Genomic DNA, 72,089 nt, shown 5'->3' with positions numbered 1-72,089 from the left:
ATGGGTGTTGGAACATGGGAAGCCAAACTTTGAGAGTTTGACCTGAATTGGTTCAGTTACATCTTTTGTAACTGGATTCTTTAATTAACCCTGAGGTAATTGGGTTAAATTGATTTCCATATGTTTGCTGTGATCAGAGAGAGGTATATTTGCTTAGTGACCATCTTGCACGTAGCCCTCACAGGAGAATGAGACTGGCAGAGGCACCACATGTGGACATGCCACATTGACTGACAAAACCAGGGAGAAAATGCTTCAACCCAATTCCAAATGATAATGCTCCCATGCTTTGATATTACTGCTCGGGCATTAGCGTGTGTCAAGTCGTGCATCTACTGAATAAAAGATAACCACTGTCAGCAATAAGGGCTATCGCTGAATCATTTTGGAACTAGAGAATAAGGGGTTAAAAGGTTAATTGGTGCAGGGGCATAAACCAGAAAAATATATATTTGATTTGATTTGATTTGGGCAGCATGGTGGCACAATGGTTAACACTGATGCCTCACAGTGCAGGGACCCAGGTTCCATTCCCTGCTTGGGTCACTGTCTGTGTGGAGTTTGCACGTTCTCCCTGTGTCTGCATGAGTTTTCCCTGGGTGCTCCAGTTTCCTCCCACAGTCTGAAAGACGTGCTGGTTAGATGAATTAGCCATGCTAAATTATCCCTCAGTCTACCCAAACAAGTGCCGGAGCGTGGCGATCAGGGGATTTTCACAGTAACTTCATTGCAGCGTTAATGTAAGCTTACTTGTGACATTAATAAATAAGCTTTAAAAATTTAAAAATTCCGATATCCTAAATCTCCCTGGGCACTTCAAGAATTTACTGCAGTTGCCCAATTAAACTCGCATGGAAAGCCAGGGCTGCTCCTCAGTACCTTTCTCATGATGAGATTTATGTTTCTGCAGTGGACATCTTGCGATGTAGTGAGTAACCTCCCTGCCCCTGAGCCAGTGGGTTTGCATCCCATCTCAGGGCTTGATGGCTCAGGAAGTTGTGTTTGTTACATGGCCAACAGTGTGAGTATCAACCTGCAAAATCCTTCCAACAGGCCAATCATTGGTTGTTAAGAGTGGGAGAGACTCCTGGTCATCATGCTTGATGTGCAGCAGCACACCTCAAGTTATAAGCCCCTTGGTGACAGACTAACGACCTGTTCCAGGAATAACTAGTTAGGGAAATGAAAGTGTGCCTTGCGCACCACTAGGTGTGGGAAGAGAAACAACAAAGCAGCAACGTTTCTGCACAACCACTTAATTTCTTTGGCCAGAAAGAGGAACAACTGCAACGTTGGGCAGGATTTTCCATCCCTTCTCACCAGTAGGATTTTCCTTTCCTGTTGAAGATGATTCTCCTGCAGCAAATGCTACGGCCACAGGACGGGCAAGCAATACAAAATGCCCACAGACATGGCGGGACTGGAAGATCCAGCTGACAGAGTCACCTCCAGTGCTGGAAAACATGCCATGGGGACCCAGAAAACCCTGCCCTTTGAGTCTTATTACTGCAGGTAATAAATTGCTGTGAGTTTTTTTATTGTAAGATCTTTTACAAATTCTCACTTTTCCTTTCGTGGTTCCCCAAATGCTGCAAATCAATCGGACTATTCATCTGACACTCAAAACTGAGTGAGCAGAAATTTCCTCCATTTAAGTGTTGGGAAGACAGAAGTCATTGTCTTCAATCTCTGCTGCAAACTCTGTTCCCTAGCAATTGACTCCATCTCTTGCCCTGTTGACAGGCTGAACCAAAGCAAACTAAACCAGAAAGTTCACAATGTAAATGTCATATTATACTCCAAGTTTAACTTTCAATCATATATTTACACACTGCTAAGTCCACCTATATCCAACTTCAAAGCATCACTCAACTTCACATCTACCTCTGCCCGCTGCTGTTTCAGATCTCATTCAGCTTTAGTTACTTCTAGATTTGGATATTCCAATACACGCACAGTAGGCTTCCCACTCTCTTTTAACCTGCGGTCATCCAAACCTCGACTGCCAACATCCTTACTCACATCAAGTCCATCACTCCTGTGTTTGCTGAGCTAAATTTCTCCTGGTCAATCAATGCTTTAATTTTAGAATGTTCAAGTCTGTCTTTAAATCCTTCCATGGCTTCACACTTCCCTGTCTCTAATCTTCTCCAGCCCCACGATGTTCTGTGGTTATCTACCCTCTTGGGCAGCCCCATTTTAGTTGCTCTGCCATTGGTGGCCAGGTCTTCCACTACCCAGGATTTTGGGCTACGTTTTACGAGGAGGTGGACAGCTTGCACCCAGTACCCCTTCCCCCATCAAAAACAAGCCCTCCTGGAAATAAAGGCAATATGGAGCCAGTACTCTCCATGTCAGCCTGCCCTGCTGCCATAACATGCTGTGGGCCAGCTAGGTTTGTGCAGGGTTTGACTTCCGGCCTTCATTGGGAAAGAAGTCACATCCTTGGGAGATATTGGCCGATCAGGTTGGTCAACAATCCCGACAGCACCAAGAACTCATCAATGAGTGTTGCCAGGACTGCCAGCAGGTCGAAGGAAAAGGACCATAGATCCCAGAACAAAGTATATCTGGGGTACTGGGCAGGAAGGGTTTGGGCAATCTAGGGAGGGGTGGCGTGGAGGTCTTTACAGAGCAGCCATGTAAGAAGAAAGATGGATACTATCTTAGACGACTGCTCTCCAATTCACATAGGGCACTCCCGCAGAAAATACTCTCCACATCCTTCTCACCTTTTAAAGATTTTTTTCAAAAACCAGCCTGCCCACTCCTATCCGACTGCCCATGTCAACTGTACTATGGCATGGGCAGCGCATTATCAGGATCAATTGATTTATTAACAATTGAACCTTGATTACCTATTTAAATAGGGTGGTTGGCTGCTGATTTCATGAGCTGGGGACGGGTAGGAAGATGCTAAGGTTGGCACCTGCCCTATTTTACATGTATCTTTCCCCCCATAATAAAGATGCCTCTCCCCCAATAATAAAGAAATCCAGTCCTTAAGCTTTGGAATCCCCTCACTAAACCACTCCATATCATTCTTTCTTCCAATAAGACACTACTTTGAACCTACTTGACCAAACTTTTAGTTATCTAAGCTTATTGCACCATACATGGTCAAGCGCCAAAATGGTTTTTAATGTTTCAGTGAAACATCTGGTGGTATTTTATTACTTATGAGTGTAAGGGTTTTGTTATCCTCTCTTTTCTCTCTGAATTCAATCTTTGTTTTCCCCTCTTTAATTCCTTTCCTTTCCCTGATTTGACTCTAATTTACCCAATTTATTATTCTTGCTCAATTCTTAAATCCCTTTGATTAAGGAGATAGCCTATTGGTCTCTGATATCCCATTGCTCTCACTACATCCTTATAGAATCATATAGTGCAGAAGAGGCCCTTCAGCCCATTGAGTCTGTACCAACATGCGAGAAATATCTGAACTCTCACTGAATCCCATCTACCAGCACTTGACCTTGAATGTTATGATGTGCTAAGTGCTCATCCAGGTACTTTTTAAAGGATGTGAGGCAACCCGCCTCTACCACCCTCCGGGGCAACGCATTCCAGACTGTCACCACCCCTGGGTAAAAAGCTTTTTCCTCACACTCCTAACAACTTGCATTGCAAGCTAAAACGTAAAGGCAAGTGTCTTGGAATCATTTAAGAAGCAAATGGATACAATGAATGCTGAAGAACCAGCGCTCCAAAAACTGGTGATTGCAAATAAACCTGTTGGGCTTTAACCTGGTGTTGTGAGACTTCTAACAATGGATGACGAGTTGGAGATAAATTAGGTAAGGCTGAATAGCTTTCCTTCTCCAAGTATGATCTTGTGAACCTTTAGCATGAACGACAAGAGAAAGAAGAAAACAGCTTCACTTTTTTTTCGATGGATAAGGGACTATTGTTATGAAAAAAGCAAACTTTGCTGTGGAAGGGAGGAAGTGAAAGAAAGCCTGCAAACTCTGGTATAATGTTTTATAAGTAAAATTAATGACTTCCTCTGCATACAGACAGGGTAGCTGGGTGGACAGCTGAGCCGTTCAGTTACAACCACGATGAGCTGTCAAAGCCACTTCTGTCAGTTTATAGTTCCGACACAAAACTGCCAGAAGGCGTGAAAGGAAATCCCCCCCTTCCGGGCTCAAGGACTACAAATCAGAGTAGAGAACGAAAAGAGTAAACAATCAGCACGTTGACGTTTTAAAGGTTTCGGTGCAGATGAAGTTCAAGGAATTTAAAAACAAAGGGCAGAACTGTTGGTGCAGGGCAGACTTGATGTAACTGTTCGCAAAAATGGGAAAGAAGATGATTTATTCAGTAGAAAGGTCCTCATTTTGCTCAGCAAAGGTGAAAACTTGCCCTGCCCTGCCTGCCTGTTCCTGTCATAAATCTACAATGGGTGAAGCCTACAGAGGAAAAAAAACTTTTTGTGGAAACAAGAAACATCTTTGGAAGAACGGAAGTTGCTCTACTGGGAAACGAAGCAAGGTAAGTTTTTACAGTTGAAGCTATTTAAAACAAATTACAGCTTGTGTGACCTGCTGTTTGTACGAAAAATAACACACGGGTTTTTTTTAAAGTTTATGCTCCTATAAATTGTGCTCCCACACAAGTCAAAGGAGAGCTTGAAAAGGTTAACATCAACTTCCCTCTCTGGTGTGCACTTTTCCTGTTATAATCGACTCGGCGTTAAAAGTTGAGCAGATGCTTTGATGTGCACAGAAACGCAATTAGCTTTTTGATTCTCTCTCATAGGAGCCCCACCTTTCTGAGTGACATAATTATGGATCAACGTCAAAACAATGCTGACTGTATGATTTTAAAAAAACGTTAAATTCTCTATCTCAGAATCAGGCACGGCATACACACTGAAAAACCTATAATTGTCACACATACATTGAACTGTTGTGATTCAAGTTTATGATTTTTCAGCCTGTCCCAACATGTGAAATCGAGGTGAAATTGCTTACATTTTCTTGAAACGCATTTTTGCTGTGCTGTTTTCTTCTTGCGTGCTGAACATGCTTTCCCCACTGTCTACTGTCACTCAATTCAACCTCTCTGCAACTCTCAAATCACGATGTGGAGATGCCGGCGTTGGACTGGGGTAAACGTAGTAAGAAGTCTCACAACACCAGGTTAAAGTTCAACAGGTTTATTTGGTAGCAAACGCTACTAGCTTTCAGGGCTCTGCCCCTTTGTCAGGTGAGTGGGGAGTTCTGATCACAAACAGGGCATATAAAGGCACACACTCAGTTTACAGTATACTGATTAGAATGTGAGTCTTCACAGCTAATCAAGTCTTAAAGGTGCAGACAATGTGAGTGGAGATAGCATTAAGCATAGGTTAGAGATGTGTATTGTGTCCAGACAGGACAGTAAGTGAGATGTTGCAAGCCCAGGCGAGTCATGAGGGTCCCAAACAGTAAGAATTGGGTTCATGTCACACTATTTATAATCCCCATGATTTGCCTGGGCTTGCAACATCTCACTTACTGTCCTGTCTGGACACAATACACATCTCTTTAACCAATGCTTAATGCTATTTCCACTCACATTGTCTGCACCTTTAAGACTTGATTAGCTGTAAAGACTCACATTCTAATCAGTATACTGTATACTGAGTGTGTACCTTTATATGCCCTGTTTGTGATCAGAACTCCCCATTCACCTGATGAAGGAGCAGAGCCCCAAAAGCTAGTGGCATTTGCTACCAAATAAACCCGTTGGACTTTAACCTGGTGTTGTGAGACTTTTTACTCTCAAATCACCCAGGTGGCCGTTGGCAATTCCCCTCTGGAACCAGTCAGAGGACCTATGTGAAATAAGCTTAGGTATCATTATCATTATATAGCATTAATCATTATCATTATTATAGCTCTGACAAAGAGTCATCTAGACTTCAAACATTGGCTCTATTCTCTCTCCACAGATGCTGTCAGACCTGCTGAGATTTTCCAGCATTTTTCTGTTTGTGTAAGGAATCATTATCTCTTCAATTTTCCCTTCTTTTGGGGTAGAGGTATCTCGTAACTGCTAAGTGATCTGGACTTAAGTCAAATGTGCAGTGACTCCAAGTGCAACCTTGTACTCATGCTCAACAGCAGGAGCTGACGGTGATTAACATCCCCGTATCCAATTTTTTTCACAATTTAATCTCAACTCTTTGCCTTGCAGTTTTCTCACCCGTTCTCCTGACAGTGCAGTGTCTTCAGATTCCCAGACTTTTGGTGTCTTAGAATAGAATAGAATCCCTACAGTGCAGAAGGAAACCATTCAGCCCATCAAACTGGCACTGATGACAATCCCACCCAGGCCTATCCCCTTAATCCCAAGTAGTTACTCTACAGATCATCATGACACTAAGGGACAATTTAGCACGGCCAATCCACCTAAGCTGCACATTTTAGGACCATGGGACAAAACCAGAGTACCTGGAGGAAACCCACGCAGACATGGGAACAATGTGCAAGCTACACACAAACAGTTACCCAAGGCTGGAATTGAAACTAGGTCCCTGTGGCATTGTGAGACAGCAGTGCTAATTACTTCCATCGCTCTTGCCTCAGTTAAAGGCAAAATATTGTGGATGCTGAAATCTGAAACAAAAACAGAAAATGCTAGAGAAACTCAGCAGGTCTGTCAACATCTGTGGAGAGAGAATAAAGCTAATGTGTTGAGTCTGGATGACCCTTTTCCACAGATGCTGTCAGACCTGCTGGGTTTTTCCAGCATCTTCTGTTTTTGAGACACTTGCCTCAGTGGTCATTCTTCATTGGTAAACTTATGAAGAGGTAATACATGGTGAGTTCAGAACTGTCGCTCTGCCCAATTCTATGTGCGTCCTGTCCGCTGAGATTACATAGAAACTTAGAAGATTGGAGCAGGAGGAGGCCATTATGCCCTTTGAGCCTGCTCCGCCATTCATCACGATCATGGCTGATCGTCCAACTCAATAGCCTAATCCTGCTTTCTCCCCATAATCTTTGATCCCATTCACCCCAAGTTTGGATGAAATTACTCCCTTAATCTCATCTTGGCAAGCATCACGGGTGAGGCAGATCCTAACTTCAACGGATGCCCACTTACCTGCAGTTTCTGACATAATATGCTGGATAAGTCAATCCATGGCACTCTGACCCATCCCTCTCTCCCAGCCCAGAGAACTCTGATCAAGGTCAACTCCTGCCAAACCACTGTCCCTCCCGTGATCAGCTAATTCAGCACAGGTCAGGAACTGAATCTTCAATTTTTAGGTCAACGTAACACTGATCATTACATTTATAACTCCTTAAAAAATACAAATTAATATTTTTTAAAAATCCTGTCCATAAGTTAACCCTTGTAAATCCATAAAAAATGCTGGAAAATCTCAGCAAGTCAGATCTGTGGAGAGAGAATAGAGCCAATGTTTCAAGCCTGGATAACCCTTCGACGGAGGGTCTTCCTGACCAGAAGTGTTGGCTCTATTCTCTCTCTACAGATACTGTCAGACCTACTGAGATTTTCCAACACTTCCTGTTTTTGTTTCGGATTCCAGAATCCACAGAATTTTGCCTCCGCTTTGTACATCCAAGTTATCCTTCAAATCTTCTATGACTTTATTACCCTTTCACCTCTCCTACCTCCATGTCATCCTTCAAGTCTCATGATCAAGTTAACTTTCTGCCCTTATTTGATCTCTGCCTTATGCTGATGGCCTCCTGAGTCATTATGAAAGATGTCACTTGTCCTGTCAAATCCATGCTGGTTTTATGTTATTCTCAGGGCTCCTACATCCATGTTATATTCCTACATTCGGGCTGCTGTTGGCATCATGCAGATCAAAAAGACAGAGTCACTGCTTTCCTTAAATGTCTTTCCGCTGAAAGGGAAACATGGGACTAAGCACAAGTCCTTTTGTTCCATGCCCTGAAAGGGAAAATAACTAGCAGCACGAATTAGCTAGCCCAGGAATAGATGTCTGGTTGTAGATGATAGTAAGTCTTAGCACTGTGGATTCAAACTTATATTTCCCAATCAGATACAACAATCACTTCCATTATATCATTTAAAAATGGAATAGTGTGAGGTAATTGAGGCATTGTGTAACATTAGCATGGAAACACTTAGCATAACTCACAAATAAAAATGAACTCATTTACATTAAACAGGTCAATATCTGCATCAAGATATTGGTTGCACAGAATGTAACATGCTAATAGCACACAGTAAGACAATAGTTGCAATTTGCCGCCTGCTGAAGTCGGAACTTAGGCGATTCAACTGGATTAATGTGCTCCAGCCTGGTTAACACATTTTTGACCCACAACCCTCATGTCGTTACCTATTAAAAATCTGTTGACCTCAATCTTGAAAGTTTTAATCGATCAAAAATCTGCCACCATTTGGGGCCAGTAGCCAAGGGTGGTGGGGAGAGGGGTAAGGGGAGGGAGTGAATTGCATACCTTTACTACTCGTTAACATCCCTTTGTTCTAGATTTCCTCAGTAAGAAGTCTCACAACACCAAGTTAAAGTCCAACAGGTTTACTTGGTAGTAAACCCACAAGATTTCGGAAATGCTGTTCCTTTGTCAGGTGTGTGGAATGTTCAAAACTTTCCACGCACCTGATGAAGGAACAGCATTCTGAAAGCTTGTGAGTTTACTATCAAATAAACCTGCTGGACTTTAACTTGGTGTTGTGAGACTTCTTACTGTGTTTACCCCAGTCCAACGCTGGCATCTCCATATCTAGATTTCCTCACCAAAGGAAATAGTTTCATTTGATCTATGCTGTCCAATCCTCTTAATCAATTCAAATCCTCAATTGAATCATGCCTCACTCTATATACTCAAGGGACTATTAAGCTAAATTTATGTAACCTGTCGTCCTAATTTACTCCTTTGATTTAAAGTGTCATTCTAGTGAATCTACACTACACTGCACCCCTGCAAGGCCAATAGATCCCTCCTGAAGTCTCGCCCACAGAACTGAATCCAGATGGGGTCTGACCAAGGCTCTATCGCAACAACAAGATAAAAAGAAAGCTTTAGGCCAGTGATTCCCAACCGGTGCGCCGTGGCACATTGGTCCGCCATGAAGACCTCCCAAATGTGCCACGAAAAAGGATTCAAAATGATTCAAAATTCGTGTAATTAAATTAAAACTAATCTTTGTCTTTAGCTCTGTGGTTAACATCTTCAAGACCCAACAAATCTTGGGCCTCCTTTGTGCGTGCCGGATGGGAAAGAGCCACACTCGCCCATTTTAGATATTTTATGTTAGTCAGGCCCATGCGTATGACCAATGGGATTTTGGGGATGAAGGCCCCATGAAGTCCCGTGCGCCCACACAAAAAGTGAAAACTCAAAAAGGCCGCAAATACCCTGGGAGAAGCGAGAGAGAGGGAAAGCTTAAACAAAACAGGAGAGTGGACAGGGAGAGGCTAAAAATGAAAATGGGAGGGGTGCCTCAATTTTTTTTTATAGTATAGAGGTTTGCCATGACATATAAAAGGTTGGGGACCATTACTTTAGGCTATTATGAATTCCTTCCCAAGCAGTGTTTCGTATCACATTTGTATGGTGCGTTGTGAGCCAAAAACAAATTAATGTTCTTAATCTACATAATGATGGAATATTCTTACTGTGCTGTGTTATAATGATCAAATGATCTAATACTGACGCAGTGCTGCATTTTAACCAGAAATGTATTACTCAGCATTTTAACAAGATTCTCAGAAATGTGTGTTGTTCCCACCCCCACTATTGTAGTTGAATGTTGATCACTGATGTTTCAGTATAACACACTATGAAGTCCCTAGGACATCACTGAGCTGTATACATCTCCCACAAAAGCATAGGACAATTTTTAATAAAATAATGAGACACTAAACCATCGTGTCTCATGGCACATCATTCCTCACAGTACCAACTTTTGTTTCACTACTTGGCAAGCTAGGGGAAGATGGTGCACAGTAATAATGTCACTAGACTAGTAACCCAGCAGCCAGGCTAATGCCCAAGGGACATGGGTTTAAATCTCGCCACAGCAGCTGGTGAAATTTCAATACCAATTAATAAAATCTGGAATTGAAATCTAGCCTCAGTAATGGTGACCATGAAACTAACGTTGACAATCCTAAACAATGCCCTTGAGGGAAGGAAATCAGCCGTTCTTACCAGGTCCAGGTCCAGCATGTGACTCCAGACCCACAGTACCATGTTTGATCTTAACTGCCCTCTGAAATGACTGAGCAAGCCACTTAATTCAAGGCCAATTAGAAATGGGCAATATTTCTAATTGCCACCAACATCCAAATCCAATGAAAAGATAAAGAAAATAAAAGCTTGAATAATACTTCAAATGACAAGATAAATTTAATTTTTGGGAGGTATACGCGGCTTGCAGGTTTTCAAAGGGAGCTTCATAGAGAGATGGAAATATTTACATTGTCTTTTTTAGGACATTTTATTAGTTCATAGGCATCATATAAATGCAAATTGCTATTGTTATTTGTATAATCCTATGTCTTGTTTAAGCCCCTAAACTTCTAAAAGCCATTCACCCAACAAATTACATTGGAGGTGCAGTGTTTTCTAGTTATGTGTGTTAAGTATAGAATAATATCAAAAATATTTGATTTATTATTGTCACATGTATTAGTATACAATGAGTAGAAAATGGTCACATGCTGTTCCTCTCAACGTAATGTGTCAACATTTAACCTTGAAGCAATACAGAATCATAGAATTCCTTCAGTGCAGAGGGAGGCCATTCAGCCCATCAAGTCTGCACCAACTCCCCAACAGAACACCTTATTCATGTCAATCTACCCACCCTACCCCTGTAGTCCTGTGCATTCACCCCACTAATCCCCCTAACTTGCACCTCTTAACAGGCAATTTAGCATGGCCAATTCACCTAACCTGCACATATTTGAACCATGGGAGTAACAGGAGCACCCGGAGGAAACCCACGCAGACATGGGGAGAACAGGCAAATGCCACAAAGGCAGCTGATAGCAGCAGGGAATAAGCTGTTTTTGGGTCATCTTAAATATATCTTACACAACTACAAGCATCCTCCTTCAGCATGCATGACATTATGTAACTACATAGTTCCATAAGATGCTGTCCTTTATTCATGCAGAGTAGATTAGGCGTCCTTTCCAATAACAGTTTTCGTCTCCAAGTTTCACAGCTATGATTGTCATCAACAAGGCGCACTTTTAGAATCCTCTTTCCCTCAGGTCACGACTGTACTCATGATGTAGTTCTCCAGAATTCCTTTTAAACCAAGCAAATAACACCTAAGTTTATTGTTCGGCCACTTCTGGTAAAACACTCGACTCTCTGAGCTATTCTCACAGTCCTAGGTTTTAGACATTTTTAACCAAGGATGTGCTGGTTAGGTTGATTGGCCATGCTAAGAAATTGCCCTTAGTGTCCAGGGACGCATAGGTTAGAGTGATTAGTGGGTATAATATGTAGGAATATGGGGGTAGGGCCTGGGTGGGATTGTGTTCAGTGCAGACTCGATGGGTCGAAGGGCCTCTTTCTGCACTGTAGGGTTCTATGATTCTAACCCACTTGCATAATCCTCCCAGAACTCCTGCCTCTGTGTGCTGCGAGCCTCCTGTCTCCAGTCCTCTCTTGCGCCTGTCCACATGGCTTCTACATTAAATTCCTGTTGGTGGTATTTCAAGGTTGGAGGTCAGCAAGTCACATGGACCATTATTTCTTTTTGTCCCAGAAAATTACAATGATCCCTTTACAATTGATAAAAGCTCTGAAAAGTACTTTACAAACTTCCTTAAAAGAATTATAGATTCCACATACGAAATTACAAACTTTCCTTATTTGGCTGGTACGGTAGCATAATGGTTAACACTGCTGCCTCACAGCATCAGGGACCTGGGTTCCATTCCAGCTTTGTGTGACTGTTTATGCGGAGTTTGCCCATTGTTCCCAAGTGCGTGGGTTTCCTCCGGGTGCTCTGGTTTCTGCCCACAGTCCAAATATGTGCAGGTTAGCTGAATTGGCCATGCTAAATTGCCCCTTAATGTCCTAAAGAAGTGCAAGTTAGGGGGATTAGCGGGGTGAAAGCATGGGGCTATGGGGATAGGATGGGAGAATGGGCCTGTGTAAGATGCTCTGTTGGAGAGTTGGTGCAGACTTGATGGGACTAATGGCTTTGGTCTGCACTGTAGGAATTCTATAATTCTGTGATTCTGTAATGCTTCAAGTTGTCACAATACTTTGGAAGGAATAGTGCAGTGATTGTGACCATTTTCTACCCGAGAAGTATTTATCATTTGCTTGCATTTTTTGATATTATTCTATACTTAGCACACATAACTAGAATGGCTAGAAATAACTAGAATGGGTGAATGGCTTTTAGAAGCTTAGGGGCTTAAACAAGATATACGTCTATATAAATAACAACAGCAATTTGCATTTATTTGATGCCCATGAACTAATAAAATGTCCTAAAAAAAGACATAATGTAAATATTTCTGTCTTTCTATGAAGCTCCTTTTGAAAACCTGCAAGCCGCGAATATCCCCCATCCACCAATACTAAATAGGGAGATGTGTATGAAGCACCAAACAATGATTCCCACTTTGATTTTTGATTTGATTTATTATTTTAATTTGAAAAGTATTGTTTCTTGCAGCAAAGCATACTATTCATAGAGATGGAAAGAAGAGGGTGCAGAATATAGTGATACAGTCATAATTAGGGTAGAAAAAGATCAACATAGTGCTAAGGGAGGTCCATTCAAAAGTCTGATGGCAGCAGGGAAGAAGCTGTCTTTGAGTCAGCTGGAGCGTGACCTCAGACTTATGCATCTTTTTCCCGATAGAAGAAGGTGCAAGAGCGAATGTCCAGGGTGTGTGGGGTCCTTAATTGTGCTGGCTGCTTTTCCAAGGCAGCAGGAAGTGTAGACAGAGTCAATGGATGGGAGGCTGTTTTGAGTGATGGACTGGGCTACATTCACGACCTTTTGTAGTTTCCTGCTGTCTTGGGCAGAGCAGAACAGTCTTTGACCTTGAAGCAGATGGTGAAACTTCTTCTCTGCCATGTGGAAGAACCTTATTTTCGCTCACTGAGGTACATGTTGACATTACACACTACTGTGAAACATGTGGGCGATAGTGAATGAGAATTCCCTAGTACATCGCTCCTGAATCGTTGGAAATAGAAGCATGAGAGGAATCCTAATTCATGAACATTCGTTTTGCATTATCGCACAATGTCACCATTTACCCTGATAACACTGTCACGTGGCATAACTTTTTCCCAGATGGCCTAATCGTATTATCACAAGACTATTAATCAAAACCTCAATTAATGTTCTGGGAACCTGGGTTCAAATCCCACTACAGGAGATGATGGAATTTGAATTTAATAAAGAATCTGTTATTAAGAATCCACTGATGACCATGAAATCATTGTCGATTGTTGGAAAAACCCATCTGGTTCGCGAATGTCCTCTAGGGAAGGAAGTCTGCCATCCTTACCTGATCTGGCCTACACGTGACCCCAGAGCCACAGTGGCACATTGGTTAGTACTGCTACTTCATAACGCCAGAGACCTGGGTTCCATTCCTGGCTTGGGTCAGTGTCTGGGTGGAGTCTTAACATTCTCCCCGTGTCTGTGAGAGTTTCCTCCTAGTGCACTGGTTTCTTCCCACAGTCAGAAAGACATGCTGTTTAAGTGCATTGGCCTTGCTAAATTCTCCCTCGCTGTACCCAAACAGCAAACGGAGTGTTGCGGCGAGCGGCTTTTCACAGTAACTTCATTGCAGTGTTAATGTAAACCTACTTGTGACATTAATAAATAAAATAAACTTCTCTTAAACCCTGCTAGTGGACTGGTTCTTCTGAGTTTTGATGTCCAGGATAATTCCGCTCAACAGGAGTGAGATGTTTTCAAAGGCCAACAGTGTAACAAATAAAAAACAGAAAATGCTGGAAAAGACTGGTTCTGGCTGCATCTGGGAAGAGAGGAAAACAGAGTTAAGATTTCAAATCTGTATGGTTTTTCTTCAGAGCCTTCAAACAAAGTGAGTTAATTCACTATCAATCCGACCACACATTGATTTATTTTACCATAGTGTTAGAGCCATCAGCAACATCATAATACAAAACTTTGTCCACAACTGTGGGATGTATTGCACCCTTCTGCTTTCAGTTTTTAAAACTCTGTTTATTTTGATATATCCCATCAAAGGAAATTTTATAAAACATTCTATGTGGATAGATTGGTAGACTGGATTGGGGGGGGTGCGGTGGGATGCGACACGATAGCACAGTGGTTAGCACTGCTGCTTCACAGGCCAGGGACCCGGGTTTGTTTCCCGGCTTGGGTCACTGTCTGTGTGGAGTCTGCACGTTTGCCCCGTGTCTGCGTGGGTTTCCTCCCACATTCTGAAAGATGTGCTGGTTGGGTGCATTGACCCGAACAGGCGCCAGGCTGTGGCGACGAGGGGAATTTCACAGTAACTTCATTGCAGTGTTAATGTAACTTGTGACTAATAATAATAATAAAGAAAGAAAAATAAATAATAAATAATTTCCTTGGAACAGAGGGTAAGGTGGGGGATTTATGCTGGAATTCTCTTACCTCATTCTCTGTTACCAATGTCACAGAGTCATAAAGGTTAACAGCATGGAAACAGGGCGTTCTGCCCACTTTTTTTTAACCACTAAGCTAGTTCCAATTGCCTGCATTTGGTCCACATCCCTCTATACCCATCTTACCCATGTAACTGTCCAAATGCTTTTTAAAAGACAAAATTGTACCCACCTCTGCTACTGCCTCTGGCAGCTTGTTCCAGGCACTCAGCACTTTCTGTGTGAAAAAATTGCCCCTCTGGACCCTTTTTGTATCTCTCCCCTCTCACCTTAAACCTATGCTCTCTGGTTTTAGACTTCCCTACCTTTGGGAAGAGATAAAATATTGATCTATGCCCCCCATTAGTTTATAGACTTCTATAAGATCACGCCAAATTCTCCGTTCTCCCTGGCAGCAGTGATGGGGCGAACAAAATCAGAGAATCCTGCCAGACTCTTAACAAGGCTGCACCGTTGTGATACTACACGGGGGTAGCCTTAATGAGGTTTTTTTAATTCATTCATGGGGCATGGGTGCCACTGGCTGGTCAGCATTTATTGCCTATCCCTACTTGCTGAGGGGCAGCTGGGAGTCAACCACTTTACTGTGGCTCTGGAGTCACATGTAGGCCAGACCAGGTAAGGACAGCAGATTTCCTTCCCTAAAGGACGTTAATGACCATTGTTCTTTATCCTGACAATTGACAACGCTTTCATGGTCATCAGTAGATACTCAATCCCAAATATTTTATTGAGTTGAATTCAAATTCCACCATCTACCGTGGTGGGTTTCGAACGCGGATCACCAGAACATTAGCTGAGTTTCCTGGATTAATAGCTTAGCAATAACACCATCGCCTACGCTCTAACAGTGGGACTTCTACCCTTCAGGCAGGGGAAGTCACACCTCCCAGCAACGCCAGAACTCAGTTGTGGACATTGCTGGGATTATACACAGTCTCAAGAGGGAAAACGTGGTGATCAATCTCAAAGATAAGGCCCAGGAACTTTGGTGGGGGGGTTGGGATTTGGGTTTTGGAGGTTGAGGAGGGGCACAATGGGGGCTCCACCTTTGGAGTAATGGCCCCAATGTACACAGGATACCTACCTTCCAAAGGAGGCACTCCCCCGCCCCTTCCTATATTTCCACCTCAGATGGAAAAATGGAGGCTGCAACCACTTTCCTTTCACCTTCTACTGCCACCATTAATTGGCCAGTTAAGGGCCTCAACAGGCCTAAGGGCAGGCTAGCTGATGCCTTACCCACTCACTCTATTATGGGGGCTAGTTCAGGGATGAGAGGGTGGTAGTTGGCTAGGCATCCTATTTCATATGCCCCATAGTCAAATATGCCTAACAGAGAGCTGTAAAATCCTCCCTGATGGACTGAATGGCCTCCTTCTGTGCCTTAAAGTTTCTATATTTCTCTGACACCGGACAGTTTTAGAAGTGGTTTATTAACCACCGTGCAGTATATCAAAGGGTTAAGTCTTTAATGCTCGGCTATGTGCTCCATGCATTTAACTATAAAAATAATGTGGAGATCCAAATGTTTATACAGGTGGGATTATTTAACAGCTTAGCCAGGGATAACCATTGAGGCAAATAACATAAGTAGGTTCTGGTGGAGCAGATATATATCTGGTGGAAAAAGGAATCAAGAGAGGTGGTCAGAAAGGAGACAAGTTAGAATTAAGAATGCAAGAAATAGAACCTGCTCTGCCAAAAGAAGCAATTATGGCTTATCTTCTACCAACTTCATCTTTCCACACAATCCTAACATTCTTTAACTCATTGTCTATCCAAAAACCTATCAAACTTAAGGGACGGATTCACTTGCCTAAACAGCGTTGCCTGGTTCACAACAATCTTTCTGCAGGCTATAATGGAACATCAGAGAATTTTCTTTCCATTTTTACCTGGAGTATGGGTGTCGCTGGTTAGGCCAACATATTCCCCCATCCCTAATTGCCCTTGAGAATTGCCCTTGGTGACCTGCCTTCTTGAACCACTGGAGTCCATGCGGTGTAAGTACATCCAGGGTGCTGTAAGGGAGGGAGTTCCAGGATTTTGAACTAGCAACCTTGAAGGAACGACGATATATTTCCAAGTCAGGACGGTGAGTGGCTTGGAGGGGATCTTGCAGGTGGTGGTGTTGCCACGCATCTGCTGCCTTTGTCCTTTTAAGTGGTAGAGGTCGTGGGTTTGGAAGGTACTGTGGAAGAAGTCTTGATGAGTTGCTGCAATTCATCATGGTAATGAACAGAGTTGTCTGTGTCAGGGCTGCACAGTGCTGAAACAGGTGTCAGGAGCCCTATTTGCATGTGTTAAGAGAAAAACACTTGTTTCAGACATGGGCCCTGAATGCCTTTAATTAAACTTTTAACAATATTGCAAGCAGCGGGGAATGTGTTTATCGCTCACTGGACACTTACAGGCATAAAAGAAGCACGCTCCTAATAAATTCTAAGCCTCGCCATTTTTAAAATAGTGATTACAAGAGTGGTGCAGAGTGCTCAGCTGTCAGCCACAGTGCGATGTTCAACCTGGCAGCACAGTGGCACAGTGGTTAGCACTGCTGCCTCACAGCACCAGGGACCTGGTTGGTGCAGACTTGATGGGCCGAATGGCCTCATTCTGCACTGTGGGGTTTCTATGAATTCAACATAGCCTGACAATGTAACATAAGTCTCGCTGGCTGCAATTTCCATTCTGCATTTACTTGACCCTCCTCAGCTTTGCTCTTGTACTGGTAATACTACACTATATGCAGGATATGACGAAGTTGTTACACTTCTATTTTTGTGCAGAACAGTGCCTACCAAATTAAAGCAATTCTTAGTTCATCGCTTTGTGCAGTGTTACAATGACGTAGAATGAGATCTATCACATTTGGCTGAATTTTTCTGGTCTATTGGCAGTGGACTGGGAGACAGGAGGGCTGCCAAAATGGCAAGTTGTTGGGGTGTACAGGGGATGGGGGGAAGGGGGATGGTCAGTGAAGCCTGACATCTTACCACGGCCAGCCACAGGAAATTTGATCATTTTATTGCCCTCTGGACGACCAGTTGAACCACTAAAGTGGCTAATTAAGGGCTGCCTCCCACCTCCTTGGGCTTTTTACAGTGAGAGGACCCACTTCGGGGTTAGGGCTCCTCAGTCAATGCGCTGTTACCCACAGAAGAGTGAGTGGCAATGCCCACCCTTACTAGCACAGCTGGTAGTCCACAACCCCTCTCTGCCCCCTCCACCTCCCACCCGCTAATCGTCACACCGTGACTGCCAACCTTACTCCAACCTTGCTTGCCTCTCTTCAAGGGCACCTTGCCAATGAGACTCCTGTCTCTCGGGCTGCAATCTCAGCACTGGCCACTGCTACTTGTGGCACTGTTGAGGCTTACTGCGCTGCCGCAGCAGTTCTTGGGAGTGGACTGCTGTCCTTAATTGGACAAAGTCCCCAGTGGTGGCCTTTTCATTAGTTGCAGTCAACAAAATGCTGCCCTTTGTTCTGCTGTGTGATGAAGCCGGGTCACTCCTACTTTTTGAAGTGGCAAAATTCAACCTAATGTTTTACCTATCCTGATGCTTTAGTCTCTAAATCGCAATATAGGTCTCTTCATAGAGTTACATTGGACTACGTAGAATATATAACACAGGAAGAGGCCATTCAACCCATACTTCTTATGCTCCATTCCTGTCTTTCCTTCCATAACTTTACCACCATAACTCCCTTCTATGTTTGTAGAATCATTGAATCCCTACAGTGCAGAAGGAGTCCATTGGCCCATCAAGCCTATACAATAATCCCACTCAGGCCCTATCCCCGTAAGCCCATGTATTTACCCTGCCAATTCCCCTGATATTAAGGGACAACTTAGCATGGCCAATCAACCTAACCCACACATCTTTGGGATGTGAGAGGAAGATAGTAAGAAGTCTCACAACACCAGGTTAAAGTCCAACAGGTTTATTTAGTAGTAAACACCACTAGCTACCAAATAAACCTGTTGGACTTTAACCTGGTGTTGTGAGACTTCTTACTGTGTTTATCCCAGTCCAATGCCGGCGTCTCCATATCATGTGAGAGGAAACCAGAGCAGCCGGAGGAAATGCACGGGGAAAACATGCAAACTCCACGCAGATGGTTTCCAAGGTTGGAATTAAACCAGGGTCCCTGGTACTGTGAGGCAACAGTGCTAACCACTGTGCCACCGTGTTGCCCTCTCGTTTATCTAGCCTCCCTTTTAGAAGTATTTGCACCGTTCACCTCAGCCACTCCCTTTGGTAGCACAATTCGCATTCTCACCACTCCCTCGGTACCGATGTTTAATCTGAATTCCCAATTTGACACCTTGCATCAGGTAGGGAATCCGGGTAGGTTTTAACTTGCACCGGTGAAGATTGAAATGCAATTTTTTTTAAAGGCGTGTTTTTATAAAGAGCTAACTCCAAGAATTAGAAACACACCAAGTCTGCTTTATCTGATCATCAAATTGCATCTTCCTTGTAAAATATCATTTGCAGATTTGAGTCATTTATTGCAACCAAAAAAAAACCACACGTTGTCAGATGTTTGTTGTAAAGTGTGTCGCACTGTACCTGTGAAAACAGGATGCATGTGTCAGGCTGGCATTTCAGCTGTACACAAGAAGGTATTTAAATCACGTAGGCGGGTGTAAAACAAATATGCTGAACAGCACAAACGCTGTCGATATTTCAAAATGGTTTTCTAAAGCAGCAAGGCTGAGAACGCCAATCACAGCTGGCTCCGTGTGGTATCAAGTTGAGCCGGTCACTGCGTTCGCTGGCTCTGCGTATGTTCCTTCACACTATACGACAACATCTTGCACTTTTATTCTAAAGGAACAAAGTAAAGTTCATTTTAAAATTCACTGACGGGATGTGAGTGTTGCTGGCTGGCCCAGCATCTATCACGACCTCCCCCCGACCTCCCCCCACCTGTGTGCTCACAAGAGCATCGTTGCACAAAGTATGCCACCAAGCCACACAAGGAGAAATTGCAGTATTCCAGTCTCTGGGCAGCATGGTGACACAGTGGTTAGCACTGCTGCCTCACAGTGCCAGGGACCTGGGTTCAATTCCCAGCTTGGGTCACTGTCTGTGTAGAGTTTGCACATTCTCCCCGTGTCTGCGTGTGCGTTTCATAAGAACATAAGAAATAGGAGCAGGAGTAGGCCATCTAGCCCTTCGAGCCTGCCCCGCCATTCAATAAGATCATGGCTGATCTGTTGTGGCTCAGTTCCACTTTCCCGCCCTCTCCCCATAACCCTTAATCCCCTCTCTTATCAAGAACCCATCAACCCGCTTCTTAAAAATATTTAGCGAGGCAGCCTCCACCACTTCAACGGGCAGAGAATTCCAGAGATTCACCACCCTTTGAGTGAAGAAGTTCCTCCTCAACTCCGTTCTAAACCGCCTCCCCTTTATCTTGAGGCTGTGCCCCCTAGTCCTACTGTCTTTTTTGAGCGGGAAGAGTCTCTCCACCTCTATCCTATCCATCCCATTCATCATCTTATACGTCTCAATGAGATCTCCCCTCATTCTTCTAAACTCTAACGAGTACAAGCCTAGTTTATTCAGCCTCTCCTCATAGCTCAATCCCCTCAACTCCGGTATCAGCCTAGTAAACCTCCTCTGCACTCCCTCCAGGGCCAAAATATCCTCCGGGTGCTCCAGTTTCCTCCCACACTCCAAAGATGTGTGGGTTATGTGGATTGGCCATGTTAAATTGACCTTTCGTGTCGGGGAACTAACTAGGGTAAATGCATGGGTGGGATTGTGGTTGGTGCAGACTCGATGGACCAACTTCTGCAAGGATTCTATGATTATAAAAGTAAAGATTTAGGACAGGTGAGCAAAAACTTGGTCAAGGCGACAGGAATTACATAGGATCTACAAGGATGAAAGATAGAGAGGCGGAGCAGCTTAGGAAGGGGATTCGGCAGCTTATGAAGTTAGATCACAGATCATAGAATCCTACAGTGCAGAAGAAAGCCATTCGTCCCATTGAGTCTGCACCAACTACAATCCCACCCAGGCCCGATTCCTATAACCCCATACATTTACTTTAGTTGGTCCCCTGACACTAAGGGGCAATTTAGCATGGCCAATCCACCTAACCCACACATTTTTGGACTGTGGAGGAAACCACAGCACCCGGAGAAAACACACACAGACACAGGGAGAATGTGCAAACTCCACAGTGACCCAAGCTGGGAATCGAACCCGGATTCCTGACGCTGTGAGGCAGCAGTGCTAACCACTGTGCCACCATGCCACCCCAATTGAAGGCGTTTTTTGATTTGATTGGATTTCTTTTTGTTACATGTATTAGGATATGGTGAAAAGTATTGTTTCCTCTGCGTTGTACAGACAAAGCAAAGTACAGTATATAAGTTGCAGTTTTCCAGTATCTGGGCAGGATGGTGGCACAGTGGTTAGCACTGCTGCCTCACAATGCCTGGGACCTGGGATCGATTCCCAGCTTGGGTCACTGTCTGTGTGAAGTTTGCACGTTCTCCCCGTGTCTGCGTGTGTGTTTCCTCCAAGTGCTCCAGTTTCCTCCCACACTCCAAAGATGTATGTTAAAGGAACATCTGTGATTATGGGTGAATTTAATCTTCATATAGATTGGGAGAGTCAAATTAGTCACAGTATAATAGAGGAGGAATTTCTGGAATGCATATGGGATGGTTTTCTGGAGCAATACGTTGAGAACCAACAAGGGAACAGGCCATCTTGGACTGGGTGTTATGCAATGAAGAAGGATTTGTTGGCAATCTAATTGTGAGAGAATCCTTGAGAACGAGTGACTATAATATGGTAGAATTCTTTGTCAAGGTGGATAATGATGTAGTTGATTCTGAGACCAGGGTCCTGAATCTTAATGAAGGTAGCTATGATGGTATGAGGCACAAATTGGTCATGATGGACTGGAAAAAGTTACTGAAAGACCATGGACAGGCAATGGCAGGCACTTAAAAAATGAATAGGTGAACTCCAGAAGTTGTTTATTCTTATTTGGCGCATGAGTAGTAAGGGAGTTGTGCTCAAACCATGGCTTACAAGAGAAATTAGAGATAGTATCAGATTCAAAGAAGAAGCATACAAATTGACAAGAAAAAGCAATAGGCCCGAGGATTGGGAGCAGTTTAAATTCAGCAAAGGGATTGATTAAGAAGAGAAAATACATTACTAAAGGAAGCTAATGGGGAACATAAAATTTGACTGTAAAAGATTCGATAAATATGTAAAGATACAAAAAATGACAAAAATAAATGTAGGCCTCTGACAATCAGAAACAGGAGAATTTACAACGGGGAATAAAGAAATAGCCGAGGGATTAAATTTGTACTTTGCTTCAGTCTTCATAAGGAAGACATGAATGTGCCAGAAGTTTTGAGAGGAACAAGTTTTAGTGAGGAGCTGAAGGAAATCAGCATAAGTAGAGAAATGATTTTGGGGAAATTGATAAGATTGAAGGTGAGTCAATCTCCAGATCCTGATAATCTTCATCCCAGAGTACTTAAGGAAGCAGCCCTGGAAAATAATAGATCCATTGATGGTTATTCTCCAAAATTCTTTGAACTCTGTATGGGTTCCTACAGATTGGAGGGTAGCTTATGTAAACCTGCTATTGAAAAACAGAGGTAGAGAGAAACCGGGGAACTATGGACCAGGGAGCCTAATGTCAGTGCTGGAGAAATTGCTAGAGTCCATTATCAAGGATTTCATAACTCAGTATTTGGAAGGCAGTAGTATAATCAGACAAAGTCAGCGTGTATTTACAAAAGAGAAATCATACTTGACAAATCTATTGGAATACTTTGAGGATGTAGTTAATAGAGTTGACCAAGGAGAACCAGTAGATGCGGTTTATTTAGACTTTCAGAAGGCTTTCGATGGTAACACACTGCCTGGGTTGAAGTGGGCCACTTTATAGAAAAAGGAGGCAAGCGTATCTCAGGGTCAAATAGAATGTCAACAGCTTTTTTCAGACAGATTCTGAATCTCTTGCTTTTTACATCTGAGGTTTAATATTTGGAGTGATCAAAATGAACTGGCTCCAGCTTGAATGGTGATTGGCTTTTGAGATTATTGTGAAATTGACCCAGATTTCAGTTTGAATTTGTGCTTCTGGGGTAACTGAATTTTTGTGAAAAACCTCACGAAATATTGGTAACTATAGCTTTTGGAGGACTGGCTGGTAAATAATTTATGTTGTAAAAACACTGATTGAGACCTTTTTGCCTTTGCCCATCCCATTTTGCCGCATTTGATCCACTTGTTTTGTCTTACTGTTTCGAAAGGGAGAGAGTCTACATGGATAAGTGGAAAAGATAGTGTAAATGGATGAGATAATCAGATACGTGGGTAGGCTGGCGACTGGGTTAGGAGACAGGGTGCCTACTGGGTATTGTGTAGGTGGTTAGGTCAGCAAATGGGTAGGGTGGCATTTGGGTAAGGTTCTGGGGGTAGAGTGGCAGCTGGGTAGTGTGGTAAGTGAGTAGGGTAGCAACTGGGGAGGGTGATAGAGGGATAAGGTGGCAGCTGGGTAAAATGACAGCTGGGTCGTGTGTTCAGTGAGTAGGGTGGGTAGGGGCAGCAGCTGAGTGTCGAGTGAGGTGGGTAGGGTGGGTGAGTGGGTCAGGAAGTCATAGCATTGGATCAGGAGAGGTTGTCAGGTCAGACTCAGTCAGATCGGGTCAGGGGGAAGTTGGGGGAGGGAAATTAGATTGTAGGGGCTAGTCAAGCCAGGACCAGGGGGAGTTGGTCAAAGGGGAGAGATGAGTGGTGGTGGCTAAACAGGTCAGGTTGGGGAGGAATGCGGGGGGTAGGGGTGGGTCAGATGGGGTAGACGGGGGAATCAAATGGGGAGTTGGGGGCATCAGCTGTATAGCTATCCAAGAGTTAGACTACAATTTTTCTGTCTAACAGTTCCTGGGTAACTATCCAGATATATAAATCAAAATTCATACTCTAACTCAAAAGTCAGACATCTTTTCAAAGGGGCCAGGAAAAAGCAGTCCATCGGAAATTCAAACGTTCTGGACAATACCCCTAGAGTTTCTTGGGTCAATACATCCTCATTGTCCCAAAGTGTATCTTGTGAGGTAGACCCAGTCTCTAATGATCCAGAGACCAAAAGATCTGGACCATTGACAGTGCTTGATTTGCCCTGCTCAGACTCTTCAATTTCAATTTGCCCTACTTTCTTTCAGAGCCAAGTCCAGCAGTTGCTGCTACTCTCCCCTTCCGACTCAAAATGTCTCAAATTCTACCTCAACAAGATCATTCAGATTCTGATTTTCTCAGGTATAGCTAAAACTGAGAAAATTGCTACCACAGAGTAGGAAGGTTCATCAGCATTGCAGGAATGGACCTAAAAGAGTCTGTAACTGAAAACATAAGAAACAAGGGCTAGATAAGAACATAAGAACATAAGAACATAAGAAATAGGAGCAGGAGTAGGCCATCTGGCCCTTCGAGCCTGCCCCGCCATTCAATAAGATCATGGCTGATCTGTCGTGGCTCAGTTCCACTTTCCCGCCCTCTCCCCATAACCCTTAATCCCTTCTCTTATCAAAAACCCATCAACCCGCTTCTTAAAAATATTTAGCAAGGCAGCCTCCACCACTTCAACGGGCAGAGAATTCCAGAGATTCACCACCCTTTGAGTGAAGAAGTTCCTCCTCAACTCCGTTCTGAACCGCCTCCCCTTTATCTTGAGGCTGTGCCCCCTAGTCCTACTGTCTTTTTTGAGCGGGAAGAGTCTTTCCACCTCTATCCTATCCATCCCATTCATCATCTTATACGTCTCAATGAGATCTCCCCTCATTCTTCTAAACTCTAACGAGTACAAGCCTAGTTTATTCAGCCTCTCCTCATAGCTCAACCCCCTCAACTCCGGTATCAGCCTAGTAAACCTCCTCTGCACTCCCTCCAAGGCCAAAATATCCTTGCGCAGGTGCGGCGCCCAAAACTGCACACAGTACTCCAGCTGCGGCCTCACCAATGCCCTATACAGCTGCAGCAAGACCTCCCTACTTTTATATTCAATCCCCCTCGCTATGAAGGCCAGCATCCCATTCGCCTTCCTGACCACCTGCTGCACCTGCAGGCTGGGTTTTTGCGACTCATGCACAAGGACCCCGAGGTCCCTCTGCACCGTCGCCTGCTGCAGTTCCTGCTCCTATTTCTTATGTTCTTATAAGAACTAGGAGCAGGAGTAGGACATTTGACCCCTCGAGCCCACTCCACCATTCAATAAGATTATGGTTGATCTTTCCGTGGATTCAGCTCCACTTATCTTCCCACTCACCATCACCCTTAATTCCTTTACTGTTCAAAAATTTATCTATCCTTGCCTTAAAAGCATGCAATGAGAGAGCCTTAACTGCTTCACTGGGCATGGAATTCCACAGATTCACAACCCTTTGGGTGAAGAAGTTCCTTCTGAACTCAGCCCTAAATCTGCTCCCCCATGCTCCCTAGTTCTAGTTTCACCAACCTACCTGCTTCTATCTTATCTATTCCCTTCATAATCTTATATGTTTCTATAAGATCTCCCCTCATTCTTCTGAATTCCAGTGAGTATAGTCCCAGTCTACTCAATTTCTCTTCATAAGCCTACTATCTTAACTCCGGAGTCAACCTAGGGAATCTCCTCTGCACCTCCTCCAGTGCTTAGGCTCTGAAATATGCTGCAGTTTCAAACAAGTCCCCTTGCCTTTTAATTAACCCAACCTTAAATACAGAACAGTGTCTGGGAAACTGAAACTGAATGCTTACTGCCATATGGCAGCACTGACTTATCACTTAACACTCTTTGAAGACATACAAGAACAGAAAGACAATAGGCAATATTGTTTGTCATTAGATCAACAGCTATTCACAAGTGATCCAGTGCTTTGGATGTATGTCCACCCTTTACAACTGCCACTTCCAATAAAGTTTGTTGCTATCTCAGTGCCTGACAATAACCAAAGTGGCACAATGAGCAAAGTGAATAGAAACCCACACAAGATTCAAAGTGTCATTGTGTGCTTCCTAGGAATGAGCATCTAAAGTGATGCTTTTTACATGCTAGATTGTGATGTAAATTGCCAAAGTGGCTAGCCATGACTGATCTCAACCTGTGTGTGACCTGTATTAACCCTCATATATTACAAGCATCAGCCCAGGTTTTATTGCAAGGGGTTAGGGCTGTAAAATGCAGGAAATCTTGCTGTAATTATAGGGTGAGATCAAATGTGCCGATTTGGTCTCCTTACTGAAGGAAAGGTTTTAAATGGTGCAACATTGAGTTTAGAAGAATGAGAGATACACTGAAAGACATAACGGTATTGGCGGCAGTTCAGCAAAGTTTCATAGGTCGATCCCGGGTATGGGGAAATTTTCTTCAGAGGACTAGCAGCATAAAACCCTGTGGTTACAGGATCTGGTTTTAGTCCAACCTATTTATTTGATAATATACTCGCAAGCTTTCGGGTTAGCCCCTTCGTCAGGTGAATGGAGAGTTCTGGCCTCAGACAGAGCATATAAAGCACAGACAGTTTAGAGATTACTGATTAGAATGCGAATCCTTACACCTAACCTGCTGTTCAAGACCTGAAGTGGCTGATAATGTGAGTGGAAGGAGCACTGATCACAGTTTAAAGAGATGTGTATTGTCTCCAGACAGTACAGTAAGTGAGGTTTTGCAAACCCAGGCAAGTCACGGGGGTTACAGATAGTGCGACATGAACCCAAGATCCCTGTTGAGACCGTCCTCATGTGTGCGGAACTTGGCTATCAGTCTCTGTTCAGCGACTCTGCGCTGTCGTGTGTCGTGAAGGCCGCTGAACAGAGACTGATAGCCAAGTTCCGCACACATGAGGACGGTCTCAACAGGGATCTTGGGTTCATGTCGCACTATCTGTAACCCCCGTGACTTGCCTGGGTTTGCAAAACCTCACTTACTGTACTGTCTGGAGACAATACACATCTCTTTAAACTGTGATCAGTGCTCCTTCCACTCACATTATCAGCCACTTCAGGTCTTGAACAGCAGGTTAGGTGTAAGGATTCGCATTCTAATCAGTAATCTCTAAACTGTCTGTGCTTTATATGCTCTGTCTGAGGCCAGAACTCTCCATTCACCTGACGAAGGGGCTAACCCGAAAGCTTGCGAGTATATTATCAAATAAATAGGTTGGACTAAAACCTGGTGTTGTCAGACTTTTTACTGTGTTTACACCAGTCCAATGCCGGCATACCCACATCATGGTTACAGGATCTGATCAGGTACTGGGTGTTCTGTTGTGAGTGACTCACATCCTGTCTCCCCAGAATGTTTGTATCATCTGCAACGCACAAGTCAGGAGTAAGATTGAATACTTGCATTTGCCAGGATGAGTGTGGGTCCAAGAACAGCCAAGAAGCTTGACACCACCCAAGACATAGCAGCCCTTAAACATTCATGCCCTCCATCATTGATGTATAGTGGCAACAGCGTGTACAATCCAGAAGACGGACTGCAGCAACTCCCCAAGGCTGTTACGGCAGTTCCACTAATAGAATCATAGGATCCTTACAGTGCAGAAGAAGGCCATTCGGCCCATTGAGTCTGCACCGACCAGGATTCTACCCAGGCCCTATCCCCATAACCCCACATATTTACCCTGCTAATCCCCCTGACACTAAGGGACAATTTAGCATGGCCAACTAACCTAACATGCACATCTTTGGATTGTGAGAGGAAACCAGAGCACCCAGAGGAAACTCATGCAGACCCAGGGAGAACATGCAAACTGCACACAGACAGTGACCCGAGGTTGGAGTTGAACCCGGGTCCCTGGTGCTGTGAGGCAGCAGTGCTAACCATTTTGCCACCATTGCTCAAACCCATACCATTTGCTGCCTAGAAGGACAAGGACAGCAAGCTCAAAAGTACACCCACCTATTCCAAGTTCCCCTTCAAGTTGCACACCTTTGAATGCCTTCTCCAACAACACTGTGGGTATACTTACACCACAAAGATTACAGTGGTTCAAGAAGATAATTCCTTATCACCTTTCTTCAGGTGGCACGATGGCACAGTGATTAGCACTGCTGCCTCACAGCGCCAGGGATCCGGGTTCGATTCCCGGCTTAGGTCACTGTCTGCGCGGAGTCTGCACATTCTCCCCATGGGTCTCTCTGCAAGAGTTTCCTCCGGGGTGTTCAGATTTCCTCCCACGCTCCAAAAATGTGCAGGTTAGGTGGATTGGCCATGCTAAATTGTCCCTTAGTGTCAAGGGGATTAGCTAGGGTAAATACATGGGATTGAGCCTGGGTAAGACTCAATGGACCAAATGGTGTCCTTCTGCATTGTTGGATTCTATGATTCTATGTTAATTACATTTAGGCAACAATGCTTTGCCAGCACTGGCTACTTATTTATTTATACATAAGAACATAAGAATAAAAGAAATAGGAGCAGGAGTAGGCCATCTAGCCCTTCGAGCCTGCCCCGCCATTCAATAAGATCATGGCTGATCTGTTGTGGCTCAGTTCCACTTTCCCGCCCTCTCCCCATAACCCTTAATCCCCTCTCTTATCAAGAACCCATCAACCCACTTCTTAAAAATATTTAGCGAGGCAGCCTCCACCACCTCAACGGGCAGAGAATTCCAGAGATTCACCACCCTTTGAGTGAAGAAGTTCCTCCTCAACTCCGTTCTAAACCGCCTCCCCTTTATCTTGAGGCTGTGCCCCCTAGTCCTACTGTCTTTTTTGAGCGGGAAGAGGCTCTCCACCTCTATCCTATCCATCCCATTCATCATCTTATACGTCTCAATGAGATCTCCCCTCATTCTTCTAAACTCTAACGAGTACAAGCCTAGTTTATTCAGCCTCTCCTCATAGCTCAATCCCCTCAACTCCAGTATCAGCCTAGTAAACCTCCTCTGCACTCCCTCCAGGGCCAAAATATCCTTGCGCAGGTGCGGCGCCCAAAACTGCACACAGTACTCCAGCTGCGGCCTCACCAATGCCCTATACAGCTGCAGCAAGACCTCCCTACTTTTATATTCAATCCCCCTCGCTATGAAGGCCAGCATCCCATTTGCCTTCCTGACCACGTGCTGCACCTGCAAGCTGGGTTTTTGCGACTCATGCACAAGGACCCCGAGGTCCCTCTGCACCGTCGCCTGCTGCAGTTTTTCGCCACGTAAGTAATAGTCCTTCCTACCATTCTTCCTACCAAAGTGGACCACCTCACACTTGCCAACATTAAATTCCATTTGCCATTTCCTGGCCCATTCGCCCAGCCTATCTAGATCCTTCTGCAGACTCTCCACACCCTCCGCACAATTTGCCTTTCCCCCAATCTTGGTGTCATCAGCAAATTTCGACACCCTGCACTCGGTTCCCTCCTCCAGATCATCTATATAAATGGTAAATAGCTGAGGCCCCAGCACCGACCCCTGGGGCACCCCACTAGTCACCAACCGCCAATCCGAATAGCACCCATTGACCCCCACTCTCTGCCTCCTATTTTATCCTTGCCTTAAAAACATTAAATGAGATAACCTCAACTGCTTCACTGGGCAGGGAATTCCACAGATTCACAACCCTTTCTGTGAAGGAGTTCCTCCTGAACTCAGTCCTAAATCTATTACTTGCGTGGCGAAAAACTGCAGCAGGCGACGGTGCAGAGGGACCTCGGGGTCCTTGTGCATGAGTCGCAAAAACCCAGCTTGCAGGTGCAGCAGGTGGTCAGGAAGGCAAATGGGATGCTGGCCTTCATAGCGAGGGGGATTGAATATAAAAGTAGGGAGGTCTTGCTGCAGCTGTATAGGGCATTGGTGAGGCCGCAGCTGGAGTACTGTGTGCAGTTTTGGGCGCCGCACCTGCGCAAGGATATTTTGGCCCTGGAGGGAGTGCAGAGGAGGTTTACTAGGCTGATACCGGAGTTGAGGGGATTGAGCTATGAGGAGAGGCTGAATAAACTAGGCTTGTACTCGTTAGAGTTTAGAAGAATGAGGGGAGATCTCATTGAGACGTATAAGATGATGAATGGGATGGATAGGATAGAGGTGGAGAGCCTCTTCCCGCTCAAAAAAGACAGTAGGACTAGGGGGCACAGCCTCAAGATAAAGGGGAGGCGGTTTAGAACGGAGTTGAAGAGGAACTTCTTCACTCAAAGGGTGGTGAATCTCTGGAATTCTCTGCCCGTTGAAGTGGTGGAGGCTGCCTCGCTAAATATTTTTAAGAAGTGGGTTGATGGGTTCTTGATAAGAGAGGGGATTAAGGGTTATGGGGAGAGGGCGGGAAAGTGGAACTGAGCCACAACAGATCAGCCATGATCTTATTGAATGGCGGGGCAGGCTCGAAGGGCTAGATGGCCTACTCCTGCTCCTATTTCTTATGTTCTTATGTTCTTAAATCTGCTTCCCCTTATTTTGAGGCTATGCCCCCTGTTTCTAATTTCACCTGCCAGTGGAAACAACTTCTCTGCTTTATCTTATCTATTTCCTTCATAATCTTATATGTTTCTACAAGATCTCCTCTTATTCTTCTGAATTCCAATGAGTATAGCCCCAGTCTAGCCAGTCTTTCCTCATAAACCAACCCTCTCAACTCCAGAATCAACCTAGTGAATTTCTTCTGCACCCCCTCCAGTGTCAGTGTATCTTTTCTCAAGTAAGGAGACCAAAACTGTACACAGTACTCCAGGTGTGGCCTCACCAGTACCTTATACAGCTGCAACATAATCTCGCTGCTTTTAAACTCCATCCCTCTAGCAATGAAGGACAAAATTCCATTTGCCCTCTTAGTTACCTGCTGCACCTGCAAACCAACTCCTTGAGGTTCCTGCACGAGGAACCCAGGTCCTTCTGCACAGCAGCATGCTGCAATTTTTTACCATTTAAATAATAGCCCATTTTGCTGTTATTCCTGCCAACATGGATGACCTCACATTTACCACCATTGTACTCTATCTGCCAGACCCTCACCCACTCACTTAGCTTAGCTATATCCCTTTGCAGACTTTCAGCATCCTCTTCACACTCTGCTCTTCCACCCATCTTAGTGTTACCTTCAAATTTTTACACACTATACTTGGTCCCCAGCTCCAAATCATCTATGTAAATTGTAAACAATTGCGATCCCTGAGGCACACCACTAGTCACTGATTGCCGATCAGAAAAACATCCATTTACCCCCCACTCTTTGCTTTCTGTTAGTTAATTAATCCTCTATCCATGCTAATACATTATCCATAACACTGTGCACCTTTATCTTATGTATCAGTCTTTGGTGCGGCATTTTGTCCCTGAAGTGGGATGGGTTAGTGTAAAATCGCATGGATGGGATTTGCATCCCATCCATCCTGACCCAGATGCCATTTCATAGTGGGCGGGCAGGGCCTTGGACAGAAAGCCCACCCACACCCCTATTAAGACTCTTAAGTAGCCATTTAATGGCCTCTAAAGGCCACTCACAGCTCCTTCAGATTTGGGGCACCTTTCCCTGTGGGACCTGGGAACTCCAGCCACACCCTCTGACATTGAGATTGCACCCCCCCCCCCCCCCCCCCCCCCCACACCCACCATCCCATCCTGGGCATCTCCTACCTTCCTGTCCCCAGAACCCCCAGTGCTTACCTTAAGTGAAGTCCTGGGACTCTCCTGATCCTTGCAACCCTGTGCCTGGAGGGGCTGGACAGCTCTGCCAGTCTGATTGGTTAGCAAGTTGTCAGGGCAGGATTTCCACCCAGTGGTGGACTGAAGTCATGCCTGCTGCCAATCAATGCTTAACTGAGTTTAAAATGGCAATGGACCTATTGGGCTCAGCTGGGATGGGTTCCCCACTGACTCTTCCAAATGCTTGCCATCCTGAAAATTCAGGCCATAGTGTCTATGCTTGTGTGTGTTTCTATTGATGATGCTAAGTCTAGAGATAAAAGTTAAAGTTTATTTATTAGTCACAAGTAGGCTTACGTTCACACTGCAATGAAGTTATTGTGAAAATCCCCTCGTCGCCACACTCCAGCACCCGTTTGGGAATTTAACATGGCCAATGCACCTAACCAGCACATCTTTGGACTGTGGGAGGAATGATGTGGAGATGCCAGCATTGGACTGGGATAAACACAGTAAGAGGTTTCACAACACCAGATTAAAGTCCAACAGGTTTATTTGGTAGCAAACACCACTAACTTTCAGGAGCCCTGAAAGTTAGTGGCGCTCGCTACCAAATAAATCTGTTGGACTTTAACCTGGTGTTGTGAGACTTCTTACTCGGTGGGAGGAAGCCAGAGCACTAGGAGGAAACCCACGCAGACACAGGGAGAATGTGCAAACTCCACACAGCTAGTGATCCAAGCCGAGAATTTAACCTGGATCCCTGGCACTATGAGGCAGCAGTGTTGACCACTGTGCTACCGTGCTGCCAGTCCTTAATGATCGAGTGATTAATGGTGAAGTTACATCCATCTCTTCACCTTTAGATTTGGGAAGGAAGATAGCCTTCAGGTTTTGAGCATCTGCCTGTACCTATGTTACTTATTCATTGAGTAGTTACCTCTGGGCTAAGCAATATGGGTACTGAAAGAAGCCATTATAGTTTGTACACTGTATCCTTAAAGCTCTGATCTCAGCTTCACCTGTCAGACTCTCTCCAAGTGGCTCCAACAACAGTCAAGAAGCCCGACACCACTTAAGCTAAATAAAAAGCTTAAATGGCAAACTAACCCTGTATATTCACCCCAAATCTTTACCAATTCTGAACAATCAGGGTCAGAATTCTCCAATGTTGTACCACTCAACCAAATCTCCATTCACAGCAGCAGGACTGGAAAATCCTCGGTAGCTGATGAGGTAAGAGGATAATAGCCCATATTATGCATTTCACAAATGATTCTTGAAATCAAAAGGTTTGTTTACTTACATTAAAATATTAACCTTCCTATGAAAAAGGAAATTCCCAGAAGTGAAACGTTACACGTGGAATTTTCCCAAAAGGTTTCCAAGTGTCATAACAGCGTAAAAACAGGGGTCCTCCGCACTGGTCTTTTAGGTGAGGCAGCATTGCACTGTCAATTTCTTATACAGCTGGGAGGTTTGTGCCAGTCTGGAGGCGGGGGTGTGGGGAGTGGGGAGGGGAACAGAGTCTAAGTACACCAGTGAAGTCTGCTGCAGAGCACTAAGGCAGAGTATGCCCCAATCTGACAGCGAACCGAAAGACCTCCTTCCACACCGCAACCCCTCCCAAGAACATCAGAGCCTCCCACCCCCGCACCCTTCGTCAGTGGTATTGCTACCCACCCCTCCCATACTAATGCGGGTCGCTGACATCAGCGCAGAGCACTAACATACCACCCCATCAGGACCCCCTCCGTGACCCATCCCTGCACAGGCCCCCCTCCCTTTTAACGTCTGCCTTAGCTTGTACGACCATTACCCCTCCTTACAGAGCACCCTCTCTTGTATGACCACCCCTCCTTTGCAAAACTCCCCCCCTTTGCACAGGTCCCCCCTTGCACAGCTCCCCTTTCATTACCAGCCCTTACATAGGCCCCCATAGGCTGCGTATCTCCCTATTGTTGCGCCTAGCCCCCCACATCATGATCCCACCCCCACTTAGGCCCCAACGCTTGACACTGCCCCGGCACACTTAAGGTGCCAGGTGGGCACTGCCAGGCTGGCACTGTCTAATGGGCACTGCCCAGCCATGCCCCTCAACCACCCAAGGGCTGCAATGGCCTCCAATCCTCCCAGCGTGGCCATGGCACCTGGTCTCTGCCGTTACTGCAGAGCAGCAGTGATTCTTGCCGGTGTGATGTCATACCAGTGAGAGAAGAAGCATCCATAACAGTGGAAGCATCCGTGCCAAATTGGGTAAGTGCTTGATAAGGTTCACATTTGTATTTTAATAGGCATCATGTCCTGTATTGGCATGAAGCCGTTCTCAAAGATAAAAAGGTGCCAGGAAGATGATAGCAATCTGATTCAGGTCTGGTGCAAACTGGATTTTTGACTACTTACGCCACCTTCCCAGTTCACCCCACTCATTGTGCTCAACTTTTCCACTGGATCTAACTTGGAGTAGTGTTACTGTCACAACATAACAATCTTCCACTTGGATGCCTTGGCCAGCAGGAACTAACCGGGTTTCTGATGTTTTGTGAACTGGCTGTAGAGTTACAATTGGAAATAAGATAGTGTGAAGAAATAAAGGTGTTTTAGTAGATAGACCGGCTTGGCTATAACATTGCTCTATTTAATTTCTGATGCCACATTCATAATTTGCAACGCACAAGTGACAGGCGATGATTATCTCAACAAGAGAGAACCTAACCATCTCTCTGAATTCCCCATCATCAACATTCTGCAAGTCACCATTGACCAGAAACTTAACTAGACTAGCAGCATAAAACCCTGTGGTTACAGGATCTGGTCAGGTACTGGGTGTTCTGTTGTGAGTGACTCACATCCTGTCTCCCCAGAATGTTTGTATCATCTGCAACGCACAAGTCAGGAGAAAGACTGAATACTTTGCATTTGCCAGGATGAGTGTGGGTCCAAGAACAGCCAAGAAGCTTGACACCACCCAAGACATGGCAGCCCTTAAACATTCATGCCCTCCATCATTGGTGTATAGTGGCAACAGCGTGTACAATCCAGAAGACGGACTGCAGCAACTCCCCAAGGCTGTTACGGCAGTTCCACTAATAGAATCATAGGATCCTTACAGTGCAGAAGAAGGCCATTCGGCCCATTGAGTCTGCACCGACCAGGATTCTACCCAGGCCCTATCCCCATAACCCCACATATTTACCCTGCTAATCCTCCTGACACTAAGGGACAATTTAGCATGGCCAACCAACCTAACATGCACATCTTTGGATTGTGAGAGGAAACCAGAGCACCCAGAGGAAACTCATGCAGACCCAGGGAGAACATGCAAACTGCACACAGACAGTGACCCAAGGTTGGAGTTGAACCCGGGTCCCTGGTGCTGTGAGGCAGCAGTGCTAACCATTTTGCCACCATTGCTCAAACCCATACCATTTGCTGCCTAGAAGGACAAGGACAGCAAGCTCAAAAGTACACCCACCTATTCCAAGTTCCCCTTCAAGTTGCACACCTTTGAATGCCTTCTCCAACAACACTGTGGGTATACTTACACCACAAAGATTACAGTGGTTCAAGAAGATAATTCCTTATCACCTTTCTTCAGGTGACACGGTGGCACAGTGGTCCTAGCACTGACTCCTAGGGAACACTAATGTCTATCTTCTTTCAGTCCAAAACATAACTGCCTGCCATGACTCACTGATTTCTGTTCTGAAGCCAATGTTAAGTTTATTTATTAATGTCACATTAACGCTGCAATGAATTTACTGTGAAAATCCCTTCGTCGCTGCACTCCGGCACCTGTACGGGTACATTGATGCATGGCCAATGCATCTAACCAGCATGCCTTTTGGACTGTGGGAGGAAACTGGAGCACCTGGATGAAACCCACGTAGACTTGGGGAGAACGTGCAGACTCCGCACAGACAGTGACTCAAGGGGGAATGGAACCCAGATTCCTGGTGTTGTGAGGCAGCAGTGCAAACCACTGTGCCATTGTTGGGAGCTGGAGGGGGGGGGTGGTGTGGAGCCCAGGATGGGATCATGCTGGCTAATGGGTGAGCAGGGGATGAAATTTGGTGAGTTGTGGGTGGGGAAGGAAGTAACGTAGATATTGCACTGTAACACCAGAGATGGAATTTAAGTTAAACTTCTCACACCTCAGAGCTCCCCAGTGGTTAGCACTTGTGACTAATAAATAAACTTTAGGTCGTGTGGGAGGAACATGTATTTACAGCATCAAAGGGAAGAAACATCAACCTATCTCAGAGATACCCATTCTCAGGTAACCCTCAGCAAATCATTTGCAATGCTTTACAGATGGAGGAGGTGCATGCCTTTGAAAGGCAGTGAGAAAAAAGATCTTACATTTAATAGAAATAATAAACATGCTTTATTCAGCCAGACATTGACCCTCCTATCACTTGAGCTTCAGTTTTGTTAACCAAGCTTCTATGTGGTAACTTGTCAACCATTTTCTTAAAATACATCGAATTTCTCTGTAACTTCATCAAACCAATTCAGTTAGATTGGTAAAGCTTGATCTGCTTTTGACAAATCCATGCTTGCTGTCCTTGATTACCACAACCCTTCGCAAGTGTTTGTTGGTTTCCACACCAACATCCCCCCCTCCCCCCCCACCCCCACCCCCCCCAACCCCGGTTAATATTTCTAAAATCTTATCCATTGTGGATGTTAAACTAATTGGCTTATGGTTGTTAAGGCTGTCGGTACACTCTTTCTTCAATACACGTGTCAGATTCACCAACCCTCAAGTCCTCTGGCACTTGCCCCCACATAGAACCATAGGAAAGTTACAGCACCAAAGGAAGCTAGTTAGCCCATCTTATCCACGTCAACCCAAGGACGCCCAGGTGCTCTTTCTAATCCCAGCTTCCTGCACCTCTGGCCTGTAGCTTACAGCACTGAAGGCGCAGATCCAGGTACATTTTAAAAGAATTTAAGTCTGTCTCCACCACCAATTTGGGCATTGAGTTCTGGACACCCTCCACCCTCTGTGTAAAAAGATTCTTCTTCATGTCCCCACTACACCTACTGACAGTTATCTTAAATCTATGTGCCCTGGTTTTAGAATTCTCCAACAAGGGAAACATTTTTATCCTGTCCACTCTATCTCTCCCCCTCATAATTTTGCACACTCCTCAGTCTCCTTTGTTCCAAGGAAAATCATCCCAATGTATCCAATCTTTCCTCACAGTGACACTTTTCTAGCCCTGGCAACATTCTTGTAAAGCTTCTCTACATTCTCTCCAGAACAAATATATCCTTCCTGTAATATGATGACCAGAGCTGCACACAATACTCCAGTTGTGGCCTCACCAGCGTTTTATACATTTCCAGTGTTATATCCTTACTTTTATATTCCATACTTCTGCCTATGAAGGAGAGCATTCCATAGGGTACATGTTCATAGCCCCTTGAAAGTGAAGTCACAGGTGGACAGAATAGTGAAGAAGGCATTTGGCATGCTTGGTTTCATTGGTCAGAACATTGGATACAGGAGTTGGGACATCTTGTTGAAGTTTTACACAGAGGGTAGTGAGCGTCTGGAACAAGCTGCCAGAGTAGTAGTAGAGATGAGTACAGTTTTGTCTTTTAAAAAGTATTTACATGGGTAAGATGGGTGTATGGACCAAATGCAGGCAATTGGGATTAGTTTAGGGGTTTAAAGAAAAGGACGGCATGGACAAGTTGGGCAAAAGTGCCTGTTTCCACGCTGTAAACTTCTATAACTTCTTTACAAATATAAAAGCAAATTACTGTGGATGCTGGAGTTTGAAACCAAAAGAGAAATGCTGGAAAATCTCAGTAGGTCTGGGATCTCAAAGGTCATCTGGACTCAAAATGTGTTCTTTTCACTCTTTACAGATGCTGCCAGACCTGCTGAGATTTTCCAGCATTTTCTCTTTTGCCTTCTTTACAACTTTGTCTACTGGACCTGCTGCCTTTCGGGACCTGTGCACTTGTACATCAAGATCTCTCACTTTATCTATCCTTTTTAGTACATTCCCATTTTCCCATATCTAAGGGGGATCTAGGTTGGCACAGTGGTTAGCACTATGGCCTCACTGCACCAGGCACCCGGGTTCGATTCCTGGCTTGGGTCACTGTCTATGCAGAATCTGCATGTTCTCCCCATATCTGCATGGGTTTCCTCAGGTGCTACAGTTTCCTCCCAAAGTCTGAAAGATGTGCTGGTTAAATGCAGTGGCCATGCTAAATTCTCCCACAGGTGCTGGGGTGTGGCGACTAGGGGATTTTCACAGTAGTTTCATTGCAGTGTTAATGTGAGCCTACTTGTGACACTAATAAATAAACTAAAAAGGTTTTCCAATATTTCCATCCCCCACCACTTCCATTCGCAATCTGGGATGCAAACCATCCAAACGGAATGACTTGTATCTACTTGAAGCAGACCTGACTTTTCCAGTATCCCCTCCCTCTTAATTTTCACCCTATTCATTGCCTCTAACTGCTTCCACTTGTACGGATACTTTGTTAGATTCCTTTGCCTTAGCAAACACAAACTTTCCTCTGCCATCTGTCCCCACAAATCTGTTGATCTGCTTTGGAAGGGAGTGCAGGTTTCCACTAGGAGAAGGTTTACAGCAGATTGAGTGAAAATAGAGTCGATTTAATAACCCACATATACATTTTCTCCATGATTCATCTGTGCGCAAACAACAGCTAAAATCCCAGAGGCCAGGATTTTCTGGTGCCACCAAAGCCAATGGCTATTTGGGTTGCTCACCAACTGCACTGCCAAGGAACCTGCCAAGGGGCATTGTCTTCAGCAGGCCCAGAAGATTCTGCCAGCAAGAATGGCTGGAAAATACCAGCCAGAGTAAGATTCTCCCACTCCCTTTGTAAATATATATTAGGAGGATTTGCACAATAAACATAATATCCCATGTCTTAGAACAAAATAATTCCAGACATTTCCTTTAAGACTTTCCAGTAAACAAATGTTGATTGACAAAAGTCCTTTGATGTAGGTACATTTTGTATGTTGGGATGTGATATACGTATACAATGTATGTTGGAGTTTTGGGGTGCATACTGCCCCTTCAAGAGTGTGGGTTAGGTGACCTCTGGTGGATTAGCTCCTCCTATAGTAGGACCTGGTTGTGCAGTCTGAGATCTGACTGAGAAATGGTGCACACCCATAATAAAGAACTCCCATTGTTCAACTTACCAAGCCTTGCTCCTCATTCTTTAGGCACCGTAAGTTGATAGGTGCACATATAATGGTTGGAATTTTAGAGTCGTAGAGGTTTACAGCATGGAAACAGGCCCTTCAGCCCAACTTGTCCATGCTGTCTTGCTGTCCTGCCTGCCACGGGAACTGGAGCGGATGATGGAAAGGTCCATAGACCTCGGGTGGGATTTGACGGTATCTGGATAAGTGAGGGCGTAAATTCCCACCCAATAATTCCCAATGATGATAATGATATTTTACGTGGTTTCTTTCAAGTTTTTTTGGATTTAAGATGCTCCTTAAAACCTTCTTCTTTGATCCATCCTAATATTTCCTCATGCAATTCAATGTTAAATTTTGTGTGTTAAAACTCCTATGAAGTACCTTTATTTCTTAAGCAGTGGCACTGGCTTTGAGACACATATATTCTGTGAGACGTCCAAGACTTAAAACACTGAACCCCATGGCATTCCACTGCAAAGTCAGAGATTCGATTAGTTTGATATCATTGAATATCATCGAATCCATACAGTGCAGAAGCAGCCTATTTAGCCCATCATCTACATCAACAGTCCGACAGAGCACCTTACCCTATACCCTTAACCCCATACATTTATCCTGCTAATCCTCCTGACCCACACATTTTTGGACACTAAGGGGCAATTTAGCATGGCCAATCCACCTAACCCACACGTCTTCGGACTGTGAGAAGAAACCGGAGCACCTGGAGTAGGCGACAGAGGAAGACAGCTGCACAATGTAGCAGAGTTTACCAGCACCTTGGGAAAAGGTGGAAGTAGAAATGACAGGTCACTTTGTAAAGGAAGGGATGGGGACAGAAAATATCCAAAATTTATTTTGACTACAGGTCACATCGCAGGCCTGGAACTCCATGTATGCTTATAGGGTGGCACGGTGGTACAATAGTTAGCACTGCTGCCTCACAGCGCCAGGAACCCGGGTTTGATTCCAGCCTTGCCTGACTGTGCGGAGTTTGCACATTCTCCCCGTGTCTGCGGGGGCTTCCTCTGGGTGCTCCGGTTACCTCTCACAGTGCTGGTTAGGTGTATTGGCAGGCTAGATTCTCCCTCAGTGTACCCAAAGAAGCGCTAGAATGTGGCAATAGAGGGATTTTCACAGTAACTTCATTGCAGTGTTAATGTAAACTACTCGTGACACCAATAAATAAACTTCTACCAGATGCCAGGCAAGATACCCGCTCTGAGTCAATGATCCTAATACAACAGGCCAGTGGAGAGTAAAGTTTTGGTCAGGGGGTCCCTTCCCTGGTCATTTGCAATATGGCACTGTGGAAATTGGTGGGGTGACTGAAAGCCCTGGGATATCCATGATCCAATCTAATTTCCAGACTTTCTGCAAGAGCACACTGAAAGAGCAACTGATGTTATTTCTTCCCCCTATCCGCCCACTCAGGTTTACAGGGCAGTATTAGAGAGAAGAGCAAGAGAGTCAACTCCATTGTACGTGGCCATCAGTGCTTGTGGAACCTGACTCCGTGCAAATTGCTACTACATTTCCTTCAACAGCAATTATATTGTAAAAATACTTAATTGGCTGCAGAGAGCTTTGGGACATACTGCAGTCATGAAAAGTGTTGTGTAAATATAAGGCATTCTTTAGAAAGTCAAGCCACTCACACAAGTCATAGATTTAGAATCATAGAATCATAGAATCCTTGCAGTGCAAAAAAGGCCATTCGGCCCATTGGGTCTGCACTGATTCTCTGACGGAGTATCTTACCCAGACTCTCTCTCCCACCCTATCCCTGTAACCCCACACATTTACCCCACTAATCCTCTCAACCCACACATCTTGGGACACTAAGGAGCAATTTATCATGGCCAACCCACCTGACCCGCACATCTTTGGAATGTGGGAGGAAATCGGAACACCTGGATGAAACCCACGCTGACATGGGGAGAACGTGTAAACTTCACACACACAAGGCTGGAATCAAACCCAGGTCCCGGGTGCTGTGAGGCAGCAGGGCTAACCAGTGTGCCACCATGCCACCCAAATGAATGAAAAATGAATGCATAAAATCCACCTTGCATAAAATTGTTTAGAATAATATAGCCGATAAGATTTTTGAGTGGAACAAGAGTTGAAAATGCAGCTAGATGTTTTGTCTGAGTCAGCAACAAGCTTTTCTTAGACTTTTCTACATTCTTATGTTTTGTTGTGTTTCCTTTTCGATTGCTGTGATCCAACAGTTAGTTAATTGCAAGTAAAACATCTCTACGGCTCCAAGGGAAACCAATACAGCTCACTCCAATGTGTGTGTGTAGAAATTCTAATAATGGTGACCCAGCTTGGAGTGCACTAGGTTGGCCAGCAGATGGAACCTATGTTCCATAAGGTCTTTGCTATCCCTGACAAAGCTGTTATGGAAATTAAACAAGTTTTATCCATTTTCAATTTGTAGGCATGTTAGCAGTGATTCTGCTATATGTGTGTCGCTAAAAGTAGTATGCTGAACTCTGACTGGGAGCAGTCATGTTCAGAATGTAATACTGACCAATATTTAAATTGTTTTCCTTGCTGACTCATAGCACCAGGGACCGGGTTCGATTTCAGCCTTGGATCACTTGTCTGTGTGGAGTTTGCACATTCCCACCTTGTCTGCGTGGGTTTCCTCTGGGGGCTCTGGTTTCCTCCCACAAGAGGTGCAGGGTAGGTGGATTGGCCATGTTAAGTTGCCTCTTAGCATCCCAAGATGTGTAGCCATGATGTGGAGATGCTGGCATTGGACTGGGGTGGGCACAGTAAGAAGTCTCACAACACCAGGTTAAATTCCAACAGGAGTTTATTTGGAATCACAAGCTTTCGGAGCGCTGGCCCACTCACCTGATGAAGGAGCAGTGCTCCAAAAGCTCGTGACTGCAAATAAATCTGTTGGACTTTAGAATCATAAAATCCTACAGAGCAGACCTGATATGTGAGAATTCTTAAGATGTGTAGGTTGGGGGGATTAGTGGGGTAAACATGTGGGATTACGGGAATAAGGCCTGCGTTAGATGCAGTTTCAGAGAGTCAGTGCAGAATCGATGGGCCAAGTGGCCTTCTTCTTCACTGCAGAGATCCCACGATTCTGTGATTATAACGTGAGCATCTTGTTGTAGTCGTGTTGTAGAGGATATTGTTTTGGTGCCAAGATGAAAGATGGAAGCAATTTTTTTACGGGCGCTAAACCTGAATTTCAGTGTTGGCCCAGTCAGTCCAAATGACCTTTCCTCAGTCCTGTGACGTACACTCTCAAGTAAACATAATAATATAGAGCACAGCAAATCCAGGCTACTTATCATTGAGAGTCACTCACCAATTTAACACAGTACGTTTCTCCTGTTCTCAATCCACTCAACCAGCTGCCCACAAGCGGGGAATTGATGCAGTCGGCTCAAGATGCGAAGCACCCTCTGGCTGGGTAATCCCAATACAATCTGCCACTCAGTGTTGGGAGGAGTCTTGGGGCCCAGGCGGATCAAACAGGACGTCATACGGACCCAATGTGGGAGGCACAGGAGGGAAGGATAGAAATAGGAAAAATATCAGCTCAGAAGCTTTGCTGGTATCCCCGTGAGGTTAGACATGAAGTAACCGATCTCCACAAAGATCAGAAAGGTCATAGGTTCAACCCCTGGCCTACATGGATTTAACTGAACTTTAACCTAGGCATTCCATCATGATTAGAGAGGGGGAGAAATGGTCAAAATTTTTAACCCTAAACACTTATTCAGTGAATTCTATTGCAAGTTCTGATAGTATTCTCCATGAGTAAATAACAATATTCATTATCATATTGTGTGAATTATTGGAGGGATCAACTCCACCATATCCTCCTTCAAGATACTCCGACTTCTTTGAACAACCTGTCAGCCATTTGTCTATTATCTCCGAATTTGGCTTGGGGTCTTTGGCATAGAATCCCGACAGGAGGCCATTTGGCCCATCAAGTCTGCTCCGACTTTTCAAAAGAGCATTTTATCCAGTTCCATCCCACTTGGTCAATCATTATTAGGCCCACCTAACCTGCACACTTTTGGACACTAAGGGGAAACTTAGCACAGCTAATCCACGTAACCTGTGCATCTTTGGACACTAAGAGGCAATTTAGCATGGCTAATCCACCTAACCTGCGTATCTTTGGACACTAAGAGGCAATTTAGCATGGCTAATCCACCTAACCTGCGTATCTTTGGACACTAAGATGAAACTTAGCATGGATAATCCACCCAACCTGTGCATCTTTGGACACTAAGAGGCAATTTAGCATGGTTAATCCACCTAATCTCACATCTTTGGACACCAATATGAAATTTAGCATGGCTAATCCACCTAACCTGCACATCTTTGGGCACTAAGAGGCAATTTAGCATGGCTAATCCACCTAACCTGTGCATCTTTGGACACTAAGAGAAACTTAGCATGGCTAATCCATGTAACCTGAGCATCTTTGGGCACTAAGAGGCAATTTAACATGGCTAATTCACCTAACCTGTGCACCTTTGGACACTAAGGCAAACTTTAGCATGGCTAATCCACTCAACCTGCATATCTTTGGACACTAAGGGGAAACTTAGCATGGCTAATCCACCTAACCTGCACATCTTTGGATTGTGGGATGAAAACAGAACTCCCGGAGGAAATCCACAAACACACGAGGAGAATGTGTGAACTCCTCACAAACAGTGACCCAACGTTGGACTTGAACCCAGATCCCTGATGCTGTGAGGCAGCAGTGCTAACCATTAAGTGCCAGTTGATAACATTCCTGTGAACCACTTTGGGACATTTTACCACATTAAAGGCTCAGTATCGATTCAAGTTATTGTTACTGCTGTCCACTGGCATCTCTTGAAGCAAATTCCAACAAGCTTTTAAGAAGGAGCAAGAGGCAAGAAGGGAAAAATATTGGACCAAAAAGTTTGGGATTGTTAAATGGAAGCTGGAGTTGGTTGATTATTGAACTTGCTTTTATTACAGAGAGAGGATCCCCAATACTCTGTAATATTGGCAAGGTATTAATTGTCTGCTAAAGGAGGGTTCTGAGCAACTTGTTTGTTGACGGCCTTGCTCAAGCAAGACTGGAAAATCCCGTCTGAGGACAATGGACATTTCCCATTGTCCACCCCTTACCTGCTTCGATTCCGTGGCGGGTGGTGGTGGGGAGGGGTGGTTGGGTGGTAGAATTCCAGCGATGTTGTTCATGTGCATTGTTGAGTCTTACTCAAATTGATTATGGAGCCATCCGGTACATTTCACACAGTGACAGAGTTTGACGGTATGGGCTGGATTTCCATCCTCGAGGCATTGGGCAAATTTCCAGCTCAGTCTAAACAGTTCAGGAGGAAGTGCCGGAAGGAGGGGATTTTTAATGAGAGGCGGGAGGGGGTGGGGAGGGAGGGTGGGGCCATTTGGCTTGGGAAAACGTTACCAGGAGATACACTATTGAAAAGACCAGCCTCGGTGCTCCGACACATCATCCCAGTTAAAATAGAAGCAAACGACCCTCCAGCCATCATCCCTCACAGCCCTCCTCTTCATGCTCCATCCATGCCTCTTCATGCCCTCCACGCACCCCAATGGCCCAATGTGCTGCCTATGCTTAGCTATGGTACTTCCAAGTCCATTCTGTGGTCTCTCCACACTGACATCATAGTTAAAAAAGTCCACTAACACCTCTCAAGAGGCTAAGGAAATTCGGCATGTCCACAATGACTCTCACCAATTTTTACAGATGCACCATAGAAAGCATCCTTTCTGGTTATAGAAAAACATTTTCTTTTCAAAAAGTCATCCATTGATAACTTTCCACTTTCTTAAAAAAACACCTTCGGTGGCATGGTAGCACAGTGGTTAGCACTGCTGCTTCACAGCTCCAGGGACCTGGGTTCGATTCCCGGCTTGGGTCACGGTCTGTGTGGAGTTTGCACATTCTCCTCGTGTCTGCGTGGGTTTTCTCCAGGTGCTCTGGTTTCCTCCCACAGTCCAAACATGTGCGGGTTAGGTTGATTGGCCATGCTAAATTGTCTCTTAGTGTACTAGGATGCTTAGCTTAGAGGGATTAGTGGGGAATTATGTAGGTATGTGGGGGGTAGGGTGTGATTGTGGTCAGTGCAGACTCGATGGGCCGAAGGGCCTCTTTCTGCACTGTAGGGTTCTATGGATCTATGGTTCTTATTACAAACCGATAAAAATGCCCACCATCCAGGTAATTTATAGTATCAATAGTTGAAAGAGCAACACTTCTCACCTTGTTATCCTGTGTAAGTAAATATTTAAAATTGACAGCACAGACCAGAAAGCCAGAGCTATGTATCTAGTAATGTTTTCCCTGGGGCTTTGACGTTTTAGCATTGCAATGGATTCCTGGGCTTTTAGCCAAGAGTATATAATGAGGTTTGGCTGACAGCCCAGATATCCATTAGCCTGCTGAAACACCTGAACCCCAGGGGAAACATTGCTTGATTGATAAGCCCTGGCTCTCTGGTCCGTGCTGTCAATTTCCTAATGTCTATTTTCATAAGACAAAACGGTTTCAAGTGCTTACTGTTTCAGCTATTGATATTTTAAATGTTCTAGATTATTGACACCCTTATTGGGCTGTTTTGTGAAGATTTTTTTAAAAGGAAGTGGATGATTATCAATAAATGATTTCTGTTTTTAAAAGATTTTCTTCACACATATATAGGCTTCATATACACTGTAAGCTGGGTGAATGGGCAGGGAAGTGCTATAGCTTGATGTGTGGGAATGGGGTGCTGTTGATGCTTTTTTGGGGGAATCAATCAAATTTGACCTACTATATACTGTATAGAAACAGTAAGGAGGGACAATAGCGGGTGGATATACCTCAACATGTGGGCATGAGGGGGCATAAGGGAAGGTGGGGTGGGATCCTATGACCAGAGGGGGTGCATGAAAAGGCTCTTGAAGAGCTTACCTTTCAAAGGGTTCCATCATGTTAACTATGATTCACAACACCTCTGGGGTGCTGTGAACCACAACTCTTTGAAAGCCTGACCTGGCTCCATGAAAATAGTGGAAGCTATCCCCACAATAGAGCCAACTAGATTGGGAGTGCAGGGGGCTGGTTTGTAACCCAAACCAGATCATGCCATTAAAAGGCATGCCCAAAACGCTCGGAATGGAGTTAGGAATCTTGGAATTGAAATCTACCTGGCATTTCTAAAGGGTTCCTGGGTCCTCCTGACTCAGCAAAAATCCACCTTAACGTCTTGATGCTTTGTTTAAATCTTCTGACTTATGGAAACAAAAGCATGTGTCGGCGAAATGTAATAAGCTTCCTGTGTATCCTATTACCGCCCCACCTCCAGATCATTATTCGGGGGCCTATAGACGACACCCACCAGCGTCTTCCTCCCTTTGCTGTTCCTAATCTCCACCCACAACTAACGCGCAAATAAGTGCGGCGTGCAGGAATGGGACGGCAGTAGTTATGGGGGATTTCAATCTGCATATTGATTGGTCGACCCATGTTGGACGAGGTGGGCTCGAGGAGGAGTTCTTGGAATGCTGCCGGGATAGTTTCCTGGAACAGTGTGTGTTGGAGCCGACGAGGGAGCGAGCTATCTTGGATCTGGTGCTATGTAATGAGGCGGGTAGAATTAGGGACCTTGAGGTGAAGGATCCTCTTGGAGAGAGTGATCATTGTATGGTGGAGTTTCTGGTGCAGATGGAGGAGGAGAAAGTGGGTTCCCGGACACGTGTCCTTTGTTTGAATAGAGGGGAGTATGGTAGGATGAGAGAAGAATTGGCGAATGTGGACTGGGGGAGCGCGTTGGAAGGTAGGTCTGCTGAGGAGCAGTGGAGGATCTTTAAGGAGATCTTTCTTGGTGCTCAGCGGAAATTTATTCCGATGGTTAAAAAGGACAGTAGGAAGAGAGGTAATAAGCCGTGGATAACGAAGGAGGTGAAGGAAAGTGTTAAATTAAAAGCGGAGGAATTTAGAGTAGCTAAGAGTAGTGGGCAAGAAGAGGATTGGGAGAGGTTTAAATGTCAACAAAGATTGACAAAAAAGTTGATAAAGGAGGGTAGAAGAAGCTATGAAGCTGGGCTAGCGCTTAATATAAAAAAGGATAGCAAGAGTTTTTATAAATATATAAAAAGGAAGAGGCTGGCTAGGGTGAACGTTGGTCCCTTAGAGGATGAGAAAGGGGACCTAGTGGTAGGGGATGGGGATATGGCTAAGGTCTTGAATAACTTTTTTGTTTCTGTCTTCACGGAGGAGGACGTGAATAATTTGCCGGGTGTTAGCGATGGAAAGGTGGTAGGACTGGAGGGTCTTAATGACATTACTGTTACTAGAGAGGTGGTGCGCAACAGACTGGAGGGGCTGATTGTGGACAAGTCCCCAGGACCGGATGGAATGCATCCGAGGGTTCTGAAAGAAATGGCGGAGGTGATAGTGGATGCCTTGGTGGTTATTTTCCAGACGTCGCTGGATTCCGGGGAAGTGCCGGAGGATTGGAAAACGGCTAATGTTACGCCGTTGTTTAAGAAGGGTGCCAGGCAAAAGGCGGGGAATTACAGGCCGGTTAGTTTAACGTCTGTGGTAGGTAAAATGTTAGAATCCGTCATTAAGGAGGAAATTGCGAGGCATCTTGAAGGGAATTGCTTGATAGGGCAGACGCAACACGGTTTCATTAAAGGGAAGTCGTGTCTGACAAATTTACTGGAGTTCTATGAGGATGTGTCTAGGGCGGTGGATAGAGGAGAGCCGGTGGATGTGGTCTTTCTGGATTTTCAGAAGGCGTTTGATAAGGTACCTCACAAGAGGTTACTGCAGAAGGTCAGAGGACATGGAGTTGGGGGTAGGGTGTTAGCGTGGATAGAGGATTGGTTGTCAAATAGGAGGCAGAGAGTGGGGGTCAATGGGTGCTATTCAGATTGGCGGTTGGTGACTAGTGGGGTGCCCCAGGGGTCGGTGCTGGGGCCTCAGCTATTTACCATTTATATAGATGATCTGGAGGAGGGAACCGAGTGTAGGGTGTCGAAATTTGCTGATGACACCAAGATTGGGGGAAAGGCAAATTGTGCGGAGGGTGTGGAGAGTCTGCAGAAGGATCTAGATAGGCTGGGCGAATGGGCCAGGAAATGGCAAATGGAATTTAATGTTGGCAAGTGTGAGGTGGTCCACTTTGGTAGGAAGAATGGTGGGAAGGACTATTACTTACGTGGCGAAAAACTGCAGCAGGCGACGGTGCAGAGGGACCTCGGGGTCCTTGTGCATGAGTCGCAAAAACCCAGCCTGCAGGTGCAGCAGGTGGTCAGGAAGGCGAATGGGATGCTGGCCTTCATAGCGAGGGGGATTGAATATAAAAGTAGGGAGGTCTTGCTGCAGCTGTATAGGGCACTGGTGAGGCCGCAGCTGGAGTACTGTGTGCAGTTTTGGGCGCCGCACCTGCGCAAGGATATTTTGGCCTTGGAGGGAGTGCAGAGGAGGTTTACTAGGCTGATACCGGAGTTGAGGGGGTTGAGCTATGAGGAGAGGCTGAATAAACTAGGCTTGTACTCGTTAGAGTTTAGAAGAATGAGGGGAGATCTCATTGAGACGTATAAGATGATGAATGGGATGGATAGGATAGAGGTGGAAAGACTCTTCCCGCTCAAAAAAGACAGTAGGACTAGGGGGCACAGCCTCAAGATAAAGGGGGGGCGGTTCAGAACGGAGTTGAGGAGGAACTTCTTCACTCAAAGGGTGGTGAATCTCTGGAATTCTCTGCCCGTTGAAGTGGTGGAGGCTGCCTCGCTAAATATTTTTAAGAAGCGGGTTGATGGGTTTTTGATAAGAGAGGGGATTAAGGGTTATGGGGAGAGGGCGGGAAAGTGGAACTGAGCCACGACAGATCAGCCATGATCTTATTGAATGGCGGGGCAGGCTCGAAGGGCCAGATGGCCTACTCCTGCTCCTATTTCTTATGTTCTTATGTTCTTATTACTCTGCGGCACTATGTGTTACTGTTTCAATGCACCATACCACTGAGTAATGCTGCGTGCTAAAGATAAGTTGCCTGTTAAATCACCTTGCCTTGGTGAGTAACTGTTCCTTTTGCGACCCAAAGATTGTGAGTTTGAGTTTCACTCTAGGACTGAAACACAAAACTAAGCTGATGCTTCAGCACAGTAAGAACATAGCATCGGCCATCTTGTCCAACACTCACTGACATCATGGCTATCTCTGGGCCATTATTGTTCTAACTCATTGCTCTGCTTTCCTTGGTATCCTGACCACTGTTTATCCCTCAGCTGATGTCGCTAAAAGAGATTTTCAGGTAGTGATTGCACTGTTATTGATGAAAGTTGTTGTCCTTCGTGTTTTCCTAAGCCATGATGTGGAGATGCTGGCGTTGGACTGGGGTAAGCACAGTAAGAAGTCTCGCAACATCAGGTTAAAGTCCAACAAGCTCCTAAACTACAACAATGCCTATATATCAAAAAGTAGGCTATTGGCTGCAAAGCACTTTGGGACATTCTGAGGTTGTGAAAGGGGCTATATAAATGCAAGGCTTTCTTACTCAAAAAGGTAATATGGGGCAGATTAGGTGGATTGGCCATGCTATATTGCCCCTTAGTGTCTCAAGATCTATAGTTTAGTGGGATTATTGGAGAGGGGATGGCCTCATGATATTATCGCTAGATGAATAATCCAGAAATTTAGCCAATGTTCTGGGGACCCAGGTTCGAATCCTGTCACAGCAGATGGTGAAATTTGAATTAATTAAAAAACATGATGGCCAAATCCCATGAATGAATAAAAAACTTGATCTGACGACAATGGGGGAAAGACATTCACAAAGCAAAACCCCAACAATCAAAATTATTATTGGTAATGACACTCAGGAAGAACTGCTGCTGCTCTTCAAAAAAGTGCCATTCGAGAGGGCAGATGGCACTTTAATATCTCAACGGAAAGGTATTAAATAGGCCCTGGTATAAAACCCACCAATACAACAAATCCATTCAACATCATAATTGCTTTAAAGACACAATAGGTGGGAAAACCCATCTAGGCAGGCAACATCTGTCAAAAGCCAAGTTTTGAAGTCTCTTAATAAAAGCAAATTACTGCCGATGCTGGAATCTGAAACCAAAAGAGAAAATGCTGGAAAATTACTTGCTTGAGAAAGGATATAGTGGCACTGGAGGGCACACAGAGGAGATTCACTAGGTTGATTCCGGAGTTGAGAGGATTGGCTTATGAGGAGAGACTGAGTAGACTGGGGCTATACTCATTGGAATTCAGAAGAATGAGGGGAGATCTTATAGAAACATGTAAGATTATGAGGGGAATAGATAAGATAGAAGCAGGGAAGTTGTTTCCACTGGTGGATGAAACTAGAACTAGGGGGCATAGCCTCAAAGTAAGGGGAAGCAGATTTAGGACTGAGTAGAGGAGGAATTTCTTCACACAAAGGGTTGTGAATCTGTGGAATTCCCTGCCCAGTGAAGCAGTTGAGGCTACCTCATTGAATGTTTTTAAGGCAAGGATAGAAACATTTTTGAACAGTAAAGGAATTAAGGGTTATGGTGAGCTGGCGGGTAAGTGGAGCTGAGTCCACGAAAAGATCAGCCATGATCTTATTGAATGGCAAAGCAGGCTCGAAGGACCAGATGGCCTACTCCTGCTCCTAGTTCTTCTGTTCTTAAAATCTCAACAGGTCTGACAGCATCTGAAGAAGGAAAAGAGCTGATGTTTTGAGTCCAGATGACCCTTTGTCACAGCTTTGACAAAGGGTCATGTGGACTTGATACATAGCCCTTTTCTCTCCTTACAGATGCTGCCAGACCTGTTGAGATTTTCCAGCATTTTCTCTTTTGGTTTTGAAATCTCTTATTGTTTGTGGGAACTGAGAATCATAGAATCCCTACAGTGTAGAAGAAGGACATTCGGCCCATTAAGCGTGCACCAACAACAATCCCACCCAGCCACTATCCCCGAACCGCCACGTATTTATCATTATTAGTCCCCCTCACATTAAGGGCCAATCAACCTAATCCTCACATCTTTGAAGTGTGGGAGGAAACTGGAGCACTGGGAGGAAACCCATGCAGATACAGGGAGAATGTGCAAACTCCACACAGACTGTGACCCGAGGCCATGCTGCAAAACGTATTTCAGATGTACGGTTTATGAGGAGGATCAACAACAGCAACAACTCGCATCGACATAACACTTTGAATGTAATAAAACATCCCAAGCCATTTCATAGGTGCAAACCTTGGCACCAAGTCACGCAAGGGGATACTGTGGCACGTGACCAAAAGCTTGGTCAAAGTTTAAGACTTAAAGAAGAAATGAGAGATAGAGAGGAAAGGTTTTTTCGGGGGGAATTCCAGTGCTTAGCACCCAGGCAGCTGAAGGCATGGCCACCAGTGATAGAAATCATCGAATTATAGATTCATAGAATCCCTACAATGCAGAAGAAGCCACTCAGCTGATCAAGTTTGCACCAACTCTCTGACAGAGTAACTTACCCGTGCCCTCTCCCCTACCCTATCCCCACACATTTACCATGGCTAATCCATCTAACCTACACATCTTGGGACACTAAGGGGCAACTTAAAATGGCCAATCCACCTAACCTGCATACCTTTCAGCTGTGGCAGGAAACCAGAGTACTCGGAGGAAACCCATGCAGGCACGGAGACAATGTGCAAACTCCACATTGACAGTCACCCAAAACCCAAAACCTGGAGCTGTGAGGCGGCAGTGCTAACCACTGTGCCACCATCCCACCCAAACCGTGAAAAGATCAAGGGACCAGAATTAGAGGAACGCAGTTAACTCAGAAGTGTGTGGGGCTGGGGGAGATTACAGAGATAGGAAGGGGTTGGGGAGGGGGGAGGGGGCAAGGCTGTAGAAGGATCTGAAAAGAAGGCTGAGAATTTTAAAATCAAGGTGTTGCTTAACCGAGAACCAGCGTCTACAAAAGGTTGTGAACATAACCCAATTCATCATGCAAACCAGCCCCCCATTCATTGACTTTATCTACACTTCCCACTGCCTCAGCAAAGTAACCAGCATAATTAAGGACCTCACGCACCCCAGACATTCTCTCTTCCACCTTCTTCCGTTGGGAAAAAGATACATAAGTCTGAGGTCACATACCAACCGATTCAAGAACAGCTTCTTCCCCGCTGCCATCAGACTTTTGAATGGACCTACCTCGTATTAAGTTGATCTTTCTCTACACCCTAGCTATGACTGTCACACTACATTCTGCACTCTCTCGTTTCCTTCTCTATGAATGGTATGCTTTGCCTGTATAGTGCACAAGAACCAATGCTTCTCACTACATGTGACAATAATCAAATCAAAGTCTGTCAGCCAAAGCAAGAGGGGGGTGGTGGGTGATTGGGACTGGGTGTGAGTAAGGATACAGGTTAGCAGAGACTCAAGATTCCTGAACAGAGCAAGGGAAAGGATGAGAGAAAATAAATCAGCATATGCGCAAAGAAAGAGAAAAAGGGCGACCTGTAAAAAGAACAGCAGATGATCAAATGGCAAAAGTGATTGTAAAGGTGACACAATGAGAGTTATACAGCAGGACGGCTCCATCTAGTGGAAAGCTGTGACCTACACCACGGGAAAATGTTTTGAAAGTTGCCTCTCAATTAATTTTTGACTCTGTGATAACTACATTTAAACTTTAACTCGAGGCAAGTCATCCTAAAAAAAGAAGTAATAAAATGTACGTCCGGTGCATAGCAGGGGTTAGTCAACTGGACATGATAAACCCTGTAAACAGATCAGAAAGAATGAAATTAAGTTCGAGAGGATAGAGAGAAAGAACAAGGGATTGGAGGTAAAGGAAATAGATCATTGGGGCTACTCCGAAAGCGTTGCTTTTCCTTCTCCAAATGAGGCGGGTTGGAAATTAACTGCTGTGTGCGAGTGGAATTTTTCTGGCCTAATCGCAGTTCTATTTATTGTTAAATTTAAATGAAGATTAGCATTCAAGGGGGTGGCGACCTTTGCCCTCCAGAGATGAGTGAGAAGATCAAGCGTCACAAATAGTTTGCTGCGATTGAAGAGTTTCTCTCATTGCCTCGGTTGGTCAAGAAACGTAAAGAACATCAAACAAATTAAAAAGTAACTAGGAGTTATGATCCAAAGGAGAGTGTTTGATGTTGCTGTTTGCCGGGCTGTTCCATGGGCATGACACATGACGATCGTTCTTCCAGCCACATAAACTGTTGGCTCAATTGCTTTGCTGCCCTTTATGCCACATGACCTGAAGACAATGCAAGCCTATTGTGGCCTCTGCTAGTAGTTGTTGAAAACAAAAGCATTGTTTAAAAGAAAACCTCTCTCCCCACTTCTATCAGAGTCCCTGGTCATTAAGTCACAGCACACACGGAGGCTATTCGGCCCATTGCGGCTCTGACGGCTCTTGAGAGAGCTTTCCAACTTCTTTCCATTCATCCATGGGGTCGCTGGCTGGGCCAGCATTTATTGCCTGTCCCTAATTGCCCATGAACTGAGCGTCTCGCTCGGCCATTTCAGAGGTCAGTTAAGAGTCAACCACATCACTGTGGGGCTGGAGTCACATGTAGGCCAGACCAGGTAAGGACGGCAGAGTTCATTCCCTAAAGGACATTAACTTGCATTAAGTTGATCTTTTTGTAGCCTAGCTATGACTGTAATATTACATTCTGCACTCTCTTGTTTCCTTCTCTATGAATGGTATACTTTGCCTGTATAGCATGCAAGGAACAATACTTTTCATTATATGTTAATACATGTGACAATAATAAATCAAATCAAATTACTGAACCAGATGGGGTTTTCCAACAATTGTTCTATGGTCATCAGTAGATTCTTAATCCCAGATATTTTCTATTGATTTCAAATTCCACCATCTGGCATGGCAGGATTTGAACCCAGGCCCCCAAAGCATTACCCTGGGGCTCTGGATTACTAGTCTAGTGACAAAACCACTATGCTATTGCTTCCCGACAGTAAGTCCTATTCTGCTACTCTTTCTCCATAGCCCTCTAAGTGTGACTGTTTCAAGTACTTATCCAACTCTCAGTTGGAAGTTATTATTGAATCTGCTTCCAGGATCTGTTCAGACAGATCATTACAACTCACTTTAGAGTCACAGGGTGGGGATTTTATGGCCTCGCTCGTCCCAAAACCATAAAATCCCCACCTGTGATCAACGGACATTCCTGTGGAGTGCCCGTCACCCGCTCCGATTCCCGTGGCTAGAATTCCAGTCGCAGAGTTTGACAGCACAGAAAGAGGCCCCTCGGTCCATCGTGTGTGCATCAAACACATATCTATTCTAAAACCATTTTTCAGCACTTGGACCATACCTGTCTACACTATGGCATTCCAAGTGCTCATCTCAGTGCTTTTTAAATGTTGTGAGGATTCCCACCTCCACCACCCTTTCAGGCAGCGAGTTCCAGATTCCCACCAACCCTCTGGGTGGAAAGGTTTCTCCTCAAATCTCTTCTAAATCTCCTGTGTCTTATCTTAAACCTGTGCCCTCTGGTGATTGACCCCTCGCTTGGTAAATATTATTTAATTCCCGCTCTTTTTTAGTTCTTCTGCCAACGAATTCCTTGGCAGGGAGGATTCTTCCTGATCAGGACAGTGGGTCAGGATTATGCCTCAAAATTACGCTGCACACTGATAAGATAAAGTGCTTGAACACCATGAGGGTGATTCCACACAGCAGCACAACAGATTTCAGCAACCAAATAGGGATTGTTGAGTTTCTCTCCATCTGCTTATTGAGCGTATAAGCATCACCACAACAAGTGGGCCACTAAGTCTGAATCACATGATCCATTGCATCATAGGAACATAAGAAATAGGAGCAGGAGGAGGCCATCTAGCCCTTCGAGCCTGCCCCGCCATTCAATAAGATCATGGCTGATCTGAAGTGGATCAGTTCCACTTACCCGCCTGCTCCCCATAACCTGTAATTCCCTTATCTATCAGAAATCTATCTACCCATGACTTAAACATATCCAACGAGGTAGCCTCCACCACTCCAACGAGCAGAGAATTCCAGAGGTTCATCACCCTCTGAGAGAAGAAGTTCCTCCTCAACTCTGTTCTAAACTGCCCACCCCCTTATTTTGAGGCTGTGCCCTCTAGTTCTGCTTTCATTATCCCTCGACCCTCGACATTTCCACATGACTTGTCTTCGCAGAATATTACGCATCAGACGGCAAAGCAAAGTACCAGACGCTGAAGTTCTCTCTAGAACAAGTCTACACACTGCTGATGAGAGCACAGACCCGGTGGGGAGGTCATGGCATCCGTATGTCAGATGAGCGCATACACAAGCAGCTCCTTTTGCGGGAACTCTCTGCTGGAAGACGCTTGCACAGAGGGCAGAAGAAACATTACAAAGACACATTCAAGGCCTCCCTGAAGTCACTTGACATAGATACGACCGCCTGGGAAACGCTGGCACAAAACCGCCCTACCTGGCGCTGCCTCATCCACAAGGGCTGTCAAGCTGACGAAGCAAGGTGTATCGCTGAAGCACAACTTAAGCGCGAGCTGCACAAGTCCAGAGCCACCAGCGCAACAACTACAGTGCCGACACAAGTCTGTCCAATATGTGCCAGGACATTCCATGCCCGAATTGGCCTGATCAGTCATCTTTGGACACACCGCATCCAGCCTCAAAATGACTAATGGTGTCGAGGTCCTCATCAACAACAATGGACGAATAACAACCCCTTTACCCACTTTAAGATGTACCACCGAAGTGGAGTCAGGTTAAGTCACATTGGTGGAAATTCATAGAATCATAATGTAACAAGTCCTCAGGGGTAGAAGACTCTTCACCAAAATCACTTTATTTACAAGTCTGACAACTGCAGAGTGCTTTCAGTTAGCAGTCTATACTCGGAGTCCTAGAGGAACTGACACTCCTGGTTAAATACAAAAAAGAAAGAGGCTCTCTGATTGACCCATCAATTTGGCCTTTAATCAGGGAACTCTTATTGTGTTTAACCAAATAAACAAACTCACTTTAATTTCAGGACAACTCAAAAAGGGCAGCTCACTAAAAGGAGGGGAACCGCCTGAAATAAAAGACAAAGCAGAAAGGAGACTTAAAACATCGAATTAAAAGGTGATTAAAGGGATCAATAATACACCCCTGTCCCTGCGGTGCCCAGCGGGTATGGAAGGCATCATCTGAGCCCCCGGACCCTTAATCAGTTCATATGCCAACAGACCACCCTCAATTGCCTAAAGTCATTACACATAGAATCCGTACAGGGCAAAGAGGCCTTTTGGCCCATTGAGCCTGCATCGACAACAATCCCATCCAGGCCCTATTCTTGTAACCCCACATATTTTATCCTGTGAATCTCCCTGACACTAAGGAGCAATTGAGCATGGTCAATCAATCTAACTCACACATCTCTGGAGTTTGGGAGGAAACCCATGCAGATATGGGGAGAACGTGCGAGCTCCACACTGCCACCCAAGGCCGGAATTGAACCCAGGTCCCTGGCACTATAAGGCAGCAGTGCTAACCACTATGCCACCATGCCAACCATGGCTGTCTCAGTGAGGGCACAGGTATATCAGGGTCCAATAGGACACCGCGATTGTGAACAATCTTGCCTCAGCCTCAGACTAAGGCAGGTTGCTGTTGTTGTATTCAGAATGGAGCCAGAGTTTGAGAGGACGATGAAATCAATGGCAGACCCTCCAGTGAGGGTTGTTAACATAAGTCGTGTGGAGGAAATGAAGTTTGTTGAAAGCAAATAGTTAATGATGGTCAGTGAGCAATTTCAATCCACAGCTTAAAACAACACTACATTTGCCATAAAATGGCTATATTGAAAAAAGGTGGGTTACCCATTAAAAAAATACTTTCCTAATGCTCTTTATTTCCTGAATTAAGAGAGAGACAGCTAGTTTGTTACCAGGCCTCTGCCAATTCCACCAGCAGACACTTCAGGGGACATCCATTTGGAGCCTTGCTTGCTTATTTCCCATTCTTCTAACATGTAGCCATTCCCTATTCACTCCCATTTCCCAATGTGGTGCGAGTGTCGGGTGGTGGGGGGAGAGAGGCAGGGATAATCCTACGTTTAACCTCTCAGTGACCCCTCACCTCCCCACTCCGTAGGATGAGCATGCCCGGCAACCCCCCAGGAGGTTCATTTGATCCAGTCAACAGCAACTGAAAAAGGCAGGAAATGCCATTCGCAAAATTGTGCAAACAGCCCCACGGCTGTTCCCAAAAGAGTCAACCGAGGCAGGCAAAGTGTTAAAACATCACTGGCTTTCCTCGTGCAATCTGCTATCTCTTGGCACTTAAATGGTTCCCAGGACTAAATCTGAGAAGGTATGCAACGGTAATAAATCACAGCGCACAAAGGAATGTAATACGTTTGATCTGCAAATCCTGCCTCTTGAATACCACGACTATTACTGGATGGCTTCAGCTTGCTATTGTTTGCAAAAGTGTGCTGAGAAGATTTTTCCATGCAGTCATTTACATACAGGTGCTAAAGAGGCCTGTGCTGTTGTGCTGACTGTGGCTCAGGTACTCTGCTTTATGCAGTGCCTGAATAGAGCACCTCAGATTGGATTGCTCCTTCAGATTAACTTTACAATTTCTTTCTCTGTGAGAGAGCTCAGCCCATGTAAATAAGCATTGTCCCCTCGAGATCTTGCAAATGCCACCATTCCTATGTGGTTCACCTGGCCAGAGGCAGCTGAAGGGATCGGATGCTATTCATTGTTGCAAGTCAGTGCCATCTACATACTCTTAACCCTTTGAAGAGTCAATCTTTCTTCATTCATTTTGATGTTTCGATGCTTTTGTTTGCTAAATGAGGCAGATTACAGAGGGTAACCTTACCAAGTCAGTTGTCCTTAAGTGCCTAATTGATGCCATTTAAGGACTGCTTCCCACCTCCGCAACCACTCTCCACCCCCAGCCCCCCTCCTCCCCCAACTCCACAGATCCATTCACCCCTGAGGCCTTCCCTCCAGTCTCCATAATGAGACCCCTCCCCACCCAGCTCCCTTCATCCCTGAGGCCTTCCCTCTAGTCCACATGATGAGACCCCCCTCCCCCCCTTCCCCATTACTTGGTCCCAGGGCTCCCAGTACTTAAGGCAGGATTTTCCAGCCCTTCTTGCCAGTGGTGTCTTCCAATCCCGTTGAAGGCACAGGCCTCTTTAGCACCTGCGGTGGGTTTTCCAGTGGCAGGACAGGTGGACCATGGACATCAGCTGGACTGGAAGATCCTGCTGCCAGCTACCTCCACCAACAGGAAACGTACTGCTGTGGTGGGGAAGGGGGGAAATCCCATACCTTAACTGGTGGGATTTGGTGCAGTCCCAGTATGATGATGATGATTCCAATCAAACTGGACATCAGCTCTACGAGGCGGCACACGGGAGGGCTGGAAGTCCCATCCCCAGACAACTAAAGCTGAGAGTTAAATTGTTGCGGGGCTGCCTCCATCTTCAGGAGTGCATTTCTTGTCGACCTTTATGGTGATGTCCGAAATAGCCTAACCCAGACATCTGGGTTAGTATTAGACTCAGCAAATGCTCTTGAGTGAACTAAAGTGTGGACGGTGAAGGGTTCATTTTCTATGCTTCCTGGGACTTGGTTACGTGATACAGGGTGAATTCTAAAAAGGGTATTTGTAGCTGACTGTGACTATTAAGTGGCGTATCAAATGTATTCCTGTAATATTGTTTTCTCAGCTGATCTGTGTTTGACTTTATGATAAACTTCAAAGTTTATTTACTTAAATTCATTTATTAGCATCACAAAGTAGCCTTATATTAACAGTGCAATGAAATCACTGTGAAAATCCCCTAGTCGCCACTCTCTGGCACCTGTTCGGAGGGAAAATTGAGCACGGCCAATGCACCTAACCAACACGTCTTTCAGATTGCGGGAGAAAACTGGGGCACCTGGAGGAAACCCACACAGACACGGGGAGAACGTGTAGACAGTGATCCAAGCCTGGAGTCAAACCTAGATCCCTGGCACTGTGAGGCAGCAGTGCTAACCACTGTGCCACCTTGCAAAGTGCCTCTTTATCAACTGCATCTGAGCCACTAGAAAGAGGGGATGATTTTTCAGTTCAGCACCCAGATCAAGCCCACACAGACAGGGGGAGAAAGTAGAAACTCCACACAGACAGTGACCCAAGCCGAGAATCGAATCTGGGTCTCTGGCGCTGTGAGGCAGCAGTGCTAACCATCGTGCCACCATGCACCTGTTTATTTTACTGGATATGGTTGTTAGGCTATCTATTATTTTGCTCTCCGGTTCTCTCAGTTTTCAAGGACTCTATATCCTCAATGGAATGGCCATCCCACTCCCAGGCATCTGCTAATTGTCACCAACTGCAAACAGGGTTACAGATAGTTCTCAACTATAATTTGACATATTGCTAAATTGTACATTAAAATGGCGCTAACTAAGTCAAGGCACATTGAGTTGCAAGAGTCAATCCAACATCCTATTCCTGGAGCCCTCCAAACATTCTCTTTGGATAATTATCCACTTCTCTTTTGCAAGCCATGATCTACTTCCAACATAGCCTCAGGCAGGGCATTCTAGACCCTAAACACTTGCTGTGTGAAAAGATTTTTCTCTCATGTCACCTTTGGTTCTTTTGCAATCACCTTGGATTGGTTCCTCGGGTTCTTGAGGCTTCCATCAATGGGAATGGTTTTTTCCTATCTACTCTGTCAGGACCCCTCATGATTTTGAACACCTCCATCAAATCTCCTCTCAGCCTTCTCTTCTCCAAGGAGAACAGTCCCAACTTTGCCAATCAATCAGTGTCTCCAGACTATGATGATGTCAAAGCGGTAACATAAGTAGGCTACTGATCCAGAGGCCCAAGCTAAAGGTTTAAGGACACAGGATCAAATCTGACCATGGCAGCTGGTGTAATGCTAATTCAATAAACAAAAATATGCAGTATGATACTAATGGTAACAATGTCAACTTTCAAGGATTGTTGTAAAAACGCATTTTGTTCACTACTGTCCTTTAGGGAAGGGAAATGTGCTGATCCGTATATGACTCCAGACCCACAGTGAAGTGGTTGACTCTTAACTGCCCTCTGAAATGGTATAGCAAACTGCTGAGTTCAAGGGCAATTAGGGACGGACAACAAATGTTGGTCTTTCCAATGATGCCCACATCCCATGAAAGAATAAAATCTCTCATTGACAGAATCATTCTGCTAACCTTCTTTGCACCCTCCATAATTGCTTCATATTCTTCTCAAATATGCCAAGAATTGTATGTAATACTTCAGTTGAGGCTATACCAGCGGGTTACTAAGGTTCATATATTTATAAAACCCACAATTCTAACACAGAAAGAAAGAATGAATTACAGAAAGAGAGTGAAACAAAGAAAGAATTATAGGAAGAAAGGAAGAAGTACAGAAAGAAAGAGAAAGAAAGAACTACCCAAAGAAAAAGAGTGAATGAAACAAAGAAAGAATTACAAAAAGAAAAAAGAAAGACAAAGAGTTTCAGAAAGAAAGGGAGAAAGAAATACAGAATGAAAGAAAAAAATACAAAAAGAAAGAGAAAGAAACAAAGAAAGACTTACAGAAAGAAAGAATTGCAGAAAGAAAGAAAGGATTAAAGAAAGAATTAACGAAAGAATGAAAGAATTAAAGAAAGAAAAAAATTATAGAAAGAAAAAAGAATTAAAGAAAGAACGAATTACAGAAAGAAAGAATTAAAGAAAGAAATAATTAAAGAATTAATGAAAGAATGAAAGAATTAAAGGAGGGAAGGAAGAATTATAGAATGAAAGAATTAAAGAAAGAAATAATTACAGAAAGAAAGAATTAAAGAATTAATGAAAGAATTATAGAAGGACAGAAAGAATTATAGAAAGAAAGAATTATAGTAAGAAAGAATTAAAGAAAGAAAGGAAGAATTACAGAAAGAAAGAATTGTAGAAAGAAAGAATTAAAGAAAGAAAGAAAGTAAGAAAATTAATTAAATGTGGCATTTTGGGTCAACCCACAGCTTGTGGACTGCAACAATCCAAGAAGGCAGTTCACCACTATCTTCTCAAGGGCAAATAGGGATGGGCAATAAATGCTGGCCCAACCAGCGGTGCCCATGTCCCGCGAATGAATAAAACAAAATAGACAGAATGAATTACAAAAAGAAGAAAACACAGAAAGAGAAAAGGAAGGAAATTACATTTATTTGCTATCTTTCATGACTTCAGGACGTCTCAAAGTGCTTTACAACTTTAGAAGTGTAATGCCTGCTGTAAATGGGAATGTTAAACAGCACTATGCACATGCAAAAACTCTCATCAGTAATGTGATGTTGAATTCTAATGATATTAGCTGAGGGGTAAACTCTGCCATTCACATAAAGCTAAACTCCTTTGCTGCCAGAATTTTCTTGTTTGGTCAACTCAGGATCTAAATGAGCCAAGACCAAAAATAGGTGCAACTAGATCTAATGGAGGATTAATGACAAGGATAGTTGTGAGAACAATACCTCTCCTTCTGGTTTTTCCACCTTTCTGTTCAGAGAAGTGCTTGGCTTCATGCTTGAGATTAAATAATCTCCATTCATAAGAATCATAGACACAACAGCACATTTTACCACATTGCATATGCTCTCCCCTCTTTCCCTACAGCTGCAGACTCCTTCCTGAGGTGGAGTTTGACAGATCCAAGAGGCCTCTGTTTGCCTCTTGCAGTTGATCATTATTCATGTAACAATGATTGTCAGGCTAGAATTGTTCAAGGGATAAAGGCCTTCAGTTGCATAAGTAGGCCCCAAGGAGACTTGATATTCAAGATCCTGAGGGGTATGGACATGGTAAATAGTGAGAATCTGCTCTCTCTCAAGAAAACATCAAGATCTACATGGCACAGATTCAAAATTATTGGCAAAAGGATGTCAGGAAACATTTTTTTCACCAAACGATGGTTGAAGCACGGAATGAACTTCCAGAGACGGTGGTGGAGACAGGTTCGATCGAAATGGCATTGAATTGCTGTCTGAAAAGAGAGAATGTGTAAGGTTGAGGGGATAAGGCAGGGGAGTAGAATGCTCTTTCAGAGAGCCAGTGCAAACTTGATTGGCCAAATAGCCTCCTTCGCAAGGATTCTGCAATAGCTTGGAAGGATTTTGTAATAGCTTGGAAAGGCTGAGGTTGTTCTCCTTAGAGCAGAGAAGGTTGAGAGAAGATTTGATAGATGTGTTTGAAGTCATGAGGGACCTAGGCTGAGTAGAGAAAGAGGAACTGGTCCCATTGGTAAAAGTGTGGAATCAGAGAAAAGGCAACCATCAACAGAAGCAAGAGGTTCTTTGTTCATGAGGAAATATGTCTTTTTGCAATGGTTGCTTAGAATCTGGAATCCAATGCCTGAAAGGAGGCAGATTCAATTGTGTTTTTCAATTAGGAATTAGTTGAATTAATTGGGAATGCTTGAAGGGATGAATTTTGCAGGGGTATAGGGAAAGGCTTGAACGAGGGAGAGGAGTGGGAGGTGGGATGAGCTGGATAGCTGTTGCAGAGAACTGGCATGTATTTGCCAGATTGAATCATTGAATTCTTTATCCATTCTATGGCTGGAGATTCTCAATCTCAAATGCCTTGCCACTGCTGCAAGCGAGAGCGAAGAATTTGGCGTTCAGCCAAAACCCCATTCACTTCAGTGGGACTGGAGAATCCCAACCCTGGGCAAGGTCGGAGAATCCTAGCCTATGATTCTAGCCAGTTGCAGAGGGCATGATAACTGAGTTGAATCCGATCTATGCTTGATATACCGAATACCACCACCAGGTGTCACTGGATAGTGGTTATCAGCAAGATGTCTACCTCGGGAGCATTTGGCCAATGGCACCGTAACTAGCTAAGATATATAGATTCAGTAGAGAGTGACCATCAAATCTAAAGATTTCCTGGTCTGAATAGCAGGAATCCTTTTACACATTGGCCACCAAATCAAGGCAATAATTGAACAGCCATTATAGTTAGAGAGCAGTGAACATGGAGTAATTGTTTGAGAAGAATAATCTGCCTTCATGCAGCAGTTATTTTATTTAAGATTGAAAATGTTGGAGCAGAAATGATTCCGAGTTGATCTTATTGAGGTGTTCAGAATGATGAACAATTTTGACAGGGTAAAGAAGGATATTCTGCTTCCACTTGTTGGAATGTGAGTGACAAGGGGTCACAATTTCAAGATGGTCAGTGAGAGAGTGATGGATTAGATGAGGAGAAATGTCTTTACTTGGAGAGCTGTTGGGGTTTGGAATGCGCTGCCTGGGAGAGAGGTGGAGGCAGATTCCATAGGAAACTTCAAAAGAGAGCTGGATACATATTTGAACGTGACAAACTTAGAGGACTGCAGAGATGGGGCTGGAGAATGAGAGTAGCTGGGCAGCTGTATGGGGAGCCAGTACAGACACAAAGGGCCGAATGACCTCCCTCTGTGCTGTAAAATTCTATGATTCTATGGGTCGAATTTTACTGTCTTGCCGCCATGGGAATCAGAGCTGGCGAGGGGTAAACCATGGAAAGATCCATGGAAATCTGGCAGGATTTTCCACCTTGGCTTGTCCTGAAACAGGGAAGTTCCTGTTGGAGGTCCACAGATCTTTCCATGGTCTACCCCCCACCCGCTTGGATTCCCGTGGGACAGTAAAACCCTGGCAGGATTTTCTGGTTTCGGGACGTGCAAAGGCAGAAAACCCCACACTGTGTCTCCCCTTTTCGGATTCCGTTGAAGTGTATGAAAATGAGAGCGGCCAGAGGTGTAAAACGTGCTTGTTAGTTCGCTACTGCTCGTTCAACACAAGTGCGCGAGCTCAGAGTTACTCCCACTGAGTCTAGAAATTAGACAAGCTTCCTGTAAATGACTTCATGAGGGAATGGATTTCGACACTCACCCAGCGTTTATTCCTGGACGGGAATCTGTGATCGCTGACGGTTCTGATTTCCCATGAGTAATATTTTCAGAAACGGTGAAAAATAGATGCAGATACTACCAGGACCCGAGCGCCAAGTCGGGACTGTCCCCGCAGCGAGGGACTTTCCTCAGCCTTGTCGAGCCATCGACGGGACACCTTACACTTTTGGCCTCTAGGTGGCAAAGCCTGCCTTACAATCGGTGGAAAGTAGAGGAAAGCCATTATTCTGTGCGAGCCTCTCCCTCATCCGCCGCCTGCCCCTACACAAAGATCAATGTAAGCCTTAAGCCATCTTTCAATAGATAGCGAATATTTATCTGTTGAGGAAGATTTTCCAATTGGTTCAACACCCAAGTGAATAATTAGTTCACTCATATTTCACACTTCTTGTGAACATTTTCAACGCGGTTGTTAACACGTGCAAGATGAAGTCACACCTATGTTCAGGAGGGGTTTTACAAGAATATGTTAAATATTTGTCAGCAAATAGCAGGAGTAAGAAAATATTGCCAACATTTTACGATTGTTACCGTTAAATAAGCTATTCAAAAGTGCTCAGCAAATATTTTCGGTGTTTTTAAACATATGATGGAATTTATGCCATAAATTGCCACGGACATTAGGAGAGGTATTGCCAGTCAACTAGAAATCCAGAGCCCAGAACTGCTCTGGAGGACCAGGGTTCAAATCCCACCATGGCGGATGGTGAAATGTGCATTTCAATATAAACCTGGAATTAAAAGTCTAATTAATGATGGCCGCGAAACCACTGTTGATTGTCGGAAAAATCCATCTGATTCACTAATGTCCTTTAGGGAAGGAAATCTTCTCCCCATACTTGTTCTGGCTGATATGTGACTTTGGTCTCACGGCAGGTGTGGTTGGTTCTTAAATGTCACTCAGTTCAAGGGCAGTTCGGGGTGGGCAATAAATGCTGGCCTTGACAGCAACACCCACACCCCATAAAAGAATAAAGAACAAAATAAACACAAGTCTACAAAAAAATTATCTTAACAAAGCATCGGAAAAGTTCTCAGTCCAGCTCATATCTCATTGACTGCAACACAAACCTTCTCAACTGACATTTAAGAACATAAAAAGAACAGAACAAGAAAACCTCATGCAACCCCTGAAACCTGTTCCACAGGTCAAGTAATGTCCGCCCTAACATGGACCCCACCTAACCCTTTAATCCCTCGAGGGAAAATTCAAAATATATACTCCTTCATCCTCCAAGGTCGGGCAGCATGGTGGCATAGTGGTTAGCACTGCTGCCTCATAGCGTCAGGGACTCGGGTTCGATTCCCGGCTTGGATCTCTGTCTGTGTGGAACTTGATGTGGGAATGCCGGCGTTGGACTGGCGTAAACACAGTAAAAAGTCTGACTTTTTACTGTGTGGAACTTGCACATTCTCCCCGTGGCTGCGTGGGTTTCCTCTGGGTGCTCTGGTTTCCTCCCACAGGCCAAACAAAATGTGCCGATTAGGTGGATTGGCCATGCTAAATTCTCCCTCAGTGAGTCTGAACAGGCGCCGGAGTGTGGGGACTAGGGGATTTTCACTGTCACTTTTTCGCAGTGTTAATGTAAGCCTACTTGTGACTAATAAGTAAAATAAATAAATAGTTTGCCGAACACAACTCCAGAATCAGCAGAGATAGCGCAACTCTAACATCTTAGGTTAACGTTAGTAGTTGAAAGGGAAACTGGTAGAGGTATGACTTTCTTTTGGAAAAAGCATTTGTTTCTGAAGTGAATTAGCTGCAACTTTGCAGGCATGCCAGATAAAGTAACTACAGTGCATTTCAGGATTAAAGTCTATTGTAATCAAAATAATCTTTAACAGCCCACTCTTTTGGGATTGGATTTCTATTTAATGCTATAGTGAATCTCCTGTGGCCTCATGCTGAGTGGGGTCCAATTTTGACTTTGTGCTGTGTTTTTATAAAGGGCACTAGTAACTTGGTAGCCTGCTCTATATCTCTCCCAGTTAGGGTTGCCAACCCTCCAGGATTGCCCAGGAGTCTCCAAGAATTGAGGATTTGTCTCTAGGACCCAGCTACAAGTAACCCAGGACAATATTGGTCATGGGGCCCTTAAAAAACTGTTGTTTTTGAACTTACTACTTGCAGAAATATTGGCCATTTTATCGGGAGGGTGGAGTGTTTGAGCGCAGAAGCAATGAGATAAAAATGTCCAGATTTGCCACCCTTATTTGCCAACCAATATGGAAGGTTCGATGGCACAGTGGATAACATCTGATTCGATTATCATCTTGAGTCATTGCTTTTGTGGAGTCTGCATGTTCTCACCATGCCTGCATGCGTTTCCTCTGAGTGCTCCAGTTTCCTTCCACAGTCCGAAAGACATGCTAATTAGGTGCACTGGCCATGCTAAATTCTCCCTCAGTGGACCCAAACAGGTGCCAGAGTGTGGCGACGAGGAGATTTTCACAGTAACTTCATTGCAGCGTTGATGGAAGCCCACTTGTAACTCTAGTAAATAAACTTTAAACTTAAACATAATTTCCATTGAAGTTTTGTAGTCAGTTTGCACACAGCAAGCTCAGAAAAACTAAACTGAGAGAAATAAGCAGCTAATCTGTTTTTAGCAGTAATTATTGAGGGATAACTCATAGCCAGGACACTCCCTGGACTTCTGTGGATAGTTCTATGGGATCTTTTAAACCCAAATAGGTTCACAGCTTAAAATTGCATTTGAGCAATGGTGCATCCAACCAAGCAGCACTCTCTCAGTATTATACTGAAGCATTACCCTGGACTATCTACTCAAACTTAATCTTTTGAGAAAGTAGAGGCCAACCAACGCCTCTACTTTCTCAGAAGATTAAGAAAGTTTGGCATGACCGCTACGACACTCACCAGCTTGTACAGATGCACCATAAAAAACATTCTTTCAGATTGTTTCATAGCTTGGTATTGTTCCTGCTCTGCCCAAGACCCCAAGAAACTACAAAAGGTCGTGAATGTAGCCCACTCCATCACAGAAACCAGCATCCCACCCATTGACTCTGTCTACACTTCCTGCTACCTCGGAAAAGCAGCCAGCATAATTAAGGATCTCATGCACCCTGGACATACTTTCTTCCACCTTCTTCCATTGGGAAAAAGATACAAAAGCCTGAGATCATGTACCAAATGACTCAAAAACAGCTTCTTTCCTGCTGCCATCAGCCTTTTGAATGGACCTATCTCACGTTAAGCTGATCTTTCTCTATACCCCAGCTACGACTGTGACACTACATTCTGCACTCTTTTCTTTCCTTCTCTACGAATGAAATGCTTTGTCTGTATAGCATGCAAGAAACAATACCTTTCACTGTATGTTAATACATGTGACAATAATAAGTTAAATCAAATCAAAATCTGGGGCTTGAAAGCTCAGTCTCTGGTTCAGAGGTGTGAGTGCTAACACTGAGCCAAGACTGGCACTTAAGGGAGATCAGCATGGAGCCAGTGAAATAGTTTCTTATTCGAAGGGTTGATTGACCATTTGGTCAACAAGGTAGGTTTTTGAGAAGGCTTTTCAAGGAGGTTGAAGAAATTAAGAGTTGAAGAATTTAAGGTTGCTAAAAGCTTTAGCCCCAATTTTGGAGGAATGTCATAGATGCATGAGGATTTTGAATTAAATATTGAAAGATTAAATTCCAGTGTAGATTGGTATTGGTAGAGGTGGAACCTCTGGTGGGATGTGTTGGTGGGACATTGCCTGTGAGGTGTGATATTGTAAGTATGACTATATGAGGCTGTTGCTTGACTAGTTTTTGGGCCGGCTCTCCTGATTTTGGCACAAGCCCCTGATGTTAGTAAGGAGAATTTTTCAGGGTCAGCAGGGCTAGGTGTGCGGTTATTGTTTACAGTGTTTACTGCACTGCCAGGTTTTCTGTCTGGTTTCTGTTTTTAAAAAATATTTACTCTGTTCTTAAAGTTATAATGCCCAAGCTTGGAGTGAACTGGGCAAACTCGAATCCATCCCTTGCTCCCTCTAAAAATCACATTCAAATTCAATTTGAATCCAATTCTTGGCTCCCACAAGAGAGACAAACACGATCCAAGATAACAGAATAAGCTTTGCACCTTATTTTGGGTTTGATCCAATACTTGATCCTAGATTTTTTAATAGTTTGATCCAACAGAGTGGCTTGCTTGGCTATTTTAGAGGACAATTGAGAGTCAACCACATTGATTTGGGTCTGGAGTCGCATGTTGGCCAGACCAAGTAAGGATGGTAAATTTCCTTTCCTAAAGGACATGAGTTAACTAGAAGGGTTTTTAATGACAATCAACAATGGTTTTGGACTTCCAATTCAAGATTTATGAACTGAATTTAAATTCCACTAGCTGCCATGGTGGGATTTGAACGTTGTCCCTAGATCATTAGCCTGGGCTTCTGGATTACTAGTCCAGGGACATTATTGCTGTATCACCACCTTCTCCTGAAGCTCACTCAAGGTAAAAGTGGACACTGATGTTGTGTAGTGTGAGTTCAATTTTAGCAAACCATTAAGGGAGTGGGGAGTGGGGGATGAATTGTGTTTGCGTGATTCTATTCCCGCCCCTGCAAAACTGGAACATGCCTTGTTCAGGGGCAGGATGTAGGATTTCCAGCCATTTCCTGATTTTTGCCACAACAGATAGGTGAAATTCTAAGCCCCTGTGTAAGGGTAATGTTTCAAATGTAAAAAAAGGAAAGGAGGAATTCATGGATCAAAGCTGAAGGGTACTTCGAAGATCATGTCGGAGTGTGAAGAGAAGCCAATGAGAGATGGGTAGGGTACTTTGGAACTAATGGGAAATGAAACAAAACAAAATCAGTTTAAAGAGATGGGCCGCAGATAAGAGGTAGCAGAGAACAAAAATTGTGTGACAGAGGGAGGGCAAGGAGAACAAAGAGGCATAGCATGACAGAATCAGAGAGGATATTGCTGGTGACTTTGAGAAGGACAATCTTAGTTGGGACAGGAAATTGCAAACCAAGGAAGTATTGGATTAGATGAATAATAATGCATTCAGAAACATTGGAGAGAAAGACAGTGACGGAGCAGTAGGTCAAAAAATAGAGGGTCAAGGTGAACTTTATGGGGGAGTGATGATTTGTAGCCTTGCCTATGAATAGGAGGCAAGGAAGCTGTTTGGCCAACACTTGCATTTTGATTTGATTTGATTTCTAATTGTCACATGTATTGGGATACAGTGAAAAACATTGTTTCTTGCGTGCTATACTGACAATGCATATCGTTCATTGGCTACGTAGGGTGAAGGAAAGAAGAGGGTGCAGAATGTAATGTTACAGTCATAGCTGGGGTGCAGAGAAAAATCAGTTTAATATAAGGCAGGTCCATTCAAAAGTGTGATGGCAGGGAAGAAGCTGTTCTTGAGTCGGTTGGTATGCGACCTCAGACTTTTGTATTTTTTTCCCGATGGAAGAAGGTGGAAGAAAGAATGCCCAGGGTGCATGGGATGCTTAATTATGCTGGCTGCTTTTCCGAGGCAGCAGGAAGTGTAGACAGAGTCAATGGATGGGAGACTGGTTTGAGTGATGGACTGGGCTATGTTTACAACCCTTTGTAGTTTCTTGCAGTCTTGGTTAGAGCAGGAGTCATACCAAGCTGTGATACATCCAGACAGGATGCTTTCTATAGTGTACCTGTAAAAATTGGTGAGAGTCATAGTGGTCATACCGAATTTCCTTAGCTTTTTCAGAAAGTAGAGGCACTGTGGGTCTTTCTTAACTATAGGTCATTGTGGGATGGACCTTGTTTGTGATCTGGACATCTAGAAACTTGAAATTCTCAAGCATTTCCACTTCATCCTCATTGCTGTAGACAGGGGCATGCCCTCCACTGTACTTCCTGAAGTTGATGACTAGCTTCTTCATTTTACTGGCATTGAAAGCGAGATTACTGTCATCACACCATTTCACTAGATTCTCTATCTCTTTCCTGTACTGACACAAATGGGGGAGCAGCAGGTGGGTTTGGTAGGTTTTAACTTGGTAAGGGTGGGGAAAGTTCAGAGACGGAGAGGGAGAGAATTGAGACAACTGAGAAAACTGTCTCAATCTTGAGGAGAAAAATAATTGATGACTTCCTCAAACAATGTTGCAAGCGAGAGTGGAAATGATGTGAAAAAATTACAGAAAGAGAAAGTTTGTCATTGGGGAAAGAAGTCTGGGGGGGTTTTCTTTTAATCTTGAGAATAAGTCTCTGAGTAATAGGATGATCTGACTTTGAGGGGGAAAAAAATTGCAGCATTACAGAAGAATCATAGAATCCCTATAGTGCAGACGGAGGCCATTTGACCCATTGAGTCTGCAGTGAGCGCAACCCCACTCAGGCCCTATTCCTGTAACCCCACATATTTACCTTAGCTCATCCCCTGACACTAGAATCAATTTAACATGGCTAATCGGTCTAACCTGCATATCTTTGGAGTGTCGGAGGAAACCGGAGCACCTGGAAGGAGGACGTGCAAACTCCACACAGACAGTGACCCGAGGCCAGAATCGAACCTGGATCCCTGGTGAGGCAGATCTGATGTGGAGATGTGGCGTTGGACTGCGGTAAACACAGTAAGAAGCCTCACAACACCAGGTTGAAGTCCAACAAGTTTATTTGATAGTAAACCCGCAAGCTTTCGGAATGCTGTTCCTTCGTCAGGTGAGTGGTCCCTGACTCATCTAACAAAGGAACAGTGTTCCGAAAGCTTGTGGGTTTACTATCAAATAAATTTGTTGGACTTTAACCTGGTGTTGTGAAATTTCTTACAGGCAGACCTGACCAAGTTTAGCCAAACCAGCCATGTTGCATGTACGCTTGAGACCAAAACACAAAGACACGAGTATATGGTAGTGGGAATCAGGCACTTGGTGAGGATGATGGCACCAAGTATTCAAGGGAGATACCAGGCTGAATTGTGAGCCAGAGGAGATGAAGCTAAGAGCAGAAAAGTATATTGCTGAGAAGGAGTGAGAAGCATTTTGCAAGGTGGAGAGAGAGAGAGAGAGAGAGTGTGTAATGGAATTTGAGTGTTGAGGGGGTTGGGATTCATCAGATGTGAATGTGTCAATGATGGAAACTTCAGAGTTGATAAAGTGCTGAAGCCTCAAATGATGAGAGATCGATGGGGTGGCAATCAGTGTAGGAGGGAAGTTGATGATCAGGAACAGTAAAAAGTTTTACCCCCCTCCCCCCCGCCTCAGGTTTTCCATCCTGTATATAATCTACAAGTTTTTCAAACTCAACTCTTTTGATGTGCTCTCCTACTCTTTTCAACCTTGGTGGCGTCTTGCACTTTAAGTCTTGGCATTTCGCCCAGATTGCCAACATGAAAACTTTCTGGTCCCTTTCATTCATACATACAAGCCTTGCAGCTATAAAATAAAAGACACAATCCAATAATCCTTAAATAATAACCGGAACATAAGGTTTAAAAATTTCCCATTGCAGCGTGTTGCTTCATGTGTAGTTAATTGGTAAAATGGAATGTGCATGAGCATTTTGTGTGGAAATAAAACCCCTGTGAAGGTGGATGATCCAAAGATGTGCAGGTTAGGTGGATTGGCCATGATAAATGGACCCTTCGTGTCACGGGATTACCAGGGTAAATTTGTGGCCTTATGAGGATAAGGCCTGGGTGGGGATTGTGGTTGGCGCAGATGGCTGATTGGCCTCCTTCTGCACTGTAGGAATTCTTTGAGTTTATGATAATACTGACAATAAATGTCACTATGTACATTTCCAGATTTGCAACCTTTATCTCAAACATACTTTAACTATGTGTATTCTTAAATAGAAGGTACTTTCTGAATAGTTTTTAGAAAACAGAACTTGTTTTATGCTTTATCCGCACCAGTCTCCAGAACATTAGGAAGAGCAGAAAGAGGGGGGGCAGAGAGAATGGGAGATTCCAAATATGCACGCTGGAAGCAAATTTTCCTCTTGTCTTCTGCATGGGTGTGGGAACATTTAAGTAGTACGCAAATTATATTGGGGTGATGATATGTCTCCCTCTCACATCCCTTTCTCAAGATTCTGCCCAGTCACCATCTTCTGAGAAGTCCGTCCGATGAGGTTGGAGCATCCATAGAGTCAGCCAGCCACTTTCTCCATGTAATTCCTAGGCCAAAACTGCTGCCAGCATGTTAGTGCCACCCTTCAAATAGCCCAATCCACTTCAAACATGAGTCAAAGTACCTCACGGAAGAGCGATGGACATTTAAAAGCAAATAATGAGTTATCAAAGCTAAGACCAGAAGACCAATATCATTCTGGCTCACGCCTATCTGCTCAGGGACAAGGACCATACCAGCCAGTGTAATTGTGACTGCAAATTTCAGATTTCAATCTGTTTTTTTAATTGCTTTGTGGCATTGTCTGGACATTGAAGTTGTACATCTACAAATATTCTCAACTCATTGACATAGAATTTCCATCCTTTGTCTGTCAGGGCTGAAAAGCTAAGACTAATGCTGCATTTTGTGACCAATGAACATTATTTTGCATTCACTGCATGCTTGTTAGCTTCGTCACAAAACTAATCTCAGTCCTTCTGTTAAAGATTTGATTTATGCTTCATCTCTATCGCTGTGTATTTTTTGAAAAAGTCTACAGGTTAATTCTATGTCCAGGTTATTAT

At 44.4% G+C, this 72,089-nt stretch overlaps 1 long non-coding RNA gene across 1 annotated transcript; it reads right to left on the bottom strand.

Moving 5' to 3' along the window:
• Nucleotides 1-12,612: 12,612 nt before the first annotated feature.
• On the bottom strand, nt 12,613-63,557 carry LOC145356984 (uncharacterized). Its single transcript, XR_013889227.1, has 2 exons — nt 63,414-63,557; nt 12,613-13,990 (listed from the first exon to the last, which is right to left on the bottom strand). It is a non-coding gene; the product is annotated as an uncharacterized LOC145356984 (long non-coding RNA).
• Between the last annotated feature and the right edge of the window lie 8,532 nt (nt 63,558-72,089).

Source organism: Carcharhinus amblyrhynchos, chromosome 22 (assembly GCF_965287045.1).
Source record: "Carcharhinus amblyrhynchos chromosome 22, sCarAmb.v2.hapA, whole genome shotgun sequence".
NCBI classification, from domain to species: Eukaryota; Metazoa; Chordata; class Chondrichthyes; order Carcharhiniformes; family Carcharhinidae; genus Carcharhinus; species Carcharhinus amblyrhynchos.
This window is presented reverse-complemented; position numbering and strand designations above follow the sequence as displayed.